This window comes from Labrus mixtus, chromosome 2, assembly GCF_963584025.1.
Source record: "Labrus mixtus chromosome 2, fLabMix1.1, whole genome shotgun sequence".
NCBI classification, from domain to species: domain Eukaryota; kingdom Metazoa; phylum Chordata; class Actinopteri; order Labriformes; family Labridae; genus Labrus; species Labrus mixtus.
In genome coordinates, this window is record NC_083613.1 from 15,129,929 (window position 1) to 15,202,017 (window position 72,089).

Below are 72,089 nucleotides of genomic sequence, written 5' to 3' on the forward strand. Positions count from 1 at the left end.
ACCACATGGGAGAACATTTCTCTTTGCTTTTTGTCTGAACTATGGAAGCCCTGAGCGGACATGCACCAAAAGTGAGTTTGTTTGAAATAATTAGTTTGTCTGAATGACCTCAGCTCCATGTTGTTTCCTCTAAAACCTCCTCAGTTTAATCCAAACAGAGGAGAACAGTCCATTCAGGTTCTGTGTGTGTGTGTGTGTGTGTGTGTGTGTGTGTGTGTGTGTGTGTGTGTGTGTGTGTGTGTGTGTGTGTGGGGGTGTGTGTGTGTGTGAGTGTGTGCGTGTGTGTGTGTGTGTGTGTTTGTGAGTGTGTGTGTGTGTGTGTGTGTGTGTGTGTGTGTGTGTGTGTGTGTGTCTTGTAATACTTTGGAATGCCGGCCATGCTGAAGGATTTCATATCCCTTAAATATCACAGTGGCCTCACACACGGACACACACACACACACGGACACACACGGACACACACACACACACACACTCATTCTTCAGTATAACAGAGTCTTAGCAACTTGGAAAATAGAGAGAAACCCCCTGCTTAGCGCAACTTTTCGTCTGTGAGTGTGTGTGTGTGTGTGTGTGTGTGTGTGTGTGTTCGCCCCACAGCCTAAGGCCTGTTGTATTACCCTGTCTCCACATTATTTCATCTGAACTAGCTCATGCTGCGCTCTGGCTTCACCATCGCAGCCCTGACTGTCCAACTTTGTAATAATAATCTCTGAAATGTTCATAAAACACGGGAGACATTTTGGTTGTTTCATCAAATGTGAAGGAGGCCAAACAATATCAGATGAACATAAAACAAGTCTAAATATTCAAAGTTAATGTCTGTTCATATGTTCTGACACAGAGTTATTTCTCAGTGACAAAGATGACGCTGCGAAAAGGTCTCCTCTGTACATACTGTACTCTCTTGTTAACATAAACTGTTTTGTCAGTAGCTTTAAGGAAGCTGCAGCTATTGGAAGAGAATTGGCTCTTCTGCAAACACATTACACAATTACATCACTGAAGAAATTCAAGAGCCATCTCAGACATATTTCCAAATTTGGAGTAATATCATGAGTTAGAGGCGCTCCCATGAGCTCAGTCGTTTGGTGAGGTGGTTTAAGAACTTGAACTGAGCTGTTTTAAGGCAGTTTTTTTTTTGGTTCATATTACCGCAGGTCGTAGTCTTGTCTTGTGCAAATTGTGTTGCTCAATGTTGTGACTGTTTTCAACAACCAATATGAATGGTCTAGCCAGCACCAAAGAGGAAGCTGCAAACTAGTAAACAGGGCTGCGAAGCAAAGGAACGTGTTCTCCAGTGGAAATTAAGGAGAAACTTCTCCACTCTATACCACGGTGGAGTCGTGGGCAGAAATTGCTGAAGCTCTCGAATTCCCGCTGAGTTAGGTAGTTTGATATATCATAACCAGGGACATCTCTGTGACAACCGGGTATCTAAATGATTATTTTCTGGATTCTGAGGGCGGCAGCAATGTCTGTCAATTTTTTCATTCAGGTAGTAAAAAAAAAAAGACATGAAAGAGGCATTCCTCCTCTCTTTCCATTTTACGCTCATGAATTGTACATTTCCACCATGGACATGATGCAACAATGTGTGACAGTGTCAGACATAGTCTTTTGAGTCTTTAAAAAAAAAATGCTTCAGTGTATAAAGAAGGCATGAGTGTTTCATTATAAAATCTTAGAAAGGCTGACAAACAGAATACAATCCTTGGAATAAACTATGATGAACCCTGTTTGCCATTTTTTTTGTGTGAAGTGACTTATTTGGGAACAGCCGATCATAACCTTTTCGCATAGGAAGTTCAATGCCTCAGTTTTCAATATCCCTACATTCCAGTTAACTGTCGATAGAGGGCAGTAGAAAGTATGGATGACTTTCTGCACCTTGTGTGGCTGTTCTTTTAACAGTGGCCAGTTGTGGTCTTTTATTTTGAAGGCAGGTCGTCCGGTTTTCCTGTGATTTTGCGCTTTAACGGTCCGGACGCACACCGGATTTATGTGTTTCCATATGACCGGGCTTTCATTCACAGCGGGGCTCACAAAACACACGCTGCAGCGGGGGTCTGTCTGTGAGTGGAGTACCAGACCGAGAGAGAGAGAGAGAGAGAGAGAGAGAGAGAGAGAGAGAGAGAGAGAGAGAGAGAGAGAGAGAGAGAGAGAGAGTCCAGATGAAAGTGTGTGATCTGCTGCTGGAGACGGAGAGGGGAGCGCGCGCACCGGGGAGGGTTTTTTAAATTTTTATGGTTCTCGGATCATAAACTCTCGCGGACTTTATAAACATGCACCTTCTGGGATTATCTCTCTCACTGGCTTATCTCCTGTACTCAAACCTCGCCAGCGACTTCAGCCACAGAGAATATTATGATTACTACGAGCACGAGCAGATGGACGAGCCGGTGAGTGTTTTAGGAAACATGAGCTGAAACTTGTCTGAACTGAACCTGGCTGCGTATTCACCTGATTCTGTGAGTGAGAGGCTGCAGGGACCAGCGCTTGATTTGAATGTTTGCTGGAGAAATGTAGGCCAGCTCTAGTTTATTTTAGGGGGGTCTAGATTGACAAACACCCTGGTGAATACCTGTTTCATATTTTAGCTCACAGGTGATGGAGGGGGAATACCATGATGTGGTTATTTTACCATTATTTTCTGTGCTTTTTTCACGGGGAGTTTGGTTTGATATCACCGTTGTCCATCACTGCAAATTGAAGTGAAATTAGGAGAAAATCAGGAGTGAAGGAAGGAGAGATTGTGGATGCATCCATCCCATTGAGCAGTTGTGAGGAGTAATATGATTTCACCTGAGTTTCACTTTGTTTTCACAGGGGTTCTTCATCTTTAAACCAAGTTTAACATAAAAAAAAAAAGTCGAAGCTGAAATAAGACAGTCAGAAGTGGATAGTTGAGCTTTTGCAACTCATGAACCCACATGCTGAAGGTGGAATAAATCCCATCATATTCATATGGAAAATAGGTCCTCGAAAATGTGTTTATAACCACATGCTGCAACAATTACCTGAAAGACATTTAAAAACCCTCACAAATAATATTTTAATATTAAGGTAGCCTAATATGTGCATATGTGTCAATATCAGCTCAAATGTGGGACATAAAAGACATAAAAAAAAGTTACTCAAATTTACAGAACATATAATGCAGAAAACAATGCTGAATTCGACTTGACGTCATTATGTAGTTCATCCAGCAGAGGGCATCCTAACTCCAATTTGATACCACACCTTTTTTTTTTAAATGATACAATCATCGGTATTTGAATGAACAATAGTATCGAAAAATATGAAGCTTAAAAAAAGTTCTTCAGTCATATTTTTCAACCAACAGCTGCTGCAAGCGAAAGAGAGAAAGCAATGTCTAAATTACACAAATTCATTGGCAACGTTCCAGTAACGAAACAATGCCAAATATTTGTGCAATTTAAACGGTCTGCAGGAATATGCCTGCATTTTTGTTGCTGTGGTTTCAAAAAAGTATCAATATCATTTTATCTTATAATTCTTTTGATGTTTAAAATTGCGATATCTTAACGGCCCAATAGCTGCGAGTAAAAACAAATCTGTATTCATTGTTATCCTGTTAGACATTTGCAGTGTGTTTATTTTACTGTGCATGTAGGTTTTAAAAGTCCTGATTAAATTGGATTTATTTAGCCGGCTTTATCTCAAACTGGAAGCTTGGGTCAAGAAGGAAGGATGTGGTCTTTGAGAGGGCCGTTAGGTGAAGTGGAAGTTGCTTTTTATTTACATTGTGGAACTTTTAGGATCAATCTTTTTTGGAAGGTATTAATGAGGTAATAGTTTCACATATGGACAGTTAGTTTCAAGTGTTTTTTAACATTAGAATCCTCAGAACGTGCACGCTGGACTCGCACACCTGCAGTTTTATCGTTACCATTTCCCAGTGGCGATTCCCACAGACACAGACACGAGATCTCACAGAAACTTGTGTGATCAAACGTGACTACAGAAGTTGACGTACATGGTTCTGCATCGCTGCAGTGACAGAATATACATAATTTTGGGGTTCTGACCCTACTTGTAGACTTTCCGGCCATGGCTGGACAAATATTTAATTTATTCATTTTTGTAGAGACATTTAGGGCTTGTAACGCCTTTCATACCTCAGTTTCAGAGCGCTTCTCACCGACGCTTGTTGTTGCTAGGTTACGTCAGTTAACCCCCACAGTTAATGCCCATTTGGTTAGTTTTATAGCTCCGTGTGATTAATATTTGTTTTTATTTAAAGGAATCTCACCAAGAAAACATCAACAAAAAATGCAAATGAATCGTGTCCATCAACCGCACAGACAAAATGTGCACCAAGTTAATGCAGACAAATACCCGATAAAACTCTGAAGAAGTTGTACAGTTCCCTTGTTTGTGTGTGTGTGTGTGTGTGTGTGTGTGTGTGTGTGTGTGTGTGTATGTGTGTGTGTGTGTGTGTGTGTGTTTGTTTGTATAGTGTGTGTGTGTGTGTTTGTGTGTTTGGTGCATTAGTGCACTGTGTTTGTGTGTGCATTGGTGCAAGTCAAAAAGAAGATTTGTCTCGGTGCATTTTCCTAACAGATCATAATCGTTTGTTTCTGTGTTCAGGATATCAGATTTTTCTGCTGACTTTGACAATCTGAGATGTCAGAAAAAGATGCACAAACTCTGTGTCTATGTTTCACATTATTAACTTTCCGCTTCACACACTGGCGGGGCTTTTCTAAGCTGGTTATTATCCTACTGCCAAGTTTTATAACAAGATTTGGATTGATTCACCATTGAAAACACACTTTTCTTTAATGTCATGCCAGCAGAGCAGATTTAAATTGACCTGAACTGCTAAAGAAAGTGGGCGAGAGAGGAAGGAAAACAGAGAGAGAGAGAGTGGGGGGGACTGAACATTTTCCAGGGGGGAGGATTAGGAGGGAGGGTTTTCAAATTAGCCAGAGAAAAGAGCCAATGAAGGCAGGTGTCACTGGGGTCAAGTGTGTGTGTGTGTGTGTGTGTGTGTGTGTGTGTGTGTGTGTGTGTGTGTGTGTGTGTGTGTGTGTGTGAGAGAGGGGGGGGGGATAAGTGCTAAGCAGTAACATGCAGCCATTTGATCTCAGTAAACTCTTAATTGGGATGATGATTTTTTCTCACAGCTCCCGTCTTCCTCCTTTAAAGCTTTCACAGTTTGTTTTGAGGAATTTATCTGATAGCATCTCATCTCTGCTCGCATGTGTCAAAGGATTAAAGCAAAAACTATAATGATTTTTACTTCTGCATGCTGGAAATGGTGCATAAAATGAGTTTTTACACATTTGAATTGTTTTGTTTCATAAAAAATACTAAATAAGTTGTGTTTCATATTACTTAGCCATCTGCAGAAAAGAGTCTCAGGATCAAGCCATTTCCTGGTTGATCCATACATACACACAACTACACACACACACACACACACACACAACTACACACACACACACACACTCACACACACACACACAACTACACACACACACACACACACACCTGCACCTCTTCTCTCTAAATACAGTGGTGTGAACCGCTTCGTCTCTTTCCATTTCTGGTTTGCCTGGTTTTGCTGTATTGACAGAAGCTTAATCATCAGTAGCATGTTTTACGAAGACTTACTCCGCAGTAAATCTGTAAATGTTATTTTTGATATTCCATTTCGATATTTCATTTCTGGCGCAATGTAAGGCAATGATACAAAACTTAAGACTGCAGAGAGATACAAAATCACAAGAATGAGACCTCGCAGCAGAATCAAGGGACTTACAAGCGGACGTCTCTGTCTCCCTCTGATCTGCAGAGCAGGTGTCAAAGCGACCTCCCACACATTATCGAGGGTTGGAGGGCGAGGACTGTACATTAGTGTATCGATTGTGATTGTCCAACTTATAGATATTAGAAATGGTCGGCAAATATTGTCCATGTAGCCTTTTGGAAACACAATATCTCATATGTCATTATACATTTTTTATGATTTTTTAAAATGTTTATTTGTAACATGTCCCGCCTGACATTTTGAACGTTGGTATTTCACTGACGGACAGATGCACCTGATTCCAGCCAAAAGCTGGTAAACACTGGCTAACATAAACCCTGGTTCAAACCATAGACTTTAAATATTAACGGACAAAGCCTGAGTGACGTCACCCATCTGTTACTGCTGGGGGCTTCGGTCTCATTTGTCACATTATGATTTTAGTTATTCTGTTAGCTGTTTCTGATGTATGGTAAAATATTAAACAAGACTTAAATATATGCATAGTACTGAATAACCAGATATCAATGATGCATGTTTTATATATAAACACTTCACAACAGTGTCAAAGGAGTTTAACCCTTTCAAAACAAATCTTGTTACTGCACAGTGTCAGTCCTCCTCCTCTCTCCTCGTTCAGTCAGCTCTGAAGTGAACAGAGTTTCTGCACTACAGGGTCTCTTTTGTATGAACGCAGGGGTGATCTTTGAACTCTGATCTATATATTTGAACTATTTGTAGACATGATTCGTTTAACTCAATATACAGGAAATGTGAATGTGAGCTCAGCTGTATTTTGTACCTGAGCGTGACGAGATGAATCTACAGCTGCTGCCACTGGCTGTGTGCGGGGCATTATGATGGGTGACAACATCTCAGATACAGTTCATACTGTTGTGTTGAAGAAAGCGCTTTATCATTTTAAAAAGTGCTTCCTTACCTGCATGAAATGTCTTTGCTGAACGTGTTTGACTTTGTTGTGTCATTCTCTTTTTCAGTGTAGCTTATTCAAACTTTTGATGGCTTGCTGGGGTCCGCCATGATCCTCTGATCGCAGCTTTATTAACACACTGCATCACAAATGACAGAATGTTACATTGGGACAGCAGGTCCTGGCAGATGTAGTACATCTTTTATGGACAGCAAAATTCTCACCAAGGTTTAATCCTGAAGGTCTACTTACTCTGATAATCCAGTGCAGTCATGGCATTAAATTCCTTTTTATAGCATCAAGTAACTAATTTAAGAGTAACTTTAAACACATATCAGAGTGATGATAACTATCGCAACATAACCAAGTTAAAAGGATTACTTTTAGTTGTAGTTTGATTTTCCAGTTTGGCCAGTATGTCTTCTGTTAACATGGAGGAGTTGATTTATGACCAATACTGCAACCAGTCAGCAGGGGGAGCTCTAAATTTCAGGCTTCCCTTCAGGGTCATTGTGCTGTCCATTATCTATACAGTATATGTTGTCACCATTAGGAGACATTTTCTAACAGTGTACAGTCTGCCTTGTTCTCTGAGCTTTAAATGTGTAAACTGTTGTGAATAGTTCAGCCTCTAGCAGATACGTGTTGAGCATTGGAATCATTTTGGATGTGTTTTGAGTGAAAAATGAATCAGTGCGCCACAGGAGGTCTTTGTACCTTGTACTCAAGTGAGCTTGATCCAAAAATAACAGAACTAAGACATTTGCGCTCTGACAGGTATACTGACTGTACTGCATGTGGCACATCAACAACCACAGAGCTGCACATGGTTCAGTCTAGATCCTCATTAACTCATTTGACTTACTACACTTGGCTTGATACGAGGGGAAAAATCCCCCGTCAGCCTGTCCAATGAGGCCTGTTCAGTGCCATTTGTCTTCATGACTTTCTAGTGGTTCCTCTTTGTTTTCACCTCTCCTCCATGTTTTCATTGGCTGCCACGTCCAGTTTTCATTTTGACCTGTGAGATCTGCTCCAGGACATTGTTTGCGTCATTAGGGTTATAAGTCCTATCAAAGTATCGGCCCTACATCAAATGGTGTTTTGCAATAACAGTTTTGGTGGATGATAATCTTCACTATTACCTAATGAAAGGACTTTTACAACTTCATGCAACACAGTGAATGCCCGAGAGTTTAGACACGGCAGGGTACTTAAATGAGTAATTTGGAAATATGTGTTTTTATTGGCCACCTCTCAGATCCCAGTGCAGTTTTTTGTTGTGAAAGCATTTTGAAACTTTCATCTGTCATTTGAAAATTGTTCAACTCAGGAGAGTATTTTAAGACCCTGACACTGCAGTTGGCAATGTTGCAAAAGTTACAGCTACGATCAAGACTTTGATTTTAATTTTGATTGTCCTATTTAGTTCTTGTTTATTCTACAAACGATATGCTTGTGTGCTTTCAAAAAAGATCCAGATTAGTTTTGTGCTCTCTTGAATCTTTAATCATCAATTAAACGTCCATTCCTCTTCTTTTCCTGTGCAGAACAGTTTGCCTACGATTTCTGACAAAGGTTGTCCTGGCAACAGGGTTGATAAACGTAACAGTAAAGTCTGTGTCTAGTTTAGGTCCCTTTTCCATCAATGTTAAAGAAGAGGCCAGAAACCTTGGCGTTGGCATGGACCCCAGTCTGTCATTAATACTCAGGTGTCCAAAGCGATGCAGCTTTCTTACCATCCCAGATTAGTGTCAAACTAAGGTTAGACCGTTTCTCTTAGTGCTTCGTGTAACTTCCTCCAACTGCAGAGCTCAGTTAGCTGTGTGACTAGCGGTACCATCAGCTGGCTGTGCCAAATGTCCAGCTCTAAGGACAGGGAGTCCCAGCCCCCCGCTCAGATCTGTCGTCCAGGCTGGACTGGCTGGAAATCTCACAGCTCGGCTACTGAAACTTTAACGTTACTGTCTGGCTGTAAAACTAAGTCACTCTCCTGTTTAAACAATACATCCACTTCCTCGTCTTCCTCGTCTTCCTTCTCTTCAATAAATTATGAAAATAAAATACATAAAAGAACTCAAAGATAAATAAACTGTTGCACTGAGCCTTAGCTGGCTTCATGTAACCAAAGCGGTGTTGAAAGTGACCAATCATAAGAGGGGCATAGCCAGCTTTGGTCTCTGCCACCAAAATGTCAAAACTTTTTGCGTCACACAAGCGGAACTTCCCCTTGTGCGTGCAGAGCCTTACCTTGAGTGATAAGAGACAGGGGGAGAGTGACATTTCTTTTCTGTTTACGACAGGTGTTTTTGTGGTCCCTGCACTAAGCTCTCTCCTGGAGGGCATGTCTGCTAGTTTTCATAGGGTTTAGTGATGAGAGCTGGCAGCACATATGTCACCTGCCTCGACCAATAGAAGCTTTGAATTGCAGTAGCCGGTATTCAACCTGTGCAGTGTAGACGCTGTACATATTTCTAACACAATTTATTGTATTTAAATAGTTTGTACACCAATGTCAAGATTTGGACCTGAAATAATCAACAACACAACTTAATGTCTAAATTCAATGAAGTCTGTTGGTTTAGTTTGCCTACTCTTTCATTCAACAGTATTTTTCTAGAGCGGCTGGTCGTCTGTTTCGCTGTGACGGTCTGCTACAGGTGCAGCTGACAGCGCTGAGAAGATTGTGAGATGTGGAGTCAGAGCACACTCTCCTACACGAACTACACATGAAAACCTTTAAGAGAAAATCCCAACCATTGTTTCCTGCCTTATTTGAACTCTTCAACGCTTTCTGTGTTATCCTGCCAGTTTTTACATACACAATTGGGATGCATTTCCTGCTAAGTTCATAAAAAAAACATCTTGGTGCTCTTGTTTTCACATTTGCTTGTTCATGTTGAGTGTTAAACTTTCCAGCTGAGTGCGAGTTGTGTTTCAGAGATGTCTTTTTTACTTTTCCCTCCAGGAAACCTTGATAGAAAGTCTGGCTTTGGGATAAAAAAAACATTCCTCTGAGTGGAAGATGAGTGTTATTTTTGAAATGCAATGATGGCTAGAGGTGATGATGGGTTTAAGGAGGACGGTGTATCTCGCCAAGAAGTTTCCAACATGCGTGTAATCTGTGGATGACCCTGAACTCGGAACCAACGCCAGAATCTATCTGTCTCGCCAAGTCTCTCTCTCGCTCTCGGTGGGGTTAGGGTTCTCCATCATTCTTACTTCATCATGATGAAGGTGACTAAGAATAGAACAGTATTAGTCCGCTTTCTTCAGCCTTCAGCGTTACTCAATCACCGCATGATCTCTCATCTCTCGGTTTCTGTTTATTCTGAAGCCTCACCCCTTCTTTCTCTCTCTCCATGTGTATCTCTCGCCCACATTTCACATCCCCCTGGAGTCTGCAGAAGAATGCGGTGTGTCATTAGAAATAATTTGGATGGAATTTTTCTGTGATTTCTCCAAGGACTGTCCAGCTCAATATCACTGCTCTGGCTGAGCAGCCATTGGCTCCAAATACGGATCGTGTGCTCTAAAAATATCATTAAGAAATTAAGAAAAGTTCTCCCAGATTCAAAATGAGTGCTTCCGATTAGCCTCTGTTGGACTTTTTCTATATCTACTGGTTCAAAAGAATGTATTTATATTAGTAAGCTAACCAAAAAGCATTCACCAAAAGTGACACTTAAAGGAGCAATATGTAACTCTGACACCTAGTGTTTAAATTTGGGTACTGTGGTCCAAATTAAAACAGAGAGAGAGCTGTCTCCCCTAATGCTCTTCTCTTTTCTCTAATGAGAAACCTTCAAGTTCATTGATCTAGTGCATTGGTTCTCATCCTTTGTTCCTTTCTTTTGGAGCCAGCCTCAAGTGGACGCTGGAGGAACTGCATTTTTTGCACTTTCGCATTGGCTCAATTTTTCAACACCTGAGGTTGCTGCGTGGTTGGACTGTGTGTTGACAGTAGCAGACTCCATTTCTAAGCTAAATTAAGAGTAAGCACTGTTTGGAAGCAAATCCTTTGAACTTCTCGGAAACAAACGCTCTCTTCGTAGGAATCAGTCCACAGGCTGTAAGCATCAACCAAAGAGGACTGAGACGCTCTCATTTTTGTCATTTCACAGCTCATTCACACGTTGGAATTTCATCGCAAACAAGCAATTTACGTGTAACGTTACTCCACGTCGCCCGTTTAAATGCCGGTGTGAGCACCAGCTGAACTGTCTGGCTCTCACCTTCTCCATCAACATTACTGTTTCTGTGGAGAGTATAATAAAAGTGTCCTCAGGGCAACAACATGAGCCGAGTTTCTGTCAGAATGAAGAGTTTTACTTTGTTTCTTCCCTCTTGGGTAATCTCAAAATAAATGTAATAATGTTCTTTTTAAATCTTAACATCTGTTGTAGGGCTGGACATTGATTGGATCTAACCCAAACTTATGTAAACTGATAGTCCTCCATTTTTATCCCTTCTCTATTCCATCTCTCTTTCTTCCCATCACTTCCATTTGATCCATTTCTGCTCATCAGTTAAAGATGTTAGAAATGTGATCAGTGGAAAATGTTCTGCCCTTTAAATACTAAAGAATGATTTATATAAACCCCGCCTGAACTAAATTTGCCAAAAGGAGAAAACAGTGTCTCTTCGTTTTTACACTGCAACACATGCAAATTTCACTTAAACAACCTTGAATTCTTTGTGTCAGATTCGCTCCTCGGGGACCCGCACTGTGACGGAGTGGTATTAATGCAGGACTTTTTGACTTCTAATGCTCTTTGAACTCTGCGTATGTGAGGCCTCATTCAGCCTGTGTTGACATCTGAAGGTTAACCGGTTGGTGTCAGACCCTCCAGAGACTGACCTGCAGACCTCACCAGTTGACACACTGTGTTTTAGGCCGTGAGGGTCTGAATGGGAGGTGGGGGGAGCCGTTAATGGGAGTGAATGGAGGGTGAAAGAGGGTCAATGAGGATAGAATGCATAATGAAGTCACAGCTGAGAGGCCAAGAGGCTCCTTCTGCTGAGAACATGCAGTCTAGTAATCTGTCCAACTGAAAACAGGGTGCTTGGAGGAGCACTTGTATCTTTTGCTTATTTGCACATACAAGTATTTGATAAGACATGTCAGCTACTGCAGTGTTACTATCTGCTGACCTCGGCATTTTGGATCTTACAGCAGCAGTGTGTGTGATTCACTATGAAGCTCAACATTTAAGCTACTTTATCAAAAGTTTTTCCACGTGTGCTGTTCTACACTCCATTAAACCAAATCCCTTTTCATAGCTGATCTGTTTGTGTCTTTAGTAACGGAAACGATGAGACTTAATCGAGTTAAGCACAAGTGGAAACCTCCACTTTTAAAAATGTAAGCCAATGAGAACATGCAAAATGGCTGCAGTTCCTCGAGTGTCCACTTGAAGCTGGCTGAAAAAGCCAAGAATCCCCATTAAGGTTCCTTATTATTATGCCTCTTTTGAAAGCAGAAATAAACATGTTTACAACCTGGAACAAATGACAGTTTTGGTCTCTAGCTAATTTCTTTAGCACAGTTCCTTCTCATCCGTTTTGATTAGATTTGACCTCAGAGTTATTCATAAATTTGCACAAAGAAGGGCGTGAGGGTACGGGACAACTGTGCCTAGTGTGAGTGCTCCTTAAAGGCCCTGACACACCAAGCAGACGGCAAAGCACTAGTGAAAAACATTTTTCACACCGCTGTCGCTCAACACTCGTATTATAGGTAGCCTGCTAAAAAGTTGAAAATGGCGCTGGCGTATTTAGCAGAAAAAGAAAAGAAGAGGTGGAGGCGACAATTAAGGAGAAACCGCACTAATGGGTGAAAGCATGGATAGCACAGCGGCATGCTCAAAGGGCTTTCCTGAACCTGTGTCGAGAGCTGGAGAGAAATGAAACCTCCGATCAGCCAATCATAGAGATCCCTAGCGAGACTGACGAGCTGAAGCAAACCTGCACCTGCAAGAGAAGGTTGCACAGCTTCCTAAATAAGACTCTTTTTCTAATAACAGTAGCCAGTCCATGCATGCCCCCTCCCAGCAGCAGTAGCTGTACAATAGTTCAGCATGCATCTCCGCTGCTCCACTCAGTGGTGTGTGAGGGAACCTTAGAAACAAGTTAGACAACGTCGGTCTAAACAATCATAACATTAGACTTGTTTCAGATTTGAATTTTAAGACAAGGTGATGCATAGTGTAATATGTTCTTTACAAGCTTAGGTGGCCGCCGAGCACCTGTTCCATTGTGTGTATGTGCTTTTGCAGTTAAACAGTCTATGTGTAGCTCGTCAGTTTTCGGGACAAGGTGATGCTTGTTGATAAGTACTGCAGCTCTCGTCTCTCTCGCGTGTTATTATCTCGTGCCTCTCTGTCGATGAGAAGTGTGGGGTTGTTGTGAGTCGTGAAGTTATTGTATTATAAATGCTCGTAGCAGCCGGAGTTCACCTGAGTGATGGACAGCTTCTCTGCTCTCAGCTGCTTGTTGTCACATTTTACAGCTTCGACTGTCACAGCACTATGACGCTATCCATGGTTCTGACCTGGTTCTCTTTGACCTCTGTACTTAGAAAATACTATAGACTCAGTTACCCATTCAACTGTAAAGTTCAACACATGGTTGGTACTGTATGCCTACGCCTAATTGTGTGTGAATGTCTCGTGTGTGTATGTGTTTGCATTTTGTGTGCTTCCTAACTACGGAGACCAAGGGCCCGTCATAATAGCCGGCTCTGGTTCCCATCGTTACTACCTTACTCAACTGGTTATTGTGTTCGTACTGAGGGCGAGTTTTCGTCTTTAGCACATGAACACTGACATACACAATGTCCAGTTAAAGCTGTTTAATCATGTTGGAAAAATCGAGCTTTGCAATACCTTCACTGTCCCAGAAGTGTCTGCTGGACCCCCTCTGACAGCAAACCATTCTCTATCCAGTTACACTAACCTTCATAACGGTCTGGATTTGAACTGCTCCTTTTCTTCAAAGTGAGAGATTAAATTATTTTCTTTAACTCAATTTATACACTGAGATTGTTTGGACTTCTTATCTAATCTTATCTAATTCAATTTGAACTAACCTAATTCAATCTAAAGTGATCTAATCTAATACATGGTAATCAAATAATTCCTCTCTGATCTCTGAGATTCTCCACCGTCTGATTTAGTGTTTCTAAAAGTGCACCGCGCTCTCTGACACTTTATAAACTGACATAAAGAACATTTCTAGGATTTCTTTAAGGATTTGCAGATGTTTCTGTGTGTGTGTGTGTCTTTGTGTGTGAACAGCTGGTTTAACAATCAGTTCTGAAACACAGAAAAAGGTTTGAATCAATGGGCAGTTAAAATTGAAATGTGATTGAAACTGACAGCGTTGCCATGGCATACACTGTGTGTGTGTGTGTGTGTGTGTGTGTGTGTGTGTGTGTGTGTGTCTACCGAAGTCCTTCCTTTATAGTTAAACCTGTCTGTGAGTGTAAATCCAAATGTTTGACCCGTTGGGTGGCAACATGTGTTCACATACTTAGGCCATATTAGGCCACAGTTATTCAGATTATTATTATTTAGTCTCAAAAGAAAAATTTGTATTCGTTTTAGTAACATTTGAGTCATTTTTACCATTGTTCTATTTTTGGTCGGCCGAATATGAACTTAATTCCATGAGCCGAATACAGGTGACAGAAATAGGTATGAAGGCGACAGGTTGTGTTTTTATAATCTCATAAACACCTTAGTGTTGCACAGTATAGTGATACTAGAAATAAGTATGCAGCTGTTCAAAGGAACACTATACTTCCTTTTATTAATACTGATACTTTATGAATGACAGTGTTTTAAGATGTGCTGTCACACACACACACACACACACACACACACACACACACACGCTCTTCTTGATCTCTGCCGTGCAGCACACACACCTCTCCTCTCTCCTGCGCTTGTTTTTTGAATAACAGATTAGACGCACATTCAGTGAAATATCATGGATGTCGAATCACTGAAAGCCAACCAATAACATTTTAGTCCTGTTTTTGAGGAGAGAGTCGGAAAAATAGGGAGAGAGAGAGAGAGAGAGGGGAAAGACATGCAGGAAAGGAGCCACAGGTTGGATTCAACCCTGGACCGCCTGCTTGGAAGGCTTCAGCCTCTGCACATGGGGTGTGCAGACTAACCACTAGGACACTGGGGCCCTGCCAATTTGCTTTTAAGTAGTTTCACTCAACACTTGGATCATGTGCCAAAATGAGCAATTGGAGATTTGATTTCATGAATCAGACAATTATATTTTCCTTTATTGTGATTTGATTAGATTTTGAATCTGAACGCTCTGAACAGGAAGGTGTAAACTTTCAAACGCAGCACAGATTCAACATGTCGATGCACGCCACTGAAAAAGACATAGTGAAACCGTTACTCTCCTAGTAGCTTTTAAGCTCTAAACAGTGTTCCAGGGATCCATTAATTTTCTTGGAGTAAAATTTGTGTTTTCAGTTCAGAAAATAAAGCATAGAATTGTTTCCATTCTCCAACTTTCAAATTTCACGACCAAATCCATTCATCACACACCGTCCAGCCTTCTGACAGCAGCCCTGAGAGAAGGAGGAGGAAGAGGAGGAGGAGGAGGAGGAGGAAAGGTGAAGAGAGAACAGGTGGAGCGACACACAGTTTCCTAAATGTCATCAACCATTTCTAATGATGTTCAACGCTACGTGTAGTCGACTTGAGCAGCCCCGTGATCGTAACTTCTTATTAAACTGAAGCTCACCGTGTGCGTTGCAGGTGTATCTGTACACAAAGTGTCCACAACATTAATAAGAACAATACACTTATTTCCAATCTGTGTTTGACCGTCTGCTCCGAGCGGCATGCAAGTGTGTCTGTGACGGCAGCAGCGTCGGCTGGTGCCTGAAAAACTCTGCGCACTCACAGTGTAGACTAGTCCTGGAAACGAGAACACTGGCGACTTAGGTCTGCATCAAACAACATAAAAATGGCTGCATGACGGGCCTCAGGTCACTCGACTCACACCGCAGGACGTGAGTATACATATTGTGCATGCACACATCACTATTTTCAGTGGTAAAACGATACATCGTTCAGCTCTATGGATATACGACTTGAATAATGTAAAGCCTTTTTGAGTCAGACGTCACCAGTAAAGCCTGGACTTTTCCTGCTTTGCACTTTGAGATTCAGAAGAGTTCATGCAACATTTTCTCTGAGAGCCAAATGAGCTCTGTTCCCTCTGCACTGCAAAATGTTCACTCTCTTCTTCTTTTCCATATCTCCTCTTTCACCCACTTCAACCATCGATTACAACATGTCCACTGGATGTTTTAGTTTGTTTATGAATTAGACAACATCTTGGTCACGACTAATCACTGATCCGTACAAACATGTTTCATTATCTCAGGACCGTCTTTATCCAGTGCTATGAATGTAACTCTAACATATCCAGTGTAACAGAAGAAGAGAGAAAAGAGTGAATGATTAACTATTGCTCGTGTCCTCATGAGTCTCACTGTTTACTGTCCTAACTTATTTAAAGTCTGAAGCTGTTTCAGGCTGTAAACGTGTCCTGCAGCACTCATGACATCAGTGCTTGTTGTTGTTCGACGGAGCATGCTGGGGTTACACATTGGCCGTCCTGATGTAAACTGTGAGTGTGTGTGTGTGAGTGTGAGTGTGTGTGTGTGTGAGTGTGTGTGTGTGTGTGTGTGTGTGTGTGTGTGTGTGTGTGAGTGTCAGGGAAGACGCACATTCAAACACTGCACTGTTAAACAAATACTCTGCCATGATGAATTTTTAACTCTTACACACACACCAAAAAAAAAGGAAAACACAAACTACCGACTCTCAGGGAGACCACCAAGCTCGGGGTTTGTTTGGTATAAAAAGTCAGGCTTTCTTGCAAAACACCCAAAAAATAAATACACACACTCCTCCTCAGCCAAACATCTACAAATTAATATCCATGAGCATCACATGTGATGTTCTCCTGGTGATCAGCTCTTGCATTGTGATTGTTTTTCTGTCTCTAAGAACGTGTTATTACTTCTTCGTAGTAAAAATGACAAATTCAAGGGAACACCTCAGGAAATCTAACAGATAGAGAGAGAGAGAGAGAGCATCTGTGCTGTACTTAGAGATTCATCTAGATGTATTACATCTTTGGGGACATATAATTTCATTTTTGAAATAGTTTTAAAGCTTCTGTGTTTCATTAACATGAACACAAGATTCTAAAAAAGGTGGTGACCAGGCTTGGATTGACGAGGTGGTGTCAGAGCATTGAGGGAAAGAAGTTGACCTGTTGACTGGAGCCTTCATGATGTCGGACTAGAAAACTGAGTTTAATGTTCTTCAGAGTTGTCAAGACATCAGTTATCAGTGGGGCTGCACCATGTTTTCTTTGTGCTAAATATGAAAAGATACAGGAATCTGTTCCATGTGAAGTGTTTTCATTTTATGTGAATCAATTAAATTGAATTCATACTTTAAATCTTTAAGTTATTTTCTGCTTTCAACTCAAAACCCCTCCTACTTTTTTTACATACTGTGTCAAGCCCCCCACAGAAGTAGAGACACCAGGCGGGAGGGCCAGACTTAAACCCTTTTCACACATAGGGAAATCTCCTGAAAAACTCTGGAGATTTGGCTACCCGGAGGGTCTTTAGGCTATGTGTGAACGCAAAGCCGCATTTTTCGCGTGGACTTTACCCGGAGTTTCTCCGGCCAGACCTATCTGCAGAAAGTCCGAGTGAGCTGATGTCTGAACGCGGCAGCATATACTCCGGAGATTTCAATTCGAGCCAATGGGACCCAAGTGACGTTTATATACAGTGACTGCCTAAAGTGTCTGCCCGCGACCACTACGATCTCCGTGCACGTAATTAAACGGCTGCATTATGTTTTCTGTCAGTATGTTGTTCTCCTCTCTTTTGTGGATGTTGTCATTCCATTGGACTACACATAGCATTAATATAAAGGTTAATATTATCATTATAACGTCGTGTAGCGGACTCTGTTGCTTTGGCCGCTACTTCCACGTTTTTTTTTTACGTCACGTTTTACCTCGGGAAATCTCCCGACCCTCCTCCTCTCTGACAGGGATAGTCCCCCGCTGTGAGGAGCATATGTGAACGGCTAGTTCAGGAGAATCTCCGGAGTGTTCCTCCTGTAATTATCTAGATATTATCCGGAGTGCACATGTGAAAATGGCTTTAATGTGTTTAATGTCCTCGTGTGAATGGTGAGCATTCATCAATTATATCTTTATCAGTCAGCTACTAAAGTTACATTGAAAACTGTAATAAATGCTGTGAGCTGTATTCAGGATGACTGTTCTTTAGTCCAGTCTCCTAGAAAACTGATATAGATACTGTATGTATCATGTTGCTTTTCTTTGATGCTGTCTGTGTGTTTGAGGCTCTGACAGGTCTTTTCACGTCTGCTGAGTCTGAATGTTTTACCATCTGCGTTCACAGTTCTTCTCAGTGTTTCTGACTCTTTCTAATATAGAGCAGTCGATTTTAGCTGAAAGAGAGGATCATTTTTAAATCATTTTAATTGTCTATGTTCACAATGTAGTCCCTGACACCTATCTAAAAAACGTTTCTAGATGAGTGCATAAATATGTAAATCTTTTTCAGTTAATTAAAAAAAAAAATTGTACAAATATCTTTTGCAATTTTTCTTTTGAATGCAGCTTTTCTCTTTCACGTTTCACCAGAGCGCACCAGCTGATGCGATAACGAGTTTTAACAAGCAGATGATGGTGACTGAGTTATGTCTGACTGGTATCATAATATTAGTAACCTTATGATGCTCATGTTTCCCGCTGTATAGCTGTATAATAAGCTGTTTGATAGATGAAATCTGCAGCTCACACAGATATAAAAGTACTCTTACCACACTGAGGCCACGTCCACACGTATACGGATATTTCTAAAAACCCGTTCCCCCCACCCCCTCCGGTTGCAAAAAAAATCCCGTCCACACCAACAGTTTTTAAAAAATCTCTCAGTCCACATGGCAACGCAAAAACGATGGAAAACGCTCACATAAGCATGCCATAAGCTTGCCAGGCCAGTAGGTGGCGATAATAGCTGTGTCTCATTCACACCAAACACCGTAAAAGAACATTGCGAGCATGCGTATTAAGCGTCCTTTTGACAGCGGCGATTTGGAAAGATGGCGAAACAAGTCGACAAACACAAAGCCGATTCATTCGTTTGGACGGACGACGAAGTGGAGTTGCTGCTTAGAGTTACACTTGAATATAAAGTAAATAAGTGCATGCAATTAAACCTAACAGCAGCGAACAGATGTAAACAAACCGGTAGCCCACCATCTTGGTTATGACGCATGACGCATGCTCAACACGCAAGTCGACGTAATTACGTCACTATTAGATAAAGGTCCGTTTTAACTGTTCACACGAATACAAGTAAACATGATTTTTTTTAAATCTCCACCTTGGAATGCGTTTTTCAAAGACTTCGTTTGCGGTGACCAAAAACTCAGTTTTCAATTGTTTTCATGTGGACGGGAGGCCTAAAGGGAGAGAAAATACTACGTTTTCAAATAAATCGTATACGTGTGGATGGGGCCTGAGAAAGCACTTCACTACAGGTAAAAGTCCTTCATTCAAAGTTGATCAGAATTGTCATCAGAATGTTGTTAAAGAAGTGCAGTAATAATTTACCTGTGAGTGTTTTACATTATACTCATTTTACAGCTGCATTATGACCTGTGTCTATTGAGGTCTTTCTTTTTTTTGTTGCTCTGGCAGCGACCATTTTCAATACAAACAATGTAGTTCAACGTTTTCAGCGATCAGCACCCTGAATGCAAAAACGCCCTCGACAACAGCTGGTTTTTGTCCCTTTTTTTTTCTCCAACTTTTGGAATAGTGCAACACTAGTCAATGTCACTCCTCCCCAACCAACCAATGAAAATCAGGTCCTGCTGTTGCCAGGACAGGATTCCTTTACATCGTCTTCATGTTATTTCCTTGAATAAAAATAAATAAATAAAGCTTACAGAGCTTTCTAAATAAAGACCAACGGTCATTACCGAGGGAAACTGAGGGAAACAGAGGTCTGCCAGTGTTAAAGGAAAGCGCAACATTTGTTTGATATAACCTTTTTTCATGTTTCTTCTGTGATCGTCAGATATTATTTCTGAAAATGTCAGAGAAGAGAACCAGGGAGGAAACGTTAAATGTATGTCGTTATCACAGTGGTCATAACAGTTTGGTGATGTTGGGGCGCCAATCTGACTTTTGTCACGTTCAGGAAAAAGATCATGCTTTAGTTGTAATACAGTAGTTCAGTTCAGGTGCATTCTTTGGACATGTAAACATCATATTCATACGTCGATTCAGCTTCATACCACCATGTTTTTCACAGTGTCAGCGACATGTTCTGACAAAAACTAGTCAGGCTGGGTTACATCTGAACATATCAGGCTGTAATTAGATAATGGGGAAGGAGAGACAGTGGGGAATGACATGCAGGACAGGAACCACAGGTTGAATTCAAACCCAGGCCCCCTGCCGGGAGGACTACAGATGGGGCGTGCTGTGCACACTAACCACTATGCTACAGGCGCTCCTCAGGCTCTATTTTCAACAATGAGTCTAGTGTCTTCAGTCTATCCCTCAAAATCTCGCTCTTTAGTGCATATAAACATAGTTATTTTGACTTTACTGTTAGACTATTGAGTGTTGAATGAAAACAAAGAGTGTCCACAGCAAAACTTCAGAGAAACAGGAGGATTTTTACAACTTTGTTCAACATGTTTCTCTGTAATCGCTGACAGTAATTTCTCCAAAAATAAGTCCAGTTTTTTTTCATCAAAAAGTGGGTTGATGGGGCACTGTTGGCCTAGTGGCTGGTCCAAGCGCCTCATGTACAGTTCCTGTAGTCCTCGAAGCGGGCAACTCCAACCTGTGTCTGCATGTTATTCCCCACTCTCTCTCTGTCCCTGATTTCTGGCTCTTTCACTGTCCTGTCTCTACAATAAAGACACAGAAAAAAAAATTAAAAGTGGGTTGTTTGACCCATGCATGGCCACTGAACACCACCCAGCAGACTTGTGTTCTTCATAATTGGGCTGCACACTAATGTTTAAACTAAAGTCTTCTTGTTCTGCATATGAACACATCCCATTGCAGGCTTTGCTATGGATATTCACATTATATACTATCTACTATAATCCTTAATGTTATAGGTGCAGCACCAAAAGTCTGCATGTAGCATCACTGTACACATGCTGTAAACACTGCAACACTTTTTTTGCGATCAAGCTTAACTACAGAGAAAGCTGTCTGTGGGACACATTAGCACTGCAGCCATTTAGAGCCGACTGGTTTGGATATTTAATACCATCTGAAATCTGACCATCATCTGAACCCGTTAAAAACAGTTGGTATTGGATGTTTTTTGACAGTTTGACAGTTGAATTTAGATTCATGAGCAGAAACAAATCTTCTGCAGCTTGACAGATCTCCTGGGATTTGGCTCTTTACTCTTGTTCACAGTGAGATAAAGTCATTGTGGTGAAACAGCTCAGACAAACGTCAGAAATCAATCCCTCCGATAAAGAGGCTGAGTGTCAGCTGTTGACATCACGCTGCAGAAAGACGCTCTCTTGTTTCAAGCTTCGGGGAGTCTCACGATCACAGAAATCACCTGAGCTGTCTGACAGGTGTGCGGCCGTCTGATAGCTGGTTTACTTTCTGTCTGTTCATATCTCAGCCTGTCTCTGTCTACTGGTATTTCCACTTTGTCACGTTCAACCTGTTACTGCTCCAGGTCCAGTATTTTAATATCTAAAAGTGCTTTCACAGTTAACCTGTTAGCTGTGAGTCAGTTGATCCTATAGTACTGTGACAGACAAACATTTTCCTGCAGTCTTTTTTCCTCCTTGTGTGTCTACAAATTACAAAATTACCCATGACAAAGACATTGCACCATTTCACAGTCTGCAGTTAGCCTTTAATGTTAGCTGTTGAAAAACTGTGAGGAGCACTTTCTCTTATGAGATGAATTTCATTGATGTAGTCATGCAATAGCCTCAGAAAGGCTTGGGAACAAAAGATACAGCCGTCACCCAGTCGTCCATCAAACAGTTGCTGCTGGTCTAAAATGTGACTGCTAGCCTCCTAACAGGCCCAAAATTACACATAAGATCTGCCCCGACCCCCGAGTGTTTTAAATCACTGCTGAAGACTTATCTCTTCTCTTTAGCTTTTGCTTCAAGATGACAATGTTTTATCCCAACATATTTTAGAGCTACTTTACTTTTATTTATCACATTTTAACCCGATACATTTTATTATTTTAAAATACATTTTATGATTAAGTTTTCAACTTTTTACTGTAAAGCACGTTAGTCAGCCTTGGTTGGTTTAATTATGCTATATAAATAAAGTTGACTCGACTTGACTGCTGAATGATCACAATGTTTTGACTAGAGGTCTTCTTCAGGTAAACATGTGAAGGATCACCTGAAGAAGACCTCTGGTCGAAACGTTGTGATCCAACATTTTGTGGAATTCAAGCAAGTGGGGGCACTTGCTTCACTGCTTCTTCTTTTCTTCTTCTTCTTCTTTCACCATGACGATTATATAACACTTAGCCGTGGCTATTAGCAAAGATGGATGACTGAAGAGTCAAATCTTTAGGAAGCTGATTTGACAAAAAATGTAGTCTGAGTTGAAATAGCAGCTATGAAACACACAGCAGGTTGACAGTGTGTGGCTCTAAAACATTTCCAGCCATGTGAAACCAACCAGTGCTTAATTTTCCATTCAGTTTCAAACAATAAAACCTTGAAACATCCAGGAAACATCAGAATAGAAATAGGATTCAGGTGACCTCAGCTGCTTTATTCTCGATTGTTTGTTTCGGCTTCTTTGAGTCGATGATGACGGCAGAAAAATGTCTTTTTCCCACATGAAGGGACAACAGTCTGTGTGTGTGTGTGTGTGTGTGTGTGTGTGTGTGTGTGTGTGTGTATATGAAAACACTCTTTTTAACACGAGCAGAAACCCAGAATCAGGGGAAACTGAGACAAAAATACACAAACACAATAACACCCACAGACACACACACGAGACGGAGGAAACACAGACAGGACATATATAACACATACACCAAACATGCAAATGCATATAGAAACAGACATAAATAAACACATTGTTTCTGGTGGGAAATGGTGTGTGTGTGTGTGTGTGTGTGTGTGTGTGTGTGTGTGTGTGTGTGTGTGTGTGTGTGTGTGCGCGTCTTTTAACTATTACAGGCAGTAAAATACAATGGACAGCTACAGTATGTCTGTTTTAATACAAAGGCCTGTGTGTGTGTGTGTCCTGTCACAGTATTTGTGTGGATGTTAAATTAATGTTTATCATAAATAGCACAATGGCATCTATCCATCTATGTTGTGTTGAAGGACAGGAAGTGAGATAACATTCACAAAAACTCTGAATACATCCGTCAGAGAAGAAGAATCAGGAGGGCCATGAGCCGAGTCCGAACATGCAGTATAAATGTTCTCGGTCGGCCATATTTATGAGTATTTTACACTTATAGCATGGATATTTTTATGGTACAATCTTAATGTCAGTCTCAACAAATGACCACCTTCATAACCCGTCATTATCTTTGTCTGCCAGCAGAGAAACATTGCACTGATATGCATCATTCTTTTTATGCCTTTATGTTAGAGACAGGACAGTGGATACGAGTTGGAAATCAGGGACAGAGAGAGTGGGGAATGACATAAAGGAGGGAAAGGAGCCACGGGTTGGATTCAAAACCCCGCGCCGTCCCCCTGGAAGACTATAGTCTCCGTACACTCTGTAACCACAAGGCAATCAGCACCCCATAATGAGTCCTGACCCATTTGATAAGATTAATTTGAGAGGAGGTTGGAAAGTACCTGAAACTTGAACCCATGTTCAAGCCTCCTCACATGGGGTTCGACCTAGCCGATAGGACACCGACGCCCCATGCTGCATTTTGTAACTGTGCTTTCATTTATCTTCATGATGAATATAATGTTTACTTCTGTTTTACACTCATTTGACTTCTGAATATTAATTCCTGCAGCAAAATTGTTTTAACGGTACAGAGTAACTGCCATTAATTTATGAAATAAATGTGTGAGATAGTTAGCAGCGGGGGGGTTTCCTACAGCTCGTGAACAGCTCGTGAACAGCTCGGCTGGCGTTGGGAGTTTAGGTTTGGTTTAACATCTGTGTCATTAAACTCAGCTGTTGATAAACACATATGAAGAGCTCTGCTTGGCTTTATTTACTGACAAACTTGCAGCTCAAACTGAACATTCAATGCTCACAAATAACCTGAGTAAATGTCATACCAGCGCACCGTTCCATATCAGAGGTCTCACCCTCACTCTATCTGTACACACACACTCACTAATACACACACACACACACACACACACACACACACACACACACACACACGGCTGGAGTGCTCACTAAGGAGACTGCCACTTGACTTATTCAGGGAGTTTCAAAATCAGCATGCACTTCTTTTCCTGTATTTTTTTGATTGACTGATAACCTTAGGTTCCCGAACACCCAGCTTCCTCTCATCTCAACATTGGAGTCATCTTTTCTTCATGGTACACCACTCAAGCATTTTATTTACTTACTTGCAGGAATCGTTTATTTTATATCCTTTTTAAATTCTGGTTTACACTCTGTTATTTAAAGACATGCTTCTCACATGCACAAACAGGACCAATGGACATTCATTAATGGAGAGATTCTGAGTGGGCTGCTACAGAGGGAGTGCACCAGAGTTCTTGGGGATTTGGTGCCCAGCTTATGGGCACATTGGTAGTACTCTGGAAGTGACCTGGCACCTCTCCAGCCACCAGACCAATTCCTATACTTTGGCCTGCAACAGGATGGGAACGGACGACACTCCGGTTCCCAACCCAAGACCCTACAAACTGAGCTAATCCCGCCCTCCATACTTAACAACAATAGTTCAGATGATTTAATGATCAGCAAAGTCTGTTTGCTTGAGTTTTTAAGGCCTGAAGAAATAGTCATTATAACCAATCAGGGAGCAGGTCGCAGCCTCTTTGTACAAAATAATTAGCTCATACTGAAATATTGGTGTGTTTCAGATGCTAGAGTACAGAAGGAAATCTCCATATCTCAAAAAATGCATAAGTGATAATCAGTGAAGGTGTCTCTGGTCTCTTTCAGGACTCTCCACCAAAACCTGACATGGAGGAGAAGTTACGCTCAGCCTCCAGCGTCGATGAACTCATGAGTCTCATTTATCCTTCGTACTGGGCGTCCCTGAAGTGCAGATCCAAACTTTCTGCCGCCGCCTCATCGGCCTCCAAACTCTCCCCGCGGCCTCAGCCTCGCAGACAGAGACCGCCGGCTGAAACAGAGGAGCCCACGTTCGCCGCTGCCTACCTCAACCTGGATCTCCTCAAAAGTACGTTTTGCTATGTCTTTATTATGCAACAGTGAGCTCAGATCGAGTGTTCTGATTGGACATTATTAATTCCATGAGTGCAAATATACAGAACAACATCACTGAGACTTTTCACTCCATGTATGTATCAGTGCACCCCAGCCAGATGTTAAGGTAATAAGGTGAGGTAATAATTGACTCTAAATGTGAGTAGTACAATTTGAAAAGCATTCTCTTTTTGAGGAGACTTGAAAGCAGCAACAGAGACCATAAACTCTTTAGGAAAATAAATACTGAGGTAGCAAAACAATGATGAAAGATAGATTTCTAATCTACAATCAAGCTTCCTATTGAAACCAGTGGACTCTGTCCCCCTGCTGGCTTCACCTTTAAAGGTTTGATGATTATTAGGTATATGTATCATTTTGCCTTTTTGTATTGCTGAACATTATTGCAGCAGCTGCAAATAAGACTTATTGCATGGTCATGTTCTTAGTCTTCCTCTGTGTGTGTGTGTGTGTGTGTGTGTGTGTGTGTGTGTGTGTGTGTGTGTGTGTGTGTGTGTGTGTGTGTGTGTGTGTGTGTGCAGGTATAGAGTTGGAGTGGAGGAAGACTCAGTGCATGCCCAGGGAAGTGTGTGTCGACGTGGGCAGGGAGTTCGGGGCTCCTACCAACATCTTCTATAAACCGCCGTGTGTGTCCGTCTACAGATGTGGAGGGTGCTGCCACTCTGAGGACAAACAGTGTCGGAATATCTCCACCGGATACCTCAGCAAAACAGTAAGAACAATGGCTGAACTCTCCTTTTATGATGCTAACATGCATAAATATTGATCCTACCTATAGTGGATCTTTGACATGGAGAACTTTGGAGCACTGCGGTCTGGTTGTTGTAGTTTTTCACAAGTCCTTTTGCCCTTAATGCGTGTAGTTGTGCTGCAGAAATCATTGCCATAAGGTAGAATGTATGAGTTAGTGGTAGTAATGGTCTCCAGAGTACAACTGCAGTTACAGAGAAAGAGTTGTAGCATACCATGATTTAACATTGGCTTGTTATGTGGTCCGACCATGCTGTGCGTGTGTGTGTGTGTGTGTGTGTGTGTGTGTATGTGTGTGTGTGTGTGTGTGTGTGTGTGTGTGTGTGTGTGTGTGTGTGTGTGTGTGTGTGTGTGTGTGTGTGTGTGTGGTGTCTCTCAGTTGGGGGCGTCTGCCCCCGTTCACTGTGGTCTCGTAAATCGCAGAAAAATTATTTGACAGAGTTTGTTTTAGCTGGCCATTAAAGGAGCTTTATATGTCGCTGTGAGATAATAAATCAATTAAAAGTTCATTTGAAGTATTAATTATAGAGTCAATAAATCCAGTGGACCCTTAGTTAGAACGAAAACAGAAGATTGAATGACGATCTGACAGATTGTTCAGCTGAAAGAGAGTCTTTCACCGGTCGTGTAATGTCATTATAAGGCTAAATTTATCTTTGTACAAAAAGTAATTGACATGGTGAATCATTATACTACCAAACTTTAAGACGGACTTCTCAGCTCGTCAAACTGTTATCAATGTTTGGAGTTATTGCGTGTTTGCGTCTATCATCAGCTGCAGTGTCAATTGCTGATACCGTTTTGGCTTTTAGATACCCAAAACTGCACAAAATGCCTCTTTCACAAACTCAGATTTTCCTTCAACAGAGAAACAAACAAAGAAAACCAAGCCATAAGGACATAGCTGCTTTGTGCTTGATGCAGATATCACCAGGTTAACATTCTCACGATGATAACATAAACATGTAAAGGTTCAACAGGTCATGTTCTTCTTTTTTTAATTAGCTACTGGTGCAATGAGACAAAATTATTTCATAACTAGAGCCCTTTTTCACAGGGTTACTATTACTGGGAGCTCTAATAATAATGTGTTTGGTGCATCACGTTTTCTCTGGATACAAGAAGTCTGCAGTTCACTCAAACTTCTGACATTTCTTGAAAACGTTGAGGCATTAAATGACAGCTACAATAAATGAATCACTGCGATCTTCTACACTTAAAGTCAATGTAGTGCGCCTCATGTTTTCCAAAATTCAAAATTCAAAATCATTTGCTTCTGCCATGTCTGTACGAGGCTCTTCTTCATCTACTAATCAAACAAGAGAAGCTAAAAGCTGACGCTGAAAGCCTACATGCGCCCTCTGCTGGTTAGAAAAAGAGTACTGCAATGTAATTCTGTGTCATCGATTTGAATTGTCCCTTATTTTAATTGATGTTTAAATGGATCCAGAAAATCTCTACATTCTATGATGAATAGAATGAAGCAATTTTTCTGAACAACAAACATACGATTTCTATTCTTCATTTCCAAATTATGGAATACAAAGGTGCCGGGTGTATTTCATCACATCCTTTCTGTCAAAGGGACATCCTATGTGGCCTGGAAAAGTTAGAGGGGTTTTATGTGATCCACATGCTGCATGTGTGGTAATGTTTGGACCAGATCCAAACCACTAAATGATTTCTACTGAAATTCAGCGAAGACGTTTAATGACGAGAGAGGCACAGATGTAATAAAATCCTGGTGACAAAGTGCTACTCGGCCAGCAAACCTTTAATAGAGGCTGTGCAGTTCAATGGATGTTGAGTTGATTCCCAGTTTAAATGCTTTACAGCGTAAGCTCTTCTTACACGTGTGTAAACACTGCTTTGAAAGAAGGATATCCATTTCACATAATCCTCATATAAACAAACATTTGTGGGCATTAAAATAAAACCATGGAATGACAAATTAGGCCTTCAAATTGGTTTATTCTAAAGCTTCATATAAAGGACGGAAATTGGCCACAGGATTGTACTTTCTCATCCAGATATTTTTCTTCCATATACATTACTGCCAAGAAACTCCGTTTACAGGAAGCCAGGGAGATAATGCTTGGATTACGAAAGATTAAGTGTCCATACACTTTAAAGAAATGTGTAAATATAGAAGTTGTTTGGGGAGAAATAAACTGGGAGCTGGGAGAGTTGCCACAGTGCACATAAACGAAGATTTGCTTCATGATTCAGCTGCTCTGTGCAAATAAGTGCAGCAGAAGCCGATGACGTCTCGCCTGCAGCAGCTGAGGTATGTGAGCAGCAGGTTGCTGTTGAGCTCTGGGATGAGCTGTAATGTTTGCTCTGGTTTATAGTAAGTGCTGCTTCTTTCTGTTGACTCTGTTGAGCTCTGGGTTGAAGATTCTTGGAAGTCCTGGATGGAAGAGCACGTGTTTATCTGTCATCTTTTTCTAAAGCAGAAGATCACACAGTGGGACGTCCGATCACTCAGTGCAGACAGAATAGTTCAAGCTTTACACAATGTCTGGGTTAAAGTAACAGGACAGATGTGCAGTGGTCACTAAATATGTTTTACACAACATATTGTGGTGTGATGGGCTGATTGTATATTATGATAAAGATTGTAAGGGCCAGGTAGGTACGCCAAGTTTAAACAGAAAATAAAAGACATCTGTCTTCCTGCCTTCACTGAAACATGGCTGAGTGAATGGGACCCAGATTCGGGTTGCTGCTGCCTATCTGATCGCTGAAGTCATGCACAAACTAGACCCTATCTGCTCAGCTTCACCCAAGTTTATCCTGGGGGATTTTAAGCATTGCAATTAAATAAAACATTGAGGACTTACTTATATGTGACTTGTGCTACAACACTAAATAAAACCACACTTGATCTCTGCTATGGTTCAGTAAGTGAGCTTACACCTTGATACCAACTAAAAAGGTGTCGACTTACCCGAATAATAAACCCTGAGTCATAAAATGTTAAACTTAAATCAGTTACAAATAAAAATGAATAGATTTTCTACTCTGGTGACCCCCGGGAGATAAAAGGCTCCAGGGAAGTCAGGGTGGAAATATGAGAGGCAAAACTGAAGTATAAGAATAACATTGAAGATCTGTTGAGTGGTGGTAACCTCAGAGCGGCCTGGGAAGGAATAATATCCATGGCATCAATGCGTCAGTCTTTCTGTCTGACTAAGCCTCTCTGATGCTTACTTGGCAGATGCTACAAAACATATTTTGAACAATATTTCCTTGTTAGGAAAAGTCTGATTTCTTGAGTAATATTTCCACTCAAAGAGATTAACTTGTTCCTCAGAATGACAAATTGATTTCTCAGGAGACTGTCACAACTCTGTTGAAAGGAGTCAACATAAGGAAAGTTGCTGGCCCTGTAAAAGACAAGAACAGTTTGAACCAGAGCTATATGTGGACAGTACTGAGCTCAGTCAGCACGAGAGCGCATCTCTATGAAGAGTGGCGGTATACGGATAGCTTCTTTTTACATTCAGTCTCAATATAGAGTAAACTCTACGGAGCTGCTGATTATAGATTTCATGAATTCACAATTTATTGTGGATTACTTGAATAGCCTAATGCAGTGGTCCTCAAAGTGGGCCGTGCGCCCCCCTGGGGGCGAAAAGTTTTGGGGGAAAAGACGAAGAAGAAAAATTCCAATTTCCAAACAGTGCACTACAGTTAGGGCAACTAGCAAAGCATGGCGAATATTGAGAGAGGACCTCCAGCAAAACGTAAAGCTGACAATGAATCTTCATCAGATAGCACATCAAAATCCAAGACAAGAAAGTATGACGAGTCATATCTCGCCCTCGGCTTCACCTGTACAACGGTGGGTAACGAAGAGAGACCACAGTGTGTGTTGTGCTTCAAAGTATTAGCATCTGACAGCATGAAGCCAAACAAGTTAAAACGCCATCTAGAAACAACCCATCCTGCACACACACAGAAGCCTGTTGAGTTCTTCAAAAAGAAACTTCTCAGCTGTCATCAGCAGAGCACCTTTACCAAAGCAGCCGTCAAATGCTCAACTGGTGTCATATAAAGTGGCATATAGAGTTGCTAAGTGTAAAAAGCCACACACCATCGCTGAGGAATTAATACTGCCCGCCGCTGTTGATATGGTCTCTACTATGATTGATGAAGCAACAGCCAGTAAATTAAAAACTATCCCTCTGTCAAACAATACTATTGCAAGACGTATTTATGACATGTCAAAAGACATCGAGGAGCAGCTTTATGACAAGATACGGGACAACTGTTTTGCCCTGCAGGTGGATGAAGCGACCGACAGCAGCAAGGACTGCTTATTAACTTGTGTCAGATTCATCGACGCTGACGATCTGAGGGAGGATTTGCTTTTCTGTAAACGTGTGATGAATAGAGCCACTGCAGCTGAGCTGTTTAATATCATCGACACTTACTTGAAAGAGGCTGATCTGACATGGAACGACTGTGTGGGCATCTGCACGGATGGGGCCCAGGCAATGGCAGGGAAACGGGGAGGGCTGCAGGCGCTCATCAAGCGCGTCTCCCCCGACGTAATAAAATTACATCTTTCACAAGAAAACTGGAGATGTGGGAGCAGCGAGTTACAGATGGGAATATAGACTCATTTGAAAGCCTGAAATCATTTATTGAGGTGAACAAGCTGCAGAACACAGTGATCCCATGTGTAAAAAGCCACATCTCTGCCTTTCAAACACATTTCCAAAGGTATTTCCCACTGCAAGATTCTGCAAAATATGACTGGATCTGAGACCCTTTCAGTGCAACCCCAGCTGATGGCTTCAGCACTGCATGGATTCTTTGCAATTAGGGTTAGCCTAACACTAAAAAACCAGCAACCAACACAAGCTCTCAAAGGCAAAATATGTCCCATGTTTACCGCACTTTAAATGATTCTTGTTGTAAGAGGATATGAGGAGGGAAAACACAGGATTGATAACTTTTCATTATGTGCCAAAACTAGGGCCCGACAGATATCTGATTTTTGGAGCAGAGAAAAAAAAATCTGATACCGATATATTGGCCGACATCTTTCTTAGATCTATGAAATCTGTAGAGATAGATAGATATTTATAAACACATGTATTGCATTGTTCTTTAAAATGCAGTTATCAATCACTTGTGGAAAAGATTTATCATGAAGACTAGATGTTGACTCAACTAGAAAGTAACTTCCCATGTGCATCACTGCTTCACCGAATGCTTGTCGTAATCCATATAGCGCCCTCTGCTGGTGAAAGAGAACTGCTAGTGTAGTGCAATGATACTCAAATTAAATGCTGGTGAATGAATCTTGTAATATTGGCTCATATCTGTGATAAAATTAGCCCATACCGTTAGTCCCTGGATGGGCTCTCACCAAAACAGACCTCTTCCAAATGCTCTTCAGAAACACCTTTAACTACAGTAGCAGTCTGGCTGGTTTGTTTGCAGGAAGAAAGTGCAAAAGACTAATTTGTAAAATGAGATCATTAGTACCTTTACAGCCTAAAGTGAGACTGAGTCAGTTATATTCTTTATTGTGAAATCTATTATTGAGTTACTCACATGAATCCATCGTCACTTCCCCGTTGCATGCTGACACAGAGTGACTACTGCGCTGTAGATCATTTCCAGCTCGTTGTTGTTAATGCACTGGCTCGTGCCTTGTGTGATAGCTTATTGTTTGAGCTCAGCTGCTTGATTCATTTCCTCTAAGAGTTCACTTAATGAACTGGAGTGCAGTCTGCTCTTTTGTTTGATTATCTGTTTGAGTTGATTTTAACCCGAGCAGGAAGTCTGCTGTGGCCGTCATGTCTGTCTGTGTGTTTGTCCAACTACATCTGCAAATGTATTCTTGTGCATAAACTTGTGTGTGTGTGTGTGTGTGTGTGTGTGTGTGTGTTTGTATTTGCGTCGACAATTTGTGAGCAGCAGAATAGAGAAGTGCTCACAATACTCAGACACTGACCCTGTGTTGTTGCTGCTGACGTGAACTGTCCCTTACAAGTTTTTTAAACTCTGAGGTGGAAAACAGAAGATGTGAAAAATAATATCACCAACATCTACAATTCTTTTTGCTTCTCCACAACTCTCATGACTAAGGTGAATGTTGAGGAGCTAACTTTCAGCTCTCATCTTATTTAATACTAAACTTAATATGCCCAGGGGGGATTTATTTCAGTTGTTACAGTTGCACTTATACTGCAGAATATATGGGTATATACATATAAATAAAATAAGAAATAAAGCAATAAGTATAAAGAGTGCAGAGTATTTGAAGTTAAAGCTATGTGCAAGGTGCAGAGTGTTCAAGAAATATTTGACCTACTAAGAAAGTGCTGTATTGAACAGAAGAGATATTACTGGGCTGGGCAATTAATAATGTTTCAGTTTCAATCATGGTTTAATCTTCCAACGATCATGAAAAGAAGATCATTGAGATCAAACTCTTACTGCGCTGCATGCCGTGTTGCTCTCGTTTACTCCAAAGGTTTTATGAAGTGTGATAAATCTGGCCAATCTAGTAAACATTCAGGCTGTTTATTTGTTTTATTTTTGGTTAATTTGTGTATCCGTTAAAACAATTGTGTGCTTGATTTTCTTGTAAAACACTTTGTAACTTCAGCATCGGTCTCCTCAGAAAGGAGAGGCAGCTCAGGCCTTTCATGTAGACAGCTTTATTGTTTTTGGCCCAAGAAGGCTTGAGCTCTTTAATCTACAGTGACAACACAAACCAGTCCTGGGTGTCCAGACTGAATTCTGTTACGCATGTTACGCAATGTTACGCACTTTTAGTTCTTTTGTTGATGTTTACAGAAAATATGCAATGCACCAAACGCCCAAATTCAATACTTATGTGTCTGCATCAATAAATACATTTTAATTAAGGCAGGCACTATGCTGTTAGTCATGTGCGAGTAGTCTATGACATTTTTCTGATAAAAGTCACTAAGCTACTTGTAAAGGTGTTGTTAGTTTACGTCCATTTATCAACCTGCCTTCAATGGCGCTTCAGTGATGTTACTTCTTGAACGACCAAATGCTTTGTGTATCGTTTAAAATATTAATTACAGCAGAATTTAGTTTGTGTCTAGCGTTTAGGCTTCGACCTCATCACTCTTTAATCAATGTGAAGCTACAGCTAACTAAAGTGTGCTAACATTAGCCTGCTCACACAACAATGCAGGACACAGGCAATTGCAGCTCAAGCAAAAGACAATTTTGTCTGCGGCTTGCTTTTGATGATGGTGCATTCCAATTGATAACTCCTTTGTGTGAACGCGAGGAGATGGGGGTTGGAGGTGTGTCGCTGGAGGAGAGCGGAGGCTTCACTATGGCGGAGGTGTCGCCAAACAGCAGTTTGTTTTGGTCCCATGCTGGTGCTTAAGGGTGACATTTACTGGATCAAAACAAAAAAGTCATGCATACTTCCCTTATATTTACTTTAAGAAGAAATTTGAGGAGTGATGGGATGATATTTTAAACCCCCCCAGTTGGAGCCTACAGCTGGATGCTGGGGTGGAGGTGGTGCTGAGCAAGAGTGCAGTACTGGTGCAGGTCAGAGCAAAGAGGGAGAGACCGGAGATCTTGCAGCTGAAATAGACAGCTAATTGGAAGGAGGTGTTGTCAGGTGTTTTTTAGAATGAAGTATGCCAAGTGTGAAATCAGTGCAGCTCGAGCTGACTTTCAGAACTAGCTCACACTCATTTATGGTGTCCACAGTGCTTGAAAGTCTATTCTTAAATGTGCCAAGTATTGAAATAGTGTCCCAAATCCTGATTAATACACCAAGAGTGCGTGCATATGTGGATATATATTCACATGTGCATGAGTGTTTGGTAAACCAAAGTGTTCCACTGTGGAGGTTTGGACATATTGTCGCCCTGCATCGGTCAGCTTGATATGGTCAGGTTGTTTGTTGACTGACACGGTGGTGTTTGAACGTGTTTTTGTATATCTGTTGATTTTTCCTCCACAGAGAGGACATAACACTGAGTGAAAAAACAAACCAGTGAAAAAAGAGACTAAACATGCAGTGGTATTGTGTGTTTTGAAACTGGGACAATGGTGTGGGGTTGTTTTTTTGGACCACAGAACCATGAATCTTCATGCAGCATGTCCTCTTCAGTTGAGGTTGGAAGAAAAGAGGCCAAGGTTGAAGCTGTGAGGCTTCAGTCTGGTTACACAGTGTGCTGAGCTGCAGTCTTTTTGAGGTTTCACAAGCCGTTCTTTCCCTCTGATAGTTTTTCCTAACTGCTGTTTTTGGCTGAGATCTCTGACGACCAGCCAGTGTTTGAAGATTTACATTCACTACACAGTAAATCATTCAAATTAGAGCACAGCAGACAGAATCTTTACAGCCCAACTGAATTCTAATGGCTTTCTAAAAGTGATTGGAAATAATTTGTCTGCTAATGGAAGTATGGAAAGGTGAGAGGTCAAACGTGGCTCTGTTCCTGACGGCTTTCTGCGGTTTGTTTCGTCACCCTGAGCGTCTCATTGAGCTGATTTATTTTGGCAGCGTCTTGAAGCAGCTGGCAGGCGTTGAGAGGTTTGGTAATTTAGCAGGTAATAGAAGTTGTGCTAAACTGTATAATTTACTGTTGGACAGACTGTAAGTATCTTTAAGTGTTTATATCTGTCTGCTGGTTCTCTCGGTCAGTTTAACACCTGTGCTGTCGTGAGGTTTTTAAACTCTGCAGATGGTACCGTGCCTGTCTCTGAACATTATGCTTTCACTCTTTATCCTAATGCATTATGTTTCTGCATGTGATGGTTGTTTCTTTTAAGACCTCACATATGTTAAATCAAATGGATTTTTTCTCAACTACAGGTAACGTCCGCTGGTTTGTCCCTCCAGCTGTGTTGACCTTTTTGACCTTAAGACACTCTAACTCTTCCTCTGCACCATCAGCAGGATAAAATGTCCATTTGTGCACAAGATTTTAAGGCAGAATTGCATGCAATTTAGGAGGGGAAGTAGATCATCCTGATCGAACTGGTTCCATGGGAAGACGGCTGGGAGGAGGCCTCTGAGAGGAAAGCCACCAAAGACCACGGTGCAGGGAAAAAAGGGTGGCAGACATGGCTTTTCCCAGTGGAAGTTGGCTGCAGGGGTTTCTCTGTGTAGTCTGTGAGGAACGCATTAACATCCCTAGGAATATTAGTAAGGGAGAATAAGAGGGCTGCTGACATGTTGGGGGAAGCAGCAGAGAGACCCTCCAACTGCAGGATGTTGTGGTTCAGGTTCGACACATCTGATAAAAGTTGGTCACCACCTGAGGACATCTTCTCTGGTCAAAAGCTACAGTCACAAAAAGTAACTGAAGGTGCCGGCGTTTCTATGTATCCTATAGTATAGCATGCAATTTAGTGAGCAATCAACACCTTACATATCTCATCTAAAAATTGTCCTGCTTTGGGCGTTTGGCTCTTTCTACGTTAAAAAAAACGTTGGTTCCTTTTATACTGTGTCATAACCAGGAAGACGCAAACTTTCTGACATTTATGAAGTCAATAATCTATTGTAGGATTTTAACGATATGATACCATCACGAGATTTGGTTCACTTCATGGTAAAATACCATCATGATTTTCCTCATTTTTACGAAGGCATGGGATCGAAGTCTGCTGGTAAAAAAAAGTTTATAAAACTTTAAAACATAATGTTCGACAATAAAACCACTGCGGTGCGTCAGTTTGGAAAGGCAGAATAAGTAAATGACAAGTGAGCCAACAGATGTTGATAATGCGACGACAGATAGATTAAGCAGTTTTGGTCCTTAATTGTCTGGAAAGCAATGATATGACTTAAACAGCACACCGCACACTAACAGATTCATTAACCAACAACCCGAGACCTGACTCTAAGAACTGGAAATCTCACTAAATCGCTCACCATCAAACAGAGCTTCAGAGTAAAAAAACATGTCAGACAACAGGCAGGGAGAAAAGTGTTTGGATTAATTCATACTAAAAATGAATGAAGAAAAAGAAAAAACTATGGACAAAGTCATGCAGATGACATGAACATCGTCTGGAGGTGAGTAAGAATTGATTAGCTGGCCCTGATGTTCTTCCAATGAGCAGACTGTATCACTCTTAAAACACCTCACACCACGGGAAAATCTGACTAGATCATCTTTAGAACCTTCAAAAAATCAGGACTGTGTAGGATTGTAGGAAGGGGGAATTGGGACCAAAATCCTTTAGTGTTTACCCCGCTTAAGAAATGTGTGCAGGGGAACTTTTGAACCCATTGGTGGTCACCGTGATCTTAAAGCACTCTCTTAATTCGTGTGTGTAAGTGTTTGTGTGTGTTTGTGTGAGTGTTGTGTTCCCATAGTGAGCCCTCAGCAGGTCAAAGCGACTGAGGTCAGCTTTAATGATGTCCTCATTAGGATGAGAGGAGGAGAGACCGTTTAAGGGTCTGAATGAAGTCATTGAGACTAATTAGTTTCTCTTCATGTTGTTAAACTGTGATTGAATGAAGTGTCTCTCAGGGTTTCCCGTCTTTTCTCTACAGCAGTCTTGTGTAAGACTCTTCATCAGTGCCGTGTGAAAACTAAAGCCGAGCTCGTCATTCCTCTTTTTGTTCGATCCTTCACATTCTCAGCATTCAGTGTAAAATGTGCTGATTTCCCAGTGATTTAAGCTGCAGGTTGAAGTCCAAGCTGAGGGCCCTTGATGACGGGGCCTTTGTTAACAGAGTGTGTGAAATAGCAGCTTCTTGTGATGGAGTATTTCTTTATTGACTGAATTTAAAGCTTAGACAAGTTGAAGTAAACTCCAGGACTTTCCCAAAAAAATAATCTTTAATATATTCAATTAGGATACATGTGTGCTGCACTGAAATACAAGGAAACAGACACACAGACACACAGCATGGATACCAGTGATGTAGTCAAGTGAATACATGTGCACGCCTTTACTCATAACAAAAACATCAACACAGTCTTTATCAGAAAACAAGTTGGAGTCCTCCTCTCCATCTTTTGAGTCCAAATTCAGTAAATGCTCGAGTCCAAGTCAGAGTCATAAGTGCTCCATGCCCAAGTTGAGTCATGAGTCCTCAAAATCAAGGCCTGAGTCCGAGTCATGGATTTGAGAACTACAACACTGATGGATACCTTTTTAAATGTATGTACACTGTAAAATATGAGGTAAGAAAAAAAGAGTTACGGATCCCATATTAGACTAATTTTCACCTTTCATGTTGTCAGTCTGTGAAACCTTTCCTGTAGAGCAGCTTTGCATGATTTGCTAAAAAAACCTCCTTATTTTTCTTATACATGGTGTCTATAAAAAACTCTGCCAAACAGAATCAGGGGCCATGGGACAGCCATCATGCGTTCGTGTCAGATCAGAGTTTGTACAAAAGGTGACTCTTCTGCCCAATAACAAAAACTTTAAATCAGCAGTCAGGTGTCCTTGCTTGCCATAATTAAATTGGTGCAACACAACAGAAACGCAGCTTCTGACATTTTGTCTTCTCTGTTTCGTTCCCTCTGCAGCTGTTTGAGATCACAGTGCCGATCACCCAGGGCACCAAACCAGTCACCATCAGCGTGGCAAACCACACCCAGTGCAGCTGTCTGTCCAAACTGGACGTCTACAAACAGGTCCACAGCATCATCAGGAGAGCCCTGCCTGAGTAAGACACACACACACACACACACACACACACACACACACACACACACACACACACACACACACACTTGTGTTTGACTGTATTGTTGCAGTGGTTGCTTCCTGTGCTGGGTGTGTGATCAGGGGTGTTACTTGAGGAAACACTTCAGATGATCCCTCGATTAACTCTGCAGAGCTTTTAAATGTGTTTGTTTCTGAGTGCATGCCTTCATGAGGCGCTGTGATTTATGACCTCACCATAGCAACCTCTGGCTGTGTCCATAATCACACTCTACTAACTATATAGATAGAGCCCCATATAGTGAATACACCAGTTTGCAGTGGTGTCTGAAGTGAGCATGATCATACCCTATATAGTGGACTTATTGTATCCCACAATGCATTGTGAAAAGCATAGGTGTCAATCTGCACGTTTTAGTTGTGGGACAGTAATGAGGTCATTATCGGCAGCCGGAGTAGTGTCCGAAATGTTTAGGGATTAGCGAAAGTGCGTGTGAAGTTTGACTCAACCACTGACTCTTTCTCAAAATATTTTGTGTTAAAAGTTTCTTTGCATGAGTAATTTAGTGACACACACACACACACACACACACACACACACCCTCCACAGCATTTAGATCAGTGGATTGTGTGTGTGTGTGTGTGTGTGTGTGTGTGTGTGTGTGTGTGTGTGTGTGTGTGTGTGTGTGTGTGTGTGTGTCTTGTGACGTTAAAGGAATGTTAATGTGAGCTGGTATTTAGCAACACACACTTGAAAGTACACACACAGACACGTAGCAGTGATGTCAACATGTTGCATTATGGCTGGAAAATGAAACGCATGGTAGAGATTTGCACACCTACTAATCATTTGGCAAGTTAAAGAATCACACACACACAAACACGCAAACACACACACACTTAGCTCATGCATGTTTCACATTAAGTCAAAGGAGAGAAACACACCGGCTTTTACACAAATAATCTCGCTCTCTGTCTTGTCCTCACTCCATCTTCTTCTTTTAATTTCCTCTTTTTCCTCTGAGCCTCCCTGTCACTGTGTGTGTCTGTTTGTGTGTCTGTGCCACGGCAGCCATAATTGAAAACACACTTTGGCTCTTTCACAACCTGAAACAATTTGTCTGTCTGCAAACACACTCGCCTGCCGTCTGTGTCCGAGCCAGAGCTTCCCTAAATGTTGCCTTTTAGACAGCCGGTTTTCACATTGTGCTGTTTTATATGTGTGTACCTGTGTGTGTGTGTGTGTGTGTGTGTGTGTGTGTGTGTGTGTGTGTGTGTGTGTGTGTGTGTGTGTGTGTCTGTGTGTGTGTGTGTGTGTGTACAGTATTTTAGAGGCAGTTTATTAATCTTGGCAGTTTGTGGAAATCCAAACATGGTCTCTGGTTTCTGGAGTAATTCAGAATCAGGCTGGAGTTTGTTTTCATTAACGTCCATAATCAAAATTTATTGATTGAATAATTTCTACGTTTATTAAATTCAACAACGTCAACATTTCATGACTGAGGAGGTTATTAACTAGAAAGTATTTTGGCCTATTTGTTGCACATGTAACTTTTTCACTTCAGCTGCAGACTTTTGGACTCGATGTTTACCAGCTCTGTTGAGATAAGATATCACAACTTTTACTTTGGTGCTTTTCGATACCAAATTTTTTAAACGATCAAACACATTGGCCATGCTAATAAGACAACTCCCTCCCGATGTCACTCGTACAGTGTGAGCTCTCAGGTTGTATCCGACAATCAGGCTGTGCGCACATAAATCATGAGTTTTGCTCCTGCGTTGTAATGTGAATCAGTCGTACAGTGTGAGCTGACATTCCACCTCAACTTTAATACTATGTACAGTGTACGTCAGCTTTAGCATACTGTAAGAATATTCTGAAAAGTCCCCATACCGAAAACTTCAAGCACGGGCTTTTTTTAACTTCAGTCAATAAAATGACCCTGTCCTTATTTGGGACAGGCGTCAATACAAGACATTTAATAAATAAAATGTAATACATTTTTTTAAATTCTTTTTAATCAAAACTGGTTCACAGCAAAGATTTTCACCAGAAAGAATATTTAAATGTGTAAAAAAAATTGAATTAGGCTACATATCACTGATTTGATATTACTTTTTAAGAGAGCCCATTCATACCAAACCTGCTGCACTTTGGGGGCGAGAGAGAGAGAGACATGCTTCTTAATATAATTTTGATCCGCAAACTTTTTTTAATCATTTTTTCTAAAGCTTTATTTTTGGGCTTTTTGCCGTCTTTTTGATATGCCAGTGGATAGATTAGGAAATCAGGAGAGAGCTGGGAATGGCATGCAGGAAATGAGCCACAGGTCGGACTTGAACCTGGGCTGCCCACCAAGAGGACTACAGCCTCTATACATGGGGTGCGTCTGAACAGCTGGTCAACAGCTGATCCACAAAATGATCAACACTAAATGCACACACAGGCCACTAACTGAGACCTGCTGTAACACCAGGCTAGTAAACGAGACTCGGCCTCAAACTGGAATGGGCTTTTATTTGAAGTTTTACGGTTTCTCTGAAAAAAATCTATTTATTATTGAATCAACTCAATAACAGGATTACAAGACCAGTGTGACAGCCCACAACTTTTGTGGCAAAACTGTGTTTTTTATTCAAGAAAAATGGTTGCTGCTACAAGAAGAAGATGGACTGAAATAAGTGAGTGGATAAAAAAGAATGATAAAGCAGAGCGGGGAAAGAGCAGAGGAAGAAACTTACCAGAGAAAACAAATATGGAGGTCACATGGTATGACCAAAGCAAACAGAGAGATATCAGAACGTCTCCTCCACCTCTCTGAAGTCGACCCCAGAGGACGCTCTTTGATGATTGGAGAGGTTTGTTTGTCTCCAATCGGTTTCCTTTCAGCTTTTTCATCAACTGAAGTCTGAACTATATTATATTTCTGTAAGAACTAATTTGTCTCTTTTTTTCAACCTTTCTGTAGAAGCCTAATACAATCAAACACGATGTTGATGAATCTACAAACAATGGCATTTCTGTGTGAAAGGAAAAAAGATAGTTTTAATAACTTCAGATAGAAAACATATTAATGACACTGAGCTAATTTATGATATGATTCTTGTTGTGTAGAGTTGGCTTGATAACAAAAGAGAATGGCGCGGTTGCCAAAACTTCGGTGGGTTCAGCTTCTGATAAACCAGTTGAATCATCTAGCCCATCTAGCCACACATCATCTAGCCCAGCAGGAGAGCAGCGCTGTGTGTGTGTATGTGTGTGTGTGTGTGTGTGTGTGTGTGTGTGTGTGTGTGTGTGTGTGTGTTTGTTTGACTTTGTGTATGTGGAGCTCACGCTGTGCCGTGCTTGTAATGCAATGTGAACTCACGGACTGTGACACCAATATTATCGCAGAATCAACATGAATGTATAAAGACGTCATGATGGCTGAGCTTAGTTACGACACTTTTGCAAAAAAAAGCAGTCCAACCAGTCCAACCCAATCCCCACATACTCCATGTGCGCCGCTGTCCGTCAACTCCACGGTTTTGCTCCGTCGGATGGCTCACGCCCTGCCCCACTGGGTCTGCTTCTGTAACGTGAGCGAAGCCATGAGCAGCTTACACACATCAATGGAGAACTACAAGATCACGCGGGAATGAAGAGAAAAAACGTGCAATTAACATGTTACATTGTCTTTGTTAAAGAATTATTTTTGGGCTTTTTGTGCCTTTGATGGAGAGGTAGGACAGTGGATAGAGTTGTAAATCAGGGAGAGAGAGAGTGGCGGGACATGCGGAAAAAAGGAGCCACAGGTGGGATTCGAACCTGGGCCGTTTGTTGTTCGTTTTGGTGCCTGTTTTGACATAATGTTGATTTAAAAACAATACGATTGCTCTGTGCGTTTCCTTGTCTGACTTCCTGTCCGGGTTGTCATATTCTGGCAAGCTTAAGGCTAGACTGCATCGTTATAGCCTCTCAGAGTATTTGAAACGGAACGGAGCGTAGTGACACTGCTGGCACGCTCCGGAAATGGACCGCTGCGCGCGCTGTGAAAATACAATGATTGACTAGAGTGGGTGTGAAATACGGCAGTGTGGCGCTGAAGGACTGTGGCTAGTATGTGGAAATTGGGGCTTGGGATACTTACTGTCTTACTTACTCAATGTTAGTTGAGTCAGAGGCTCAGTAAGTTTAGTGTCTTAGATGTAAATGTTTTATATTGACCAGATTGACAGCATCAACAATGTTTATCAGATTTTCATTTTTAGTTGATCTTTTAAGCAGGCTAATGTTTGTCAAACAGCATTAAACACGAGGTATATGTCTTACCATCCTTACTTATATTTTGTGTGTGTGTTCCTAAAATGTGTGAGGCCGTTTAAACTTTGTGTTTGTACCTGCTGCTTCGATAGCTGTGACACCATCATGTCATCTTCTCTAAAAAGGAGACTTCACAGCATCAGAATACCTGCTGCTGTGTGTCAGCATTTCTGAATCCAAACACAGTGAGAAGAAATCGCAGAGATATCTTCTTTTTGTTTGAAATCATCTCATTAAAGATAATCTTGTGATTCCTCCCTCTCCCTCCTGACCATCCGTTTGAAGCTGACCCAAGAAATCCCGCTTTGATCAAGCCGTTTATCTGTCCAAGAATCACTGAAAAGTCTTTGCTTGGACAATGAGAGTTACATTCACATGCACAGATATTTGAGGAATCACATTTCTTCAATAGGTTAAAATCCCATTTTCTGACCCAAGGCCGATTTGGAGGTCGAGAAAGAAACCGATGAGGCATTTTATTTTGGCCTTCGTTAAAAGAGATATTTAGAAGAGTGTGTTCTCGGCTTCTTCCTGGTGACATTGAACTGGATTTGTGGATTATGTTGGACTTGAATACCACACCCATTAAATAGAAAACTTAACATCCTCTGAAAGGCAGTCTTAACCCTCTGGTATCAATCAATAGATGATCTGTAAATATGAAACAATAATCATAATAATAAGCTATTGAGGACAAAAATGTCCACATCCAAAAACTCTAGTAAAAATATTATTAATAAATATTTTTCCCCACTTTTTGGGGTAAATCTTTTAATCAACTTAATTCCTGATTAGAATGACCAAATCTTTAAACGTTTTGGGGATTTTAACCCTTAAAATTACAGTTTTGATTACATGACAAACAAAAAAATTGATTGATGTTGATGCAGTAAGCTATATGTTTTTGTGATATGTCAAATTTAGAATTTGTATACCTTATGTCCCATTTAGTCCCATTCCAACCACATGTTTAAGATGCCCTCTCCAGTCAAAAACTACAAACCTGTTTCTATAAACTGTAATGAGTGCTGACAAAAAATTAATTGTTTAAAACATAAATAATTACTTAATTCCAGTAGTAGATCTCGATAAATCACATGTTTGAAATTCCATTATTTGCATTTCAAAACCATTTTTGCCATGCTTTTATTTTGTATTTTGTACTGTCTTTAGCTAAGGGTACTTTACTTCCTGCTTTCATTTTGAAAGAAGATGAGGAACCTCCTGTAGACTGAAAGTTGTGATATTAACTGAACCTTGAAAAAAGAAACTCGCTACAGATCAAAAAGTAAATTTCAAACAGGTAAAGGAAACAAAGTAAAAGTGAAATGTTTGATATTACAAGTTATTGGTGAATATTACCTTTGACTTGTCGACTGAGCAGTCTGTGAATTTTTTAAAGAGATATGAGTCATTCAAAGGAGCAGCAGTTTCGTTATTTTCCATCACTGTGGCTGAAGGAAGATTTAAGATTAAGATTTAAGATTTTTACTTTATTGATCCCCTCAAGTAAAGTAGAAGTGTAAATTCTGTTTTTACACTCTGTTAATCATGCAACACACACATAGGCTGAAATATGCATATGCACAAACAGGATCCTATGGACATGCACTAATGATGTCAGCGTGACGGAGCTGCCCACAGCGGGCGCTCCTGAGCTGGTGGTGGGGAGGAGTTTTGGTGACTTGCTCGAGGGCACCTCGGCAGTGATCTGGCACCTCTCCAGCTACCAGACCAACTTCCATATTTGGTCCGCACGAGCTACTGCCGCCCAATAGGAAGACCGCCCAATTGAGGCATGCCGAAAGGGACAACGCAGCATGGGACTACTGTGATTAAAAGAAATGAATATGATTATTTTAGATCCTTATCGCATCACAATTAACACGTTAATGCTGACAGCTCTACTGTAATTTAATGAATGATATGACAATAACTTATCATATTGAACATACGATAAGGGATTCTTTAATGACTAAACAAAAACTTACCATGAGATACTGTAAGTGCCTGACAAAGAAATGTCTCTTTCCATTGAAGGTGTCCAATCGCCAACAGGACGTGCTCTCCTGGTCAGACGTGGAGCAGCGGGCAGTGTCGATGTGTCAGCATAACAGGCACAAACCTACACCACCACAACCCGCCTCCCCCACCACTGCCCCCTCCAAGGCCCTCACAGCAGCACCTCGGTAAGTGCCTTCTTTTTTTGCATAGTCTCACAAGCAGAGACCATTTTTTAATTCATGGTGAGTTTCTGGATTTTTCTAGAAAATGTATTTTGCCTTGCCGACCATTTCTGTGACACGACATCTCGATCCCCTCCCATTTTACTGAAGGACTCTTTTTTATTTTTGTGAGACCTATCTGTCGCACTCGCAGCTGCATCCAGCCGTCACTTCACATGTGACCTCGGGTGAAAGGTTATCATGTGCTGTAAACGATCTGCTGCCAGCTCTATGGCCAAATTCCTTTTTTTGTTATTTAGTTTTTCTTGATAGAGGCAGTGATCAGGCATTCATACCTGCCCCCTTCAACAAAAAAAAAAAAGCCTGAACAAGGGGCACCTTGGATGTCAGGGGCAAACGGGCAGGTGCTCGAGCACTCTAAGCTCCCCCCATCTGCACGTGCCTGCTAAAATACACACTTCATGATCAACAGGTGTCATCCATCAATACATGGATATAAATTATTAAATCATAAAAAATAGTTTCTGCATTCAATCAAGTTTTTGGAGCTCAGTTTGGACACTTCTGTGGGCAAACAGTGAGGCGATTTCTCGGCCGACCTGTTAGCAAACATGCCTGTTATTGTGTCCTTTAAGGGTGTAGTAAGCACACACACAAACATGACAACACTAAAACTAACACACACACAAACACTGTTGGTAAAGCCATCTTCCTCTGTGTTAGTCTTTTTGACAGGAGAATGTTCTTGTATTCACTGAGGAGTATTTATGGCTGAAATCTGTTAGGTGAGAGTCCGAATGTGTGTGTGTGAGTGAGTGTGTTTGCAAGTCCCTCTGTGTGTGTGTGTTTGGCTATGATAACGCTCTGCACTGGAGTGTAAACAAATGAGTCACAGAAGAATGCGGAGACCCCAGAGTAGCAGATTCCACAGATACTGACGCACACAGACACACACTTACACAGAATGAACTACAGAGCCAGAACAAATCTACTGCGAGATAGAAGGACAGTGTTTTATAGTGTGGGCTTTGGTTTAGGAAACAAACCGAGAAACACAAGTCTGGTTGAGGAAATTTTTGTGTTTCATTAAAAAAAATCACAAAACTGTATTATATAAGTGGCCTGAATAATGGCGGTCCAGCTGTCTTGGGGCCCAGTTGGGGTCAGCCTGAAAGAACTTCATGGAGCTGTAGTGGACCCCCCCCCACCCACAGGCATCAGGCATCAGTCCAAGCTGATAGGCTTACAAAGGAAGGTAACCAGGCCTGGTGGTCATGGCATCATGGACTGGGTTAGCCAATAATAAGTTAGAAAAAGAACAAGTGCTTGCATGTAAACACCAATCCAGCGACTCATAGGTGATGGGTGCTGCCATCTTATGGTTGTGTCAGAAATGCTTGCAGTTGCAGGATTTGTATTATACTCCAAATAGATACATGGCGAAACTCAAAAACGTTCTAAATGTTACTTCTGTTTTGCATGCAGTGGGTAAATTTTAGAACACTGTTTCCCACCAGTAGCTTTGAGCAAGAGCCCTAGAAAAACAATGACAACGTTTAAATTCTTATTTTTTTTTCTTCCAACATGGCTTTTATTCAACATTTCCAAAGGGAACATAAATGTCCAGTCCAGTTATTACTGTTGTTTTTGTTTGTTTGCTTTGGTGCATATCTGTCTGTGTGTGTCTGTGGGTGTGTGTGTTACAGAAACCGTACCTCGGCCAGCAAATGTCACACTGAATCAAGAACAATATTTTCAGAAAACCCACAGTGCATCAGCACTATGTGACCCTTTATTAAATTTTATTGTATTGTTTTTTAAATCAAGACTTCACAAACTGTGTTGCCAATAAGTCATGCCATTTCAATCTGTGTCATCAAATTTCCACAAACCGCTACATGTTCTTTTTCAACATTTCTTTCAGTTTTGTTTGAATATTTTATTTAATAACTTTGAATTTACTCATTATATATGACGAACTATGGTCCCACTTTTAGAGTTTAGACACATACTAAAATGTGACTCTCTGTGACCAGTCATTTAAGACACCATCTTTGTTTCTGCATCTCCACAGACATTTTCTCAGCAGATGTGTGCGGCCCTGATAAGGAGCTGGACGTGGAAACCTGTCAGTGTGTGTGTCAGCACAGGGATCAAACGCAAGACTGCGGCCCTCACCGACACCTCGACCGCAACACCTGCAAGTGTGTTTGCAACATCTCCCCGGCCCCTTCCTGCCCGCTGAACCACATGTTCAACAAGGACACCTGTCAGTGCGCGTGTATCAAGACGTGTCCGAGGCACCAGCCACTCAATAAAGCAAAATGTTCCTGCGAATGTAACGAGTCACCCAACAAGTGTTTCCTAAAAGGACGAAGGTTTCATCCAGCCACATGCAGGTAAGTCCTGTCACTGAACAACTGCCAACATTGGTATAAAACTTGAGAATTAAAACTATAGGCCTAATTATGTTATTCAAACCCATAAAAATACAGTAGATATAAACAGTAAACAAGTTTACATTAGTGCAATCATGAGCCGCCATTTTTTTTCCAACGTTTGCCAGAAACCTCCCCTTGTTTTTTCTGCTGTTGTTTCTCATCTCTTGGAGAAAGTCTTTAGTTGTTAGAGACGGGAAATTCCTGCAGAGGACAGAAACATTTTCAGATGATTTCATGAGACAGTGCCAAGTATTTGTTGAAACAAAGGAGGGGTGTTTGGCTGCTTCAAGAATGTACAGCACCAAAAACAAGACAAAAAAACATCAAACCAACCCTTTGCTTTTCTACCTATCCAACCCATTTAACCATCCATCATTCTATTTGTGTATGTCCATTCAGTTATACATCTGGCATCTTACTCCACTCATCCATCTATTTCATCCATCAATCTGCCAAAACTAATTTGTTTGTTTGTTTATCTAATCATCCATCCAGCTCTTTGTACAGTATAGTATTCTGTGATACATCTGGCCATCTAACAATCCAACTATTTTTACCCATTAGCACGGCAATTTATATCTACAGTCAATAAATCCATCATTTTCCCATTTTTGTATTCCATAATGTTTTGTCATATTTATCTTCATCCATCCATCCGTCCTTTTCATCCAACTACTACCATCCAATCCCTTTTCTTCAATTGGTCCACCCATCCATCCATCCATCTATCTGTACATTCAACCCATTTCTATTCCTTCAATTGGTCCATCCACCTAGCCATCTATCCATCCCATAAGCCATTTGTTTTTCCATTTATTTTCTAACTAGACATCAGATGCTGTTGGTTATCACCAAGAGTCAGGGTGTTTTATCTCTGTAATTAGAACTATATTTTTATTGATCATCACATAAATACTCAATTAAATGTAATTCACAGACCCGATTCATGACTATGTTTGTGGTATCTAGAGGAAATACTGCTGACAGAAATATAATAAGGAAATCAACTTTTCTTCTACAAGGTGACTTTGACATAGGATTACTTTTTTAGTCATCATCAGTGTATTCCTCTGATTTCCTGTGTTGTGTGTTTTAGGTTTTGCTGATTTAAGCACCAGTTAGTTTAATTACTCACTAACTGGCATGAATGATATCTTGTGGCTAAGGTTCAGGGCTTTTTGGTTGCATCATCCTAGAGAAGTCAACCCCACTCTAACACACACATTGACACACTGGTGATGTTGGTGGGTGTGTTTAGCAATAGGAAAGCACTGGTGTGGCAGCGGTAGCTGGTTATTGCAGTGAACCTGGTTTGTAATACAAGACCTCCATGTGCTAATGACTTCTCCTAGCTGTCACTTAACCATTTCCTCTCCCGACGAGGGAGGAAGCACACACACATACACACACATCCATCCATCCCGTCCAGTGTTGACCCTTTGTGACCCTGTTTGAGAGTGATTTATGAGTGTAACGTAGCAGTAGGAATCTAGTGTCTGGGTTCTGGCACTGGTGTGTTTAAAAGAGTGTGTGTGTGTCTCTTTGAACTCTTCTGTGTATTTCATCATGGGTTCATGGGTCACTTTAAGTAGCCATGACGAAATATTCTGTCATCCACCAATTGACACCCCGTGAAGCCAGAAAAGCTGAGGCAATTACACGGCAGTCCCAGAATCTTTGTGATGTTGATGAAGTGCGTAAGTGCTACGTAATAAAGAACCAACCCCTTCAATGCCTTGAGTTCTTTGGAATACTATGGATATGAAGGTTAAATAATCAGGCCTTTACTCTGGGCGGGGGTTTAACAGATATCAGGTTTGAAAGTCAATACTAACGTTTGTGGCATTCAAGTTTCTTATTTTGTTGCCAATACTGGCTGAGATACCAATTTTCATATCCAAAGTTACAAAGTCCAAACTAAATTGTATTCTTCTAAGAACAACATACAAGTCAAACTGTATTATGGGTCCTTAACTTTGATGTCCTGTTCTGGTGGGAGGAGAGGTGGTTCAGGAGTTGGCGGTAAATCACAGTTGTTCTGAAGGTTGTAGTTTTTACTGCGAAGAAACCAAAACCTTGGTAGAAACCTTTGACCTTAAGAACACACAAGAAAGCAGTTAGTGGTTCTCAATCATTTGCAGCAGTGTTCGGCAGTACTGAGAACCTGCTCCCTGGAAACAGAAGACCACATCCAACAGTCATGGCTATATTCTTAAAGCGACCATTTGATATTGAGCTCATTTCTTTATTTGTATAAACTGTAGGGGGTCCTTCTACTTTTGTTATAGGTCATCCATTTTGAATTTATTAAGGCTAGGGGTGCGTTCGAATTGTCCCTCCTATCTCCTTTCACTATCCACTTTACCTTTACCACGGGGAAAACGTCATGAGGTTAAGGAAAATTGTTAGGATGTTAGGAGAATTCATAAAGGACTTAGGGAAAGGTGATCTCGTTGCTCTGACAATCCGACTGCATTTCCACTAGGTGACGTCATTAAATGTGACGGGCCGGCGGAGGTTAATGACGTGGGTCTGCTGTGTTGAAACTACAATGTTCAGAAAATGGACTACTACAAGATAATCTAAAAAACTTTCCCCTGTGCCTTCTTACCGGTGAAATAATCCTAATTACCACAAGGTTGGGATTGAAATAAAAGCAATATAGACTACTAGGCTACGAGTAACAAAAGTGAAACCATCAGCTTCCTGTCCACTCAGAAATCAACATCAGAATAAGTATGAAATTAATTGTTACATTTATGCAAGTAAGGAATGTACAACTGAAGAAATGCACAAAACATTCTGAATTGAATAAAATATGTTGAATAAAACATCATCTGGCTCAAAATGTCTCTCATCCCTTTTTACCTGAAAGACAGGGTGATGTTTGTTTATGGTGATTATAATCTGATTATATGGCTTTATATAATATCTCAAGAACCTTAATCAAGGCACGGGTTTCAGCATCTGTGACTGAAGGAAAGTTTCGCGTTATTTATGATATTACTTACGGCTGCCAAAACACTCAAAGTGGATAAATAACGAATGCAAATTGAGCATAGGCTGCAATAAAAGTTAAACTCACTTTGATCGTTTTAAACAACATCAGCATAACGTTCATAGTTCGCCCACGGGTTAAAAATTGTTGAAAGTTGTTCAAGGCATAATATTGCAATGTTAACTTACATGATCTCCCTTTTCTGTCATCGTTAATGTTCGTGAACAGTCGAGTCGCTTTAAATGTTGCGGCCGCAAGGAATTGTGGGGCGGCATATCTCATCTCCTTTGGTAAAGGATGGTCCAGTGTATCCTATGCTAAAGGAGGTTATAAAGGAAGCATTGACCCACCTTTCCTTAACTTTTAGAGAATTCGAACGGCTCTTATCATGGCCGACACTTAAATGCTTCCGGGGTTAAGGTAAAGTGGATAGTGAAAGGAGATAGGAGGGACAATTCGAACGCACCCTAGGAGTTATTCATGAATGAGGCCACGCCTGCGAGCTAGTTCAGGCTGTCAACTCGGGCTGTATTGATATTACACTTGACAAGCGTCATTATCCACAATCACCTGTCAACTCCTACTTCCAATTAGCTATTTAAGCTAAAAGATGTCCAGACTCCTCCTCTGCTTTCATTGTCTTCTCTGACCGGCACCAGTACTGCACTCTTGCTCAACAAGTTCTTTGTTTCCGTTTTCATAAAAGTAATGCATTCAGAGGACAAGGTTTTCATAACATCAACCATGAACAAGGACCCACAAAAAATATTAAAAACCCTATAGTATATATGCCAGATCAGTAGCTGGCGGTATGACTTTGTAATGAAACAACACGCCCCTGCGCACATACTAAGCAGTGAGGTGTTGACATACAAAAATGGCTAACACACAAGCGTTTGTGTGGATGGACGATGAGGTGGGGTTGCTACTCCAAGCGACCCAAAACTGCAAAAATATTGTCAGTTTACACAATGACGGAGACGATGCCGTTTTCAAAAGTTTGGATTCTGGAAACCTTAGCCTTTCCAGGCACCCAATCCACTGTTGTCATGTAAACAAACTGCTACTAAAGGTCACTGGGCCTGAGATTACGTCCATTTTATATACAGTCTTGTTAAATAGACCAAATACTAGTATCAAACAATCAAGTTTTGTCCAATTTTCAACAGCCGAACAAGGCCTGCTCTAGACATGTTTTTATTTATTTTTTTAAAATTAAGCTTAATCCTGATTTTTTCTTTCGTCACAGTTGTCTCCGGCCTCCCTGTGAAGTAAGGAGGCGACGGTGTGAGCCAGGTTTCTCCTTCAGTGAGGAAGTGTGTCGCTGCGTACCGTCCCACTGGAGGCGGCTGGACTAAAAAATGCAAACGTGCAGATTAAAAAAAACTGAACAAGTAGACCTGATCACCCAGCCCCTGTAGACCTGCTATCCAAACCAGCTGTGAGGCAGCTAAACGAGCGGACCCTGGTGAACATGGGGAGAAATCGATGATTGGACAGCAGATTTGGGAACTCTGAAGATTTGAAGGTGGGATATGCACTGAAGCGGCTATGAAGACATTTTAATGGGAGAGCGGCTGACCGGAGCCCGGAAATGGAAGTACAGACTGAAAGAGAGTAGACACTTGTTATAAATATTGTCTAAAATATGTGTTTTAAAATATTCGGGGGGTTTTGTATTAATTATGTCTTATTATTCTTATGTCAAATATTGATTATATAATTTATTAAATGTTATTGTTCAAGCTCTGTTTATTGCAGTTTCAATCCTTTTCCATGAAAATACACTGTGATCAATATTTTTGTATCATGTAAAGTATATGTGTAAAATAAAGTATACTGAATGTTTTATACTGTTAACTAGGTTTATCTGCTCGGGTGATATTTTCTGCTCTTTATCCACCTCAGCAACACACTTTGCACTACGCTGCACAGATGTATTGTTTTCTCGTAGGGAACACTACACAATGAAAATGCAGCATGGATATATATCATCACCACTCTGACCTCATTTGCAGTTTTTTTATTTCCACTTAGGAAGATGCTTTATTGTTGTCATATAAGTGTTGTTAATGCGTGTTTTATGGGAACATCAGTCTGCACTCTCAGGATGCATTCACACCTGAGACATTTGGTCCGTTTGAAACAAAGTCTTGTGCGCTGTGACGGATAGTTAGTTTGGTTTGTGATGGTGTGAATGCTCTAACAAATTCTGGGCCGGACCAAAGTAACTGTTGTCCGCTTAAAAACGGGGCTCTCGGTTCGCTTCCAAGTGCAGCAGAGTTCGGCTCGCAGTAGGTGAGAACCCTTTTTCAGGACCCTAAAAAAGGAAAGTGAACCATAAAGCAGTGCATTGTGGGTTGAATTTGGCCGTCTGTAAATGGTGTCAAATAGGTTTGACGAGCGTAGCTAACGTTAGCATTGCTAACAACACCAGCCTTCAGTCCCCCTTGCAGGTTAACATCCACATGCCTGTGCTTAATGTTCCACTTGCTCCGATCGATATGCCAGTTTAATCGAACACAGGCGACATATAACTTAATGTCCATTTTATAGATGCTGCCAAGCTGCGCCGAGCTACGGGATGCCATTCTTCCACTGTCCTGTTGTTTACTTTTGGGTCATTGTGCAGCATTAGGCCTGATGGCAGTAGCCACTGACCAGAGCTACGGCCCAAGTGGCGGTTGGCTACAGTACACAACATTTGTCAGGCTGTGGTGCATTTGAGAAAAAACTGTTTCAACAAGTCATTTCCACTTAGTAGACGAAGTTCAGATTAAACAAGATTAAATAATGCAGCAGAGCGATGTCTTTCAATGCTGTTAAAACTGTTAATTTCAGCCGCCAAACGGCTTGAACAACGTTAAAACTTCCCCCCTGTATTAAAAGGTTTAAACCTACTTTAAACCACAAACACTTCACCTCACCTGCAAACTCTCTACTAAAAATGTAAAAAACCTGAGAATACACAGTACGCTTAAAGAAAAAAAGTTTGTCCTTTATGGAAACATACGCAATTCAAAACGCACAGCTTTTATTTTGAAGGCGAGCTGTGTCTGTTTCTGGTTGTCGACTTCCTTGGTTCAATTTTCATTTGTGCAAGTTGGCTAATGCAACAAGCTGCGCTGAATAGCTTTGCGCGTCCTCGGACAAAGCAACAATAATACAGTCAAAGCGTCCACAACGTTAGGCTGAGTTGGCTGTGAGGGAATGAGTTAACATGCGTCAACATATATTCGCATTCTCCAAGTCGGACAAGGAAATTAGGCAACGCCCCTTAAACTGGCATGTTTCATTATACAACATGAACTACTGCAAATGAATTATACTTCGTATACGGACCTCAACATCATGTGTTACCTTACTCTTCTGAAGAGAAGAAAAGAAAGAAAAGTAAAGGCTCCTCCTTTCTTGATCTACAATCTGTCTCTGCTTCTCTGCCATACTGGTGCTTTATCACAGACACACATACTCACACACATGTGAAACACACAGGACTTCCCTCAGAGACAGCACTGTACAGCACACTAAGGCATCACACGTGAGCATCTGTGGGTGTTTGCATTCTTACTCCTATACTGCAGAAGTGCGGAGGGAGGTAAGAATGTGTAGTGTGTGTGTGTGTGTGTGTGTGTGTGTGTGTGTGTGTGTGTGTGTGTGTGTGTGTGTGTGCACAGAGGACACAGTGCTCCAAAGGTTGATATACTTGATAATCCACTCCAGATGTAGAATGTTAGTTGTTGAACCACCATCACCTCTCATGTCAACCAAGCCAATGTGTGTGTATGAGTCTGTGTATTTTTCCTTGTCTGCGGTTTTTGTGTGTCACCGGCAAAGTCAGACATCAAAATAAACTAAGCTTAAGTTTGAAGTGTTAAAACTAAGCACCTATGCTTAGTGCTAAACACACTCACACACAATTATGTTACTTGGAATATAAGTGGAAAGACGATTATTTCCAAAGTTATTTATGCTAAAAATAAAAATGTTAGTTATACTTCAATCAGATCCAGGAAGAGCTCTAAACACCAGTTGTTTTTATAGTTCAGTGGTAAATGGAGTGTGCGGTCCTTTATAAGAATCCACACAGCTCCACATGACACTGCAGCTTTAGTAAAAGTGGCTAACATCCAACATGTAACTGTATGATCAGTGAGATCAGTTGTGCTAAATTGGGGCGGCAGTAGCTCAGTCTGTAGGGACTTGGGTTGGGAACCGGAGGGTTGCCGGTTCAAGTGTGGACCAAATATGGAAGTTGGTCTGGTCCCGCTGTGGGCAGCCCCGTCGCTCTGACATCTCTCCATTAGTGCATGTCCATAGGATCCTGTTTGTCCATGTGTGTGTATATTTCAGCCTATGTGTGTGTTGCATGACTACAGAGTGTAAAAACAGAAATTTCCCCTTGCTGGGATCAATAAAGTAAATCTTAACTGTTGTCTTAACAGACCAACTCAAAGATGCTAGTCTGGGGTGCACCCCATGGAGGCTACATGTGTTCCTCCAAGCGGGCGGCCCAGGTTCGACTCCGACCTGTGGCTCCTTTCCCGCATGTCATTCCCCACTCTATCCACTGTCCTATCTCCACAATAAAGGCACAAAAAGCCCAAAAATAAATATTAAAAAAAAATCCTAGTCTGGAGTCGCTCAGCCTTTTTAATTCTCCTCAATCCTCCAGATGATTCTTCCGACCATAACAAAGAATTGTGTCTGATAGACTCTGGGTTAGGTAGCGACTTCCAACATCTAATTGGTATAGGTGATTTTAGTCCCTTTTCAGGGGTGCTTAAGCTGCTCGCTTGCTACAATAGTTATTTCTTGTAATAATATAACCATCCATCTATTATCTTAACTGTTTTTCCCGTTCAGGTTTGAGGGGGGGCTGGATCCAATCCCCGCAGTCATTAGGCGATCACAGGGCTGCATGTATGTTGTCGTGTCTCCTTTTGTTTAAACCCGAAAACAGGCAGGGCCAGTTTTAGCACGAATCCGAGCCAAACAAAGGCCACAACATCTAATTCTCTAAGTCTAGCCGTTTTCTTCAAGTTCTAATTAGAGTCTTAAAGTTCTTTAGAGACCGGACCTGGAGACCAAAAGTTGAGCACATAAAAGCTTTATTCATCTTTACAGAATCCAAAAGCAGTGAGCCCCTCAGCTGAAGGAACTAACAAAATCATCAAGGACATCCCTTTTTACACCCCCTTGGTGAGGACGTACAGAAAAGCTAAGCCACGTCAGGTGGTATGCAGTATACCTAGAGCAAAAATATAAATTATAAACGAGAACACTGGAAGTTCACTCGACATGAAAAGCTTGAGCCCAGATTTATTTGAAAGCCAGTTAGTGCCATAAAACACACAGAAAGTCAGACTGTTTGTCCAGTCTTTGGATGAGTAATCTCACCATCAAGTCAAACACGGTCAAAAGGTTAAGTTCAGTCAAATCCGTCTGATCGGGAGGGACTTTGACTGTACGGGAGAAGTGGACGTTGCTTATTGATTTCAAAAGTACAGCCAATGCAGGAGTGTGAGGGCCATCAGATGGGGGAATCCACTGGTTGTGAAATAAAGTTGATCCACTGTGAAAAAGAGTGAAATAAGAAATAAGAAAAAAATGGCTGAAACGTAATCCTCTGATCGGTACAGCTTTATATCAGCGAGTAACAGGCTCAGATTGTAATTCTCAGTGCCCGACAACATTACAGAGATAGAGATTATATTGCACTCTTTAAAGCCGCCAGACTTTATAGACAACATGGGACATGGGAGTTGATGAGCTACCGCAGCCCTGCTTAATCAGCTTGTTTGTGTTATTTTGTGTTAATCAAATATTGTGTCAGACCCAAAAAGATGTGCAGGCAACGCAAAAAGTGCTTCTATTAAATGTTTGCCTCTTGGGGGACGCACTGAAGCATTGATTGATGGGATGTTATTAAATCTCTTTCATCTGTTGTTTCTCTTATTTCCTCTAATTATGAAGGAATGCATTTGTAAAACAGTCAAAAAACAGATTGCTGCATTGCACCAACACACACACAAAGCACACACACATTCGCACACACTTTAAGTCCCTCCGTAATCGGGAAGGAAGGTAACAGAGCTACCCAGGTCTGCTGATGAGAAGATAAGATGTTGGCATAAATGGTGTGTGTGTGTGTGTGTGTGTGTGTGTGTGTGTGTGTGTGTGTGTGTGTGTGTGTGTGTGTGTGTGTGTGTGTGTGTGTGTGTGTGCTTGAAAGACAGATTGTGAAGATAAAGCCCAATGGCACAGAGAGCAGTTCACACCATATATTACAGTGAAGTCCAGTATTAACAATCCCACTCCCTTCCTGCCATTCAAACCCTGTTTGACTTATGACCTGTTTGTGTGTGTGTGTGTGTGTGTGTGTGTGTGTGTGTGTGAGAGAGAGAGGGAGAGAGAGTGATGGAGGGAGGGAGAGTGCGACCGTATAGGAGGGAAACTGGGGTTCTGGGTGTGTCGGCTGCAGAGATAACACAATAGAATGAGTCTCTAAAGCCGTTTTCACATGTACACTCTTGAAAAATGTCTAGATTCTGGATTTCAGGATGAATTCAGGGAAAGTCCTCCTGATCTGGTTGTTCACACATGCACCTCACAGTAGGAAACTATTCTGGTGGGAAGGGAGGGGGGGACATGATGTAAAAAGAATGACGCAGAAGTGGTGGACATGGCAATAGAATCCTTTATACAACGCTATAATGAAACTATTTTCCTTTATATTAATGCCATGTGTAGTTTGACAGAATATCAATATCAACAAAAGAACAGAGAAGAACATACTGGGCGACAGTTTAATTTCATGCACTGAGATGGTACTAAATCTCTGGCGTTGTCACATCAGCTCACTCAGATTTTGTGCAGAAAAAATCCTAGACAGCAGGCAGTAGACACTTCGGGTGCAGTCTGAGTAAAAAATGTGTCTGTTAGCGTTCACACATGAAGCTCACCACAAAGACATCAGGGGCCTAATTTATCAACAGTGCGTAAAAAGTGTTCTTAATTCTGTTTTACGAATGAAATTTAGAATGTTTCTAAGTACAAAAAAATCTGTATTTATCAAACATGCGGACAGCGATTGTACGCACATCGGTAGGTAATCAGCGTTGATAAATCCCACATGTTCTTAACCAGCAGGCTCATGCATGTTCGGGCACATTTGCATTCAGAAACGCCTCCACTAAACCATTATTATTATTATATTATTTACCTCGGCGGAATAATATGAGAGCAAAGAAAAGAAGCTTCATAACAGAAATGGAAGTCGATGAGGTTGAATAAAAAACGGTAATAAATAAATAGATCAATAAATAAAATAAGGTTAGTAACTCTCGCGCTGTGATCCAATTAAATTATTAGTCTTTTCACTTAGTCCAAGTTACTAACAAAAGAACAAATGATGCATGAGAGAAGGTGACAGGTCAGAGGAGAAAAGACTGAGATGAAATTTGATATTAAGCTCAGTGCAAAAAATAAAACGCATCGCGGCACAAAAGCGAGAAGCATTTGCAGCTGGAGCATAACAGGATACTCCACAATTTCACCCAAGAACGGTGCATTTACAGCGTCATCAGGGGCAAAGCTCTCTCTGGGATTTTGTGCGTAAGCATGGTCAGAGCTGTGCTTATATTTACACACATTTCTAAGTAAAAGTACAAGTTGATAAATCTCACTATTTGCTTGGGAATGTTCTTACGCACAAATTACGCACAGAACCGTTCTTACGCACTGTTGATAAATGAGCCCCCAGGAGTTTTGTGCAACTGGGAAAGCACTGATTGTGAAAATGTTTCTTTGCTTCTTTTAGCCTCAGTTTACAAATCCTGATCGACTTTACCAAACTTGCTTCAATGAAAGAGCGAAACCAATCTTTTTTTTTTTTTGACTTCATCATTGACTAAACTGCAGATTAGATTGGTTAGATTAGATTACATATTACATTAAATATAAGATGAAATAATATAATATAATAATAAAATAACGTTTCAGCATATTAAAAACAATTGAAAATTCTCTTAAAAATTGCACTGCATTTTTTGCTGGCAGTCGGACATGTGTCAGTGAGTCAGAGGTTGGCATTGAAATCAGAACAAGCAGCCGCTTAGGAGTGAATTATTGTGTTTATGATGTGCAGCTAATTGTCTTGAGCATTCACATTGTGTTGATGTAGTTAACTCTGCAATGCATGCTTCTCAAACTTTAACCCTCTTGACTTTATTTTACTTTCCGTCCTAACTTGACATCGTGTGCAGGTTTGATATCAAGGAAAATCAGTCATCATTACAAACAGTGTTGGGAATCACACCTTACTTAGCAACATGTTACTCCTAACAACACTTAAGCCCCATTTCCACCGAGCGGTTCAGTTCGATTCGGTACGGTACGCATTTATTGGTGTTTCCACTGTCAAAATGTGTGAATGGTACCAAAATAATCGATCCATACCGTCCTACTTTTTTGGTACCTTTCTGTTGGGGTGCAAAGTGTGCCGCTCCGACGCTAAAGGTTGGAGACAGACAAACTGCAGTCCGTTGATGGGTGGAAAGAATCTTCACTTCCGTAATAAAGGACAAACACAAAACGCACCTTGTTTAAATATCCTGTGGATTTAGAGAGAGTATTTCATTGCTGTTTTTGTTTTTTTGCAACTATTGTAGGCGCATAGCACCGCCCCATAGATGACTTTGAAGATGAAGGCCTTCCTAGGAATCATTGATTTTTGTTTACTGTCACATTCTTCTTCTTTGTTGGATATATTGGCTGTGATTAGTGAGGTGTAAGGGTACAGTTGGCTGTGGAAACACAAGCAAGATCCGGGTTTACCGTACCAAACTGTACTGAAACAAACCTGACCGCTTGGTGGAAACGGGGCTTTATGTGTTGCTCTAAACCCACTATTTTTTTCTACCAATGCTATTTGCGATAACTAGTAGTGAATCAAGTTACTTTTCAAATTCAAGAACACCTTTACAATGACAGACGTTTAAAAGCACTCTACTCGTTATTTTAAGTGAAATAGGTGACTCGATTTGGCAGGAGATGTTACGCTAACAGCAGCACAGTAGCATTCTGGGAGAAAGGTACAAACAGTATCACTCATAGTGTGAGGGACCGATGTGTGGTGGATGGATCATTCTACTTAAGAGAAACAGAAGGATGGAGACGGATAACTTTGTCAGCAGCACTCTACTGTCATCCACATTGTTTTCCGCTACCAACAACAACAACACCAACACTTGTTACTCATCACATGTCCTGTCGTTAGCCAATCGGAGGTTAGGATGATTAAACTCAAGGCAAACATAATGAGAACCACGGAGGTAGATTCAATATAATTTGGTCACAGTTACTAGGTGCTACTGCAAACATTAAAACATGTAAATCTATCAATATTAACTTTATGTGAATAGTTAACTGGAAAATGTTAACTTAAACTTCAATACATGAATTAACTCATACATATGAATTCACTTAACTTTTAAATCTTCAAATTTTTCAATTTGTTTGGCAGCTGATTTGCCCCAGCCACATGCTGCTGCTAATGATTTTAAACTCTGAAGCCTGATCTCAGTTAAGAAGGCAACAAGTTAATTTTAATTACATTTCATTTGACAATTAATCACCAGAGGGAAATTCAACCTATTGTACTCTGTAATTACTACACACACACACACACACACGCACACACACACACACACGCACACACACACGCACACGCGCACACACGCACACACACGCACACACACACACACACACACACACACACACACGCACACGCACACGCACACACACACACACACACACACACACACACACACACACACAAATATAGGCCTTGGAATACACAAAAGCAAAGACAGGACCTATAGACTTGCATGTTATGGAGATATGTCAGAGTGAGGGGGCTGCACAGGGACTGGAAACCTGAGCAGCTGGGGGTCCTGCTCAAGGGCACATTGTCAGTGCTCAGGAAGTTATCTAACAGCTCCCAGAAACCATTTCCATTTCCATTCTTTGTTAGTGCCAGGAGATAAATCGGCTACCCTCCAATCCCCAACCCAAGTCCCTACAGACTGAGCTACTGCTGCCATACACTCTAATTTTATTCTTATTTTTAGCTTAGTATTTTCAGAGCAGCGTGCAGTCAAACATGCCTCAGTCTGACTTTAAAAGCTGCTGATAGCACCTGAAATATCTCATCACTGCAGCTCTCACTCTCATATTGCTCATCTTGATCTAAATCCTGATTTATTCTCCACTGGAAGTATCCCGTGTAGAGTTTGTTGTCATATAAAGTGGTTACACGTAACACAGATTGTACCGATTGTAATAACAAATTGTACACAGACACACATCCTACACATCAGGTTTTTATTTAGCTCCTGAGAGTGTGTCTCCTGTGGGTCAATAAGATTCAAACTGTCGACTGTAGCTGTGAGTAATTGTGAATGAAAGCAGCAAAGATTAAAAACACCTGGACAGTGTGTGTACAAAAGTGTGTGTGTGTGTGTTAGTGTGCACTTCTCAGTCCTGATCCCAACTTCCCTCAAAACATTTTATATGTGTAACAGAAACATGAATTAGGAGAAACAGATTTGTGAAGCTGAAACAAACAGCCTAATGAAACCTCAGATCCACACTTAAAGATCATAACTTTCCCCTGGGTAACGTTGCAGCCATTACAGCCTGATTCATGGGGGTCGGACTCCAAAATACCTTTAAATAGCCAAGAACCAAGATTTTAAAAAACACACAACAGGTAGCCTTCATGCAACTGCTTAGCAATTTAGCACTTCAGCACATCCATCCAACCATTATCCATACTGCCTGTCCTGTTCAGTGTTGCGGAAAACTGGAGCTGATTCCTGCTGTCATTGGGCACGAGGCAGGGTACACCCTGGACTGGTAGACAGCCAATCAGAGGCAACCGCTTGGGGCCTCAGACAAGCTGGGGGCCCCTGAGGGCTGACAAACTTTAAACCACAGCACTGACTCAAAATGTGCTAATTTTGCAATGACAGTAGGAAACCTCCCTAAGGGGGCCAATCTGACAACACTCACTCTTGTTGCCCTGCTAAGTGTTGCATGCATTATTGCTGTAAAAACTTTAAAGTTTCAAAAAAAGATAAATGAATATGAATTATCCAGAGGAGAGAAAAAAGAAAGAGGAAGACGGGTAAGCGTCAGGACATTAGCAGACACAATGGTGATCAGAATCAGAATCAGATTCAGAAATACTTCATTAACCCCAGAGGGAAATTTGATTATTACATCCAAAATATACAATATAGCAGTAGAAATATAGTAATAAAAATATTAATCAAATAGAGTTGGAATGTAAGTAAGATATCAATAATAGGTACAATAAATATTTACATGAATTACGTGATGAACACTGGTTTGAGGGCCCCCAAATAAGTGTTTACCTAGGGCCCCTACAGACTCTACAAGCACCGCTGACTGAAACACTGCACCACCATTCAGCCTTTGATGATATGTGTCAAGATAAAACTCAGTTTTTGCAGTAACGCATAGACAAAAATGATTAATATTGAAGAATATATAGATATAGAGTTTTGTATAGATGTGAAACAGCATATGAAGCAGCATCATTACAGGCCCGAAAATCGCACCAGTAGCGAAGTTTGAAAGCACTTTTAGATAGCAGAAAAAATGGCTTGGAAAAAGTTTTGTCGTTAAACCTTCAGATTTAAGCATTCATTATAAATACGACGTGTTCACATTTTTTGGCCCTGAAAGATTTTTTTCTTTCTTAAATCTATATATGTGACCCACTAATCAGTTTTAAGAGACAAGTACATTCAGATTGCATTTGTAACACTTCAACAAAAGCCTGAAATAAAAAGAGACAGAAGGATCCTTTGAGTCGATTGTGGACATTAAATCTGTGTTCAATGTTTCAGCTGCAGCGACAGAGAATGTGGACAGAGTTTGGGAGGGTAAAATGAGCGTTAGGCCGTTAAAGGTTAAAATGAGATGAGGGACATGTACCTCTACGACTCTCCACCATCTGACCTTCTACTAACCCTGAACATGCCTGTCTGCCAAAATAGTTTTTTTTTTATATAACATTGATGAAGCAGTCGCTGGCTGCTCGCTGTGTGTGCGTGCGTGTGCATGCGTGTGTGTGCATTAGAGACAGAGAGCCAGAGTTACTTCTCGTCTCCTCTGGTTATGAAAACAAAGCGACCGCCAGCTCTGGCAGACACTTGGTCTCGCTAATATTAAATCCCTGAAAACACACATTATTCTATATAAGGTCGTTCGCTCTGACTTCTAAACATGGAAATGAAACAGTCAATCACATGGGACATAAAGTATTTAACGACATGAAGCTATATTTATGGCGGATCGGCTCTCACATCGTTGGGGCATGTTTGCAGGAGGATCTGCTGGAGTCCAGGTTCAGGGAGGTTGTCATATCAAATATTTGACATCTTGATTCACTTTATTAAAGTGCTGCGTGCTTATTGGAGCATCAGAGCATACAGGAAAGTAATGAAAATATACAGTACATAAGCCCACATGCAGACAATGAAGACACGTATGACGCACTCTAGTATTTATTGATGCTTTATGGAAGGCTGACGGTCTGACCTGAGAAGAACCAGAGAACAAAATGGGACACAACCTCTGTAGCCAAACCTGCTCTGTCTCGGACACTAGTTCAACTAAAATACCTTTTTATTGTTACACCAAAGCTGTAGCCTGCATTAAACTGTAGTCTTTATTTAAAACAGTGTTGAATGTTAGAGCAGGAGGGATGATTGACGTCTTTTAACCCAGGTTTGTGACACTAAAAAGAGCGACGTATTTCTTGTCGATGACAGATGAGATGGTCTGAGGCAAAGTGGGAAACTGTCCTGAGGTTTTCTCAAAGTCTGGCTGGAAAAAGTCCGGGTGGAAAATGTGGCCGTTTGCGTTCACACACGCAGCTCACAAAAGTCATTTTTGGACATTTTTGTGTTCATGTGAGAAACCACCACTAGTCAACAATCCTAGGAACAAAGTGGAAAGACATTGTTTTTATCCGGTTGTCTGACTGTCAGGATTCAACAACCAAGGTATTAGAAAAGTTGTATCTAGAAAGTACGGAAAATAGAAAATGTCGTCATATCCTAAAACTTTATGTTATCATTGACCAGTGTTCACCTCTGAATAGCTCCAGGGTCTCAACATTTCCCGAGGCGAGGGTCGATCACATTCTGTACCTGACAGGAAGTTGTACAACAAGATTTTTGCTGCAGGATACAAAGACTGAAGTGCTTGAAGTCTAAAGTGCTTCCAGACATGTTAATGTCACAACTGTTACTCACACAGGACTGTGTCCAACACGGTTTGACTTGTCCTCAAAGAATGCCCTCCTGTTCTGACCCGGTGAGAGGGAAACGAGTCAAATGTCAAAGTAAACGTCTCCGCTGAGCTCCGTATTGTAGCATCAGTCACATACAAGTGCAACAGTTCAACCTGTGAAGGTCACACAGTGTTGGTTTTATTTGAGAGACCCAGACTGTTGTCGCTCTGCAGAATGTGGCTCAATAGCTCCACCTGCTGGTCGGACAAGCACCCTCATATGCATATCAATGATTATGGTCTAACTTAAGATGTCAGCGTATTTATCTCGTTATCTTGGCATAATAAAACTGTTTTTTCTGTGATAATGAGTCAATGGAAAGCTGAGCTGTTATCATTTTGTACATAAAAACAAATAAAAGCCTTAAAGGCAGGCAAAGAAAATAAAGAAACAGATAAAAACAACAAAATGGATCAGAGCAATGAAATATGTGAAAGCCATTAAAGCAATAAAAATAAATTAAGGATGTTAGGGAAATAAAACAACTAGAAGAATAGAAATGAACAAGAAGTAGAAAAAGAGGATAACGTAGGCAATAAGATGACAATAAGTCTGCAAAAGTGAGTAAGTTCAATAAGTGATTTAAAACAAGAGGTGGACACAAATGCAGATGCAAAAACGATTTAAAAAAACCCAAAGATTTTCAAGAGTCCATAAAAATGTCCATCAATCCACAAAAGGGAAAACCAAATAAATGAGACCACATACTACATGCCTACTACACTCAAAACATAACCAGACCGTGAGCATGCCGTTAGCAACATACTGAAATACGGGTCATGCAACGTACTTCCAGTCCGAGCCTTTGTTCGATGAGCTAGCATCAAGCTAGCACGGCCGTCTGTCCGTAAATATGATTATACAACAATATGAAAGTGTATATTATGAATACAACTATGAAGCCATTTTAATATTATACATTTAAAATGTATTTCAGCACAGGACATTTATTTTAAGTAGCTAGTCGGCTGGCGGGCGAGCTCTGCGATTGCACAGTCTGAGAGCTGCAGTGCATTCTGGGGCGGTTTGGTATTATCATATGCTCCCGTTTCATACTTTGTGGCCAATCTAGTATACATCTGAGCGTACACAAAATTGCATACTATGATTTCAGTTCATATTACATACTCAATGTGACGTCACAGTGAGTATGGAAAGTATGAAAGTATGCAGTTTTGGTCACTGCCTGCAAAATCACAAGGAGGATGAACACAGGACCAAGGCAGGTAAGACGTATACTGACACAGAAGGAAAGAGCAGAGGCTAAATGCACACTGAGGTAATCAGACACAGGTGAGACGAGAGACACAGGTGAAGACAATCAAGGGCAATCAAAACCAAAGGGAAACATACAGGAGACATGACACACAGGGGGAAAAAAAACTACACAATAAAACAGGAAACACTGAACTTCAGAATGTTAGAACAGACAAGGAAAAGAGGAAAACGAGGAGGGTGAAGTAAAAAAATAAATCAGGAAATTCAATCTAAACACTGAAATAAACAAAATACAGAACTAGACAACAACGAATCATGACAAGAAGTTGCTGATTCAAAGAGCTTTATCTCCTCAGGCAGGTGGTTTCATAGGCCAGAGGCTCTGATGGCAAAAGGACAATCACCTTTTCTATTTAAGTTTCCACTTTAAAAACAACCAGGAGGCCCCCACCTGAGGATCAGAGGCTGCGAGAGCCCGAGTCACACGTGGTTTAAAAGTGAAAAGTCAAATCTTAAAAGCCGTGTCTAGTGAAGCCAGAATCAGGTCAATGTGTCAGTAAGAAGCCGAGCTGCTGAACGAGTATGAGGCGAGAAGGCGCTTAGGTAATTCCTTAAAAGTGGGAGAAAAGGACACACAAAAACAGGGATAAGAAAAGCTCATTTAACTGCACTACTGCCAGCAGAGACATCGATGACGTCCTCAGAAATAGCCAAATGCTGCCATCTTGTGGTCTTACTGGAGAATTACAATGATGTTTGTGTTATTTATTAGAACCAGAATCCAGCTTTGTTGCTGATGAGATTCACAAAGTAACCTTCAGAATTATTTTAATTAAAATCCGTTTATAAATTTATATTTACATTCACAGTTCCTCGACTGTTAATTGATCAGTACCTGAATAAAAGATCACTGATGGGGAGAGAGAAACATTCGTCCAAGAGGAGAGATTCATGCTCATTTAAAAACTTTTTTAATGTTGCCCTTTATTCTGCCTACTAAATTCCCAGGTCCCTATGTCTGTACATGAGGGAAGAATTTGTCGAACTGCTGCAAATAATCCTGGTAGTAGAGTGAAAACCACCACAATCACTGTCAGTAAATCACTGGAGGCACCTGCTGTCAGATTTTGTCTGTAGAACTCTGTGTTGCACAGTTTTTAGGACATAAAGTGTTTTTCTTCAGTTTGGAAAGTGTGTTAGTTCCTCCTGTCAATGTAGCCCGTCTGTAGTAATGGCAGTGGGATTCTTACTAATCACTTTGGTTTTGGATGCATTAAAGGGGTCATATTATGCTTTTTTTCTGGTTTTATATGCTCTTTAGTGTGTTTTCCAAGTGTCCTGTGCATGTTTAGGCACATCTATGTGCAAAAATTCAAAGTCCGCGGAAATGCAGCTTCTCCTACGTCCTCCTGTTAGCTGCAGCATTAGCTGCACGTAATGCTCGGTTCTAGCCCCCCTTGAAAAAAAATTGCCAGTGTGACGTCTTGTCAGTGTGATATCACTGATCTAAGCCCATTGGCTTGTTGTGGCAAACCCAGCATGTTTGCACGCCCGTTAACTTCTGTAGCACGCCCACGATATGCCGTAGCCTGCGGCAGCACAGTAGTGCTAAGGTGCTTCGTAGCCAAAGTGGCTGCATTCCCAATATGGTAAAAGGGGCGTGACATTTCCGAGAACCGTGCTGAGCGACTGACCAATTATGGCAGAGCCGACAGGCCGACCAATCAGATCAGACTTGGCACACGTGGGGACTCTGAACGTGGGCACTTCAGAGCTTTAGAGAGAGAGTGAGAAGCGAGCCAGTGCATGGAGCGGCAGTACATGGAAACAACCAGAAGGCCGTCTCAACCAGAAGGCCGGGGTTCGAGCCCCCAGCTCCTGCAGCCACACACTCTAAACTCCTGCTGCTTCAGCGGAGTGCGAATGTGTATGAATGGACTAGTTAATACTGATGGACACTTTAAAGAGCCTCTGCCATCAGTGAATGTGTAGGTGAGACCTGCGGTGTAAAACCACTTTGAGTAGACAGAAGACTAGAAGAGCGTTATACAAGCTGAAGTGCATTTAGCATTTATAATCACAGGGCAGGATGAGTTTCATTTTCTGCTCTGCTTTAAATGTGGCTGTAACAAAACAAATTTAAATGCTTTAAATCCCCACAAAGTGCAGCCATTGTTGCATAAAAAATAAAGGGTCAGATACCTGCTCTACTTGGCTGATAATCCCTTTTCAAAAAAGCGTTATCCATAACTTTCTACTGCACCAGTTCCTGAAAACACTTTTGTTTTGCAACCAGTGACACGAAAACACAAAGAAATGTTGGAGAAGTTCCCTCCCGCTCTGACTAACAGCCTGTAGATTAAGACCACTGTGTGCTTTGTCTCACCCTCATCATTAACCTCTTCTACGCTAGATTGACGGGAGTTAACACGCTGTGGGGGGGCCGGGCCTTCTGGGACTGTATGTGCTGTTAAACAGCAGGTGGTATCCCAGCATGCACTTCTGAGGCCAACACTTTTTCAGCTGACCTGCCGGGTTAATTAGCAGCTGCAAATCATTGTTGGTGTTTGTTTTAAGCTGCAGGGAGTCAGAGCCAAATAAGAGGAGTTTAGTGAAGCAGCTAAATCCACATCATTTCAGCTACACTGGCAGTCGCACGCAAACACTGAAGTCACAGCCAGACGAGGTCTAAGCAGCATCTGCTCCAGTCTGCGTCTCCTCAACATCACCTCGAGACGACAGCCAAGAGCGCTGACAACAGGTCAGCACAAATAATCCTCTCCTGCAGGCAGGGGAGTGTTTTTCTGATGTTCAGTGATGGGAGGCATTACTGAAAGGGAAGGTCAGGTCAGAGTACACTGATCTTTAAACGCCTCTCACTGCAGCCAAAAATCTTATTTCTTTCACTTTACATTCACTGACAGAGGGAAGGGTGTAATCAATAGCTTCAAACTGTAGCTCAGAATCATACCCTTAAGTCTTTTAATGGTGATGTCGGTGACACAATCTGTTAGTGTTTGGGATGTCATTTTCCATTTAAAGTTAAAAGTGTTTAATATAATAAGCATGCTTCAAACTGGCAACCAGGGATGACTGGTACTATCTTTAGGCAGGTAATGAGGATGCTTCATATGGTGCTTTCACGCTTGCACAAACTCCTGAAAACATCCTGAAGTTTTCAGGGTGAGCTGCACGTGTGAACACAAACAGTTGAAGTTTTCATTTTGACTTGACCCAGACTTCCTCCTGCCAGCCTCCTGATAGATTTTCCACATAAAGTTCGGATGAGCTGTTGTAAGAACGCAGCAGGAAATATTCCAAGGCAGCCAAGCAGTTAACGAAACTGCTTCATGATGATTTCTGTTAGTTGATTTGTTCTTCTCTGCTCTGTTACTGATATTGCAAACGTGTAGAACTACAAGTAGCATCAGCATGAAGGCAAAAATTGTCATTATAGCATCGTATAGCAGACCCTGTTTCTTCATCTGCCACATAAGTGTGTGGTTGATTTTATGACACCCCTCCGATCAGACAGAGATAGGAGATTTCATGGGCAGTTCATCTATTTCTAGGAATAACATAACATAACATCAAACATAAAGAAACAGCTTGATTGTTATTTAGTCATTATAAGTGCTGGACTTTGCTGCGCTCGCCATCTTGGATTTCTTGTAAAGATTACGACCACAGCTTCCTTTAAACGTCATGTCCTGCCTCGTGAGACTGACAGTCCTCCGTACTCATGATCACTTTGATTTGTACTCCCACTTCTGTTCTCCATGGGCGGAGATCATTTCAGATGTTAACACAGTTAAATTACTTCATGTCGTTGTTTGCGATATAACCGCACAATGTGAGCTGCTGCAACAAGACACATATTTATGGATTGTTTCTTTTTTCATTAAAGAAGCAATCAACTTAAAATTGAAAGTTATCCTGCCTCTTTTCAGTGTGTGATATATGGTGAGAACACTTTCAGAGGTGTTATGAATGCAGTAAACTTTACTTTTAGCAGAGTTACGCTTCATTTGGAGCCTGTTTGACATTCAGCACTCAGCAGTTGTTGGTGTCGTTTTAAAAGCAGCGCCCGAGTCGGAGCCGTGCATCGATCTGTCTGTCTGACTCTGTGTAAAACCAGGGAAGCGCGTCATGTTTTCCTGCTTCCTCAACATTCCCATCCCGGATGTTTTTGATTGATCCGAAACTCTGTCGGATCGGGAGCTCAGCGTGCAGATGGGAGTGAGAGGCACCTCGTCACGGCCTGTCAATCACACCCAACGCCCACACACACACTCTGAGCAGCTTACACACTTCATAGACCTGCGTTTTCCCTATGGGAGAATAACCACAAGAATATTTAGTTCCCCCACATTACCAACCTCACACACACACACACACACACACACACACACACACACACACACACTCACATACAGAGAATAGCAGTCATCTGGTCTCTTTTTCCCGCCCTCCTCGCCCCTTCTTCTCTCGTGTGGTAAATCTTTGAGCTTCTTGACAAGAGCACCAGTCGTTTTTTCTTTTCTTTTTTCTGGTTTCATCACCGTCCTCCTGATTACACTTTGAAAAAATGACGGGGCGCTGATGTAAGATGTCTCCAGCTAACCAAACAGGGATGGAAAAGCTGCTTGTCTGAAACTGAAACAAGAAGAGAAAAACATCTGACAGGCCTTTTAAATTCAGTCCTCTGAGGCAGCTCCAACTATTCAGAAGTCTCCACTGTTATCAGGTTGTATCAGTCAGGAGGTAATTGATCATGAAACGAAGGAGAAATTGAAGGAGAATTTTTTGAACATATTTTCAATAAAGGACCAAGAGCATATTTGTCCAATAAAAACTCCTATTTCTCCTCCATGTACGAACAACAAGCTTGACCTGAGCTTCCGTGTCCAAAAATCTCGACATGACTTGGTGAAATTTCTTTAATCTCTACATTTGTTTTCAAAAGAGCTCAACAGTGACCATCCACTATTTCAGTGGATCTGGTTCCTCCAGTAAATTTCACTTATCAAATCGGCCATTGACATCTTAGAAAATCCTTACATCTGTATGTTTAATCCTGGAACCAAGCCAAGCAGCTACCTGAATACTCGTGGCTGGGGGCCAGGCTAAAATAGTTTTTACCAAAAGCAATATAAGTGAACACATGAATAGTTTGCTGGTGGATTTTAGTATTTAAAATTAGCGGTGCGAAACTCAATTACACAATGGGTACAACAGGAGCGCTCCTGGTGTCCCTCAAAACACTGGTGCTCATGGAAGGAAATACTTTTTTTTTTTTAAAAGTGGAGGAAAACTTAAAACCAAAAACCTTTGTTAAATGATCCAGGTCCAGGCCCTCAGGATGGTTTGAAAAGTATAAAAGTCCTTTAATTCATAGGGCTAGAAACATTTAAAATCCACCAACATGTTTCGGCTTGTGCCTTCTTCAGGGTGCAGTGACGCACTGAGACAAAACAAATAATTACTGCTGCAGTCACCACAGGTGAAGTCATAAATGCATCAGTTACAAGTCAAAAAAAGCCAAAAAGCATCCTCACTAGGAATCCAGGACGTAGTTCAGAACTATTTATTTTAGTTTAGTTTACATACTTTATTAATCCCTGAGGGATTCCCAGGGGGCGGCTGTGGCTCAGTTGGTAGTAGAGCAACATGTCCGATGTGTCCTTGGGCAAGACACTTAACCCTGCATTGCTTCGGTGGTGGTGTATGAATGGATCAGTGTTGTACTTACTCTCTGATGTACGTCGCTTTGGGTAAAAGTGTCTGCTAAGTGAATTGTAGAATGTTGTAGAATTGTAGGGAAATTCTGGTTTACACTCTTATTTAGAGACATGCTTATCACACCAAAGGCCTGAATTACACACATTTAAAAAAACACACCTGCACAAACAGGAACTGTGTGAATTCAATTAATAGAGAGATGTCAGGGTGGGGCTGCTACAAACAACTACACAGGGAGCGCAACACAAAAAATAACGAAAAAAAAATACACCAAACCAGAAATAAGATTTAAAATAAAAGGGCAATCAAAACCTGACAGAAAAGTCGAGTTAACCTGTGCAAATATTTAAACCAAAAACTGTCTACTTTGTGTGACAGGAAAAAGTGAAAAAAGAAAACGTATTTTAGTGAAGACAGATTTTTGGCATCTTTCTTTGGCTGCAAGAAGAGATGTTCAACTGTGGGAACTCTGAATGTGTGTTTTAGTGAGAGACTACTGTGTGAGGTTCCGCTCATCTTCATCACAAAATAAAGTTTCTAGCACAGGTATGTGCTTCCAAACATGCAGAGTGTTCGAGCAGCTTGTGAGCAGAGTCGGGGCACTGTTTCAGGGAAGAGCAGAGAAAGATTTCCAGGTCATTGGGCTATTTCAAAGGAGCTGCAGCGGGTAGATTTTTTAGTCTGCGGGTTGAGTGGACCTATTTTGATGTCAAGTAAATCAATTATAAAAATCCATACCGTAAACTACTTTGTTAATTCACCGATTCAAATCGCTGAAGATTTGAAAATCGTTGGTGTGGAGCCAGCCTTAGCAGAAAGTGCAGGACGCCAACACCACGGCTCCACCAGCTGATCTTTACTGTGCAGACTCTGGCTCAACATGTGCAAAATGTCAGCGCTGTGTGAAGCTTGGCTTCTTTTTTGTACGACGGGAGGCGTTGGAGACATATGGTCCATCTTTTTGTACAGGCAATGCCAATAATGTCACCTACTTTTAAAGCTTGGAAACTAAACCAGAACCCTTCCCATACTGAATTCAAGACCCCTGCCCACAGATTCAAAACTCTCATGTAACCAAGCGATAATGATGGTTGTCATGCCATGAACGATTTGTGGAAAGAGACAAAGTGTCTGAACAGTACGTAACAGATACTGGAGGCTCTGTCAGCTGTAATATTTCTAACATTCTTTTAGCTTGTCTACTTCCTCATCAGCATTTCAAAGCAAATCAAAACGTGTCAATAATGTTTGCTTTCTGCATAATCTTTCTTGAGCCAAACCAAACAGTCCTCTTGTTGTGTTTGGATCATAATCTTTTTGAATAATCCTTTTCTTCACCCTGATTGGAGCTCTGGGTGGACAGATCGATGGACAGCCTGAGCCGTCAAGGTCTGCTGGTGAGGAAACAAGTGACGGTGTGAATGTTTTTGGGCCTCTGTCCATGTTAGGATGAAGAGTGATGTGACCGGTCTCTGCAGACGAGCAGAGGTGGCAGTTATGTATAAAGACAAAGAAAATATCAGGTGTCTCATTTATATTTCAGTGCATGGACACTGCAGTGTCTTCCTGTAGCACAGCTATTTCACTTGAGCAAATTTGATGACATCAGTCATAAAATATACTCATAAAATAATTGATGTTGTGTTTTGCAATAGTTTAATGCTGCTCTTGATTTCTACAACTGATAATCCTTCAGTTACCGTTCATGTCCGGCCCTTCCCTCTGATCTTTTGGGGGGATTTGAAAGTGAGACAGAGCTGATAAAAACATGAACAGACTACGACATGAGATCTCACAGATCAAACGAGACTTCAAATATGGACAATCCAATCCAATATGGAGGACAGTTTTCCTTGTCGTCTCTATCGTGATATGCCTTGCTTGAGATATAATTAAGGCATTCCTGTTCTTGCATTGTTTCCACAAGCCTGTGCTCTTTTTAAATATTCCACTTGACTCGGGGCTCAGTTGTGTTAACCATCTGAGGTCAAAAGCATTTTTCAGAGTAATGTACAACCATGTAAAATACATCTTATTTTCAGGACAACCCGGGGAATTAGAATGTCTACCCCTCTAGGTAGAAAGGAGTAGCGTAGAAAGGAAAGGAAAGAGGAGAACCCTGACATACAACAAACCGC

At 41.2% G+C, this 72,089-nt stretch overlaps 1 protein-coding gene across 3 annotated transcripts; it reads left to right on the forward strand.

Annotated features, from left to right (window-relative positions):
* Positions 1-1,924: 1,924 nt before the first annotated feature.
* vegfc (vascular endothelial growth factor c) lies at positions 1,925-51,461 on the forward strand. 3 transcript variants are annotated; one of them, XM_061052925.1, is made up of 7 exons: positions 1,925-2,402; positions 24,975-25,215; positions 25,784-25,974; positions 37,532-37,671; positions 44,017-44,165; positions 46,237-46,561; positions 50,851-51,461. In XM_061052925.1, exons 1-7 carry the CDS (start codon positions 2,286-2,288, stop codon positions 50,957-50,959), a joined length of 1,272 nt encoding a protein of 423 aa, XP_060908908.1. In that variant the 5' UTR covers positions 1,925-2,285; the 3' UTR covers positions 50,960-51,461. The 3 variants fall into 3 exon arrangements, with proteins under 3 accessions (XP_060908908.1, XP_060908910.1, XP_060908909.1); XM_061052927.1 differs by having other exon boundaries at positions 1,926-2,402; positions 46,252-46,561; XM_061052926.1 differs by having other exon boundaries at positions 1,927-2,402; positions 46,249-46,561.
* The last annotated feature ends 20,628 nt before the right edge of the window (positions 51,462-72,089 follow it).

Bases quoted from the DNA above. Each gene is read 5' to 3' on its own strand.
- vegfc (XM_061052925.1), top strand. From the start codon at position 2,286: ATGCACCTTCTGGGATTATCTCTCTCACTGGCTTATCTCCTGTACTCA. The intron at 25,216-25,783 runs GTACGTTTTGCT...GTGTGTGTGCAG, and splicing joins CAACCTGGATCTCCTCAAAA to GTATAGAGTTGGAGTGGAGG. The intron at 44,166-46,236 runs GTAAGTGCCTTC...GCATCTCCACAG, and splicing joins GCCCTCACAGCAGCACCTCG to ACATTTTCTCAGCAGATGTG.